Raw genomic sequence first — 51,879 nt, 5'->3', positions numbered from 1 at the left:
AAATAAATAAATAAACAAACAAATAAAGATAAAAATAAAATGAAAGAAAGACCCTGTCAGTAAATATCTGCCATAAACAAGCCAGTTTAGGGAAATACATATATTGTTACTACCAAAACAATAGATGCAAACTATTGCCTTTGGAATGGATTAGCAATGAGATCCTGTTGTGTAGCATTGGGAACTATGTCTAGTCACTTATGATGAAGCATGATAATGTGAGAAAATAGAATGTGTACGTGTATGTGTAACTGGGTCACCATGCTGTACAGCAGGAAAAAAAATCGTATTGGGGAAATAACAATTAAAAAAAAGAAGAAAACTTATATGCTATTCAGCCGTTTTCTCACTTACCATTGTGCCTGGCATAATGTCTGCAGTGTCTGAAACCTGTTACATGTTAAGTAAATGCTTATGAATTGCCATTCTTTATGGGCGAGCATATGCATGATTTTCCAGACTGTAAACCTAGGAGGAATTCAAGTGTTTTCATCCTCCCGTGTTGTTTAGCATTACGCTCTATGAAAAACAGAAACAAACATTTGAAAACCAAGTGGCATTCCAGGTTTTTCTGACTAATTTATAGGATAAGTGTGAAAATACTAATTGCCTCTGGGTAAGAGAGTATTATTGGGTCTTTTTACTTTCAAGATATTAGAATATTTATTATTCAATATGCTTATTCTTTAAAATTATGTGCAACACATAGCTTAACATAGTCATATCCTGTAAATCTATCGCTTCCACAGATTTGGATAAAAACAAAACAAAACCATTGCATAGGTGTTCAGTATGCAAGGTTCTATCAAGCAAAGGAATCCTTATTTTCAAAATTCTAAAAATGGAAATTTAAAGCAAAAATAAATAATCTACTAGGTAATATAGATAATGCAATATGCATATATACGTACATACACATACACACACACAGACATAAAGCTTTTTACTGACTATACCTACTACAGGTTCACTCATTATACAAATATTTATTGGACTCTATGTATATGAATGTGTGTTTGAGGATAAGTGATTATATAAATTTGTATGATCAATTTGAACCTGAGAGTCTATGATTGTAGGATTTCCAGGAAAAGAAAAAATCTCACCCATGAATTTGTCTGACACAGCTCCATGGAAAGGGCCCCCAGCAGCTGTTGGTTCACCAAGAAATAAGTTGTAAGATTAAACATGCCAACTAGCTCAGCTACAATAAATAACTTTGTTGATTTATAAATATTACCTTTGCATAAGGCCTTTTGCTTGAGCCTTAAATGTGCTACCACATATTCTCTTTGTAGGCAAATGCTGTGAAGATTTAAACTGTGACTAATTGGACATTAAGGCTATTTCACCACCATTAGCAGATCATGCCAACACCCCAATTATTTCACATAACTGAAAAGCAGAGGAGAACTTTTATTTTATTCACTTTAATTTAGAACTTTCCTTTAGGGCTTCATGAGGACAAAATACCATGATGAGGAAAAAAACAAAACAACAACAACAACAAAAAAACAGCAAGTGGATCACATCTGAAATCTGGTGTTTGTTAACAAATGAGCATTATATGGAGTCTGAATATTGACTACTGTATTTTAAAAAAACACTTAGGTAGCTATCTGATTTAAATTTTTTTCTTTACAATTTACTTGCTTTTTACAACCTCAACCATGGCATATGGAAGTTCCCGAGCCAAGGGTTAAATCAGAGCTGTAGCTGCTGGCTTATGCCACAGCCATAGCAATGGCACATCGGAGCCACATAGTGGCTATCTATGCCACAGCTTGTGGCAACACCAGATCCTTAACCCACTAAGCAAGACCAGGAATCAAAACTGCATCCTCACAGACAATATTTTGGGTTCTTAACCCTCTGAGCCACAAAAGGAATTCAAATACTTTATTTATAGGTGATCTATCATTCACACTCATCATAATATTTAAATATCATTTTCTGATGTACTGTAGGTGATCATTCTGAACCCTGCTATAATACTGGCACTTCACACCAAGTAAAATTACAGTACATCTTCAAATCAGTTATTTCCTGTGCCAATTCTGGAATTAGATGAATAAGACAATGATGGAAATAACTGCATTTATAAATGATTTTCAAAAATGGTAAAATGCCTTTATTCATCATTTAAATTTAATCTCAAAGTATAGCTACAGAAAAGAAAAAAATTAGTCAATAACATTCACAATTTACAAGTTGAAAATACAACACAGGGAATAAGAGCACCATTTTCAAAGGGGAAATAAGAAGTTAGGTCACTGAATCCTGGGCCAGGTTTCTTATCTTCGAATTGTTGGTTTACAACTAAAGTGTCATGATACTCTTACAGTGCCACCAGTTGTAAGGTCTAAAGCAATTCTATATTAAGGAAATATATATCAATACTTGAAATTATTTTGTAAATAAATATAATTCAGTTCAACTAAGGACTATTCCTATACAGAATTTCACTCACTCACCATATTCCAATATGCTTGCCCTAATAAGAAAAAAAATAAATTTTACATAACTCTGAATGTAGTCACTGTGAGCAGCATGTGCCATGAAGGAAAATAGGTTAAGAAAGCTGAAGCCACAGGACTCAGCCCAGTGTGATTATATGCTCCATTATTTTAGTGCCAAAATAATATTTGTGATGGTAGACAGCAAAGACAGCTTAAATGAGGATTTGAGATTATCTAATAAATAAGGATTGTGGATTTAAGTTAGTGTCATCCTGGAAATATCTTGAACTTGCCTCTCAACTCTGGAATGAAAGCCACAGTTCAGAGACTTAGCATGTACTGAAATGAGACATCGAAATTCATTCTTTAAGTGGTGATCCAGTATCTACTTAAATAGCTACCGTGCTGGATATAAAGTTTGTTTTAGAACCTTACATGCATCTAGTCTAGCCGTAAGACCTATAGTAGCAAGAATGGAAAATGAGTAAAGTTTAGATCTAAATCAGTGACATTTGCCCATGAAAACCATTTTCATAAGATAAGTTCCTGGAGTAATACCTGAAAAAGCTGTTTCCAGAATATAAATGCAAGAATGGAGTAGTTTAAAACCTTAAAAGGACAGCAACCCAGGATCTCAAACTTGAAGGGTAAACCAGAATGAAAGCAGGAGGAATTGTTTATGTATCTTGGCACAGATGATCACACACTAACTGAGGTATGGTTTGATATTTGGTAGGTTCAGAGGCCAATTAACAAAAACCTGGTACCTGCTACATTGTTCTTACGGGCAGTTTCATGCATTTTTATGGGTAGAGAAACAGTCTCAAAATAACAAAGCACTCAAGAGCAGAGCTCCCATGGTATTAATCCATTGCAAAAGCCTTTCATTCCATAAGGACTTTCTCTAAGTTGTTTACCAGGAATGAGAGGTGGAATGTGGTCTCAGAACTCTTCTAACTTATAACTGAAGAAAATCATATAGGACAATACTTACGGCAATTAACAATTGGCTTGGGCAGAATCACGGAACTTAGAAAAAACTTCCGACTTACCTAAATAAATTACTTGTAGAAATGGGGTAAGTTGTTTAAGGTTAATATAGAAGATGATGGCATAGTGTAAAAGGAAATTCATGTCTTCTCATTCTGAAGCTAGAGTTCTTATTCTCCATCATGTTTTCATAACTACGATATGCTTGGTAAATATTGCTCTATCCATGGTCCACTGATTTCTTCAGCACAGCATATGATAACCGTGAAATGGGAGCTGGATCTTTCTGTCAAAAGAGGAAACTATAAATACATCTATGACATACATGCACATTTGTATTTATTTTTATTTTAGAAGCAGACTTCATTTATGAAAAGAGCCACAACTAATTCACAACAAAGTCTTATAAGTTAGGTATTTGTTTAGTTGAGAAATCCTTTCTTTGGTCAACTGTGGAGTAAAGATTCCTTTTTTTTTTTAATATACATATTCCTTATAACTCATCTAGTCAGTTTTCAAAGAGGATTCCAGATTCAATGAACTAAGTGGAAAACCAAATATCTAATAGTGAAATTATTTTACAGATATATTTTACTGTGTGCTTTTGAAAAGCACAGGCAGTTAACTGCCAGCAATAACCATTAATCTAAAAATTATCACTGCCTATGGCATATAGTCAAAAATACCTCTATATACCCAAATATAATCAAACACATGCACCAAAACAGTCTATGTAAAAAAGATAAGAGGATGTAGAAGATGAGTATTAGGCTCAAAGATGACTTACATGCCCTATGATCTAATTAAACTTTCTGATACTCCATTAATTTCTGTAAATTAATAATACAAAATTTTAATTTTATAACATTGTTATAACCATTTAAAAACATCTCATAATTTTCACATCACTTTAAACAGTTTGCCAATAAATGTTTTAATCACTGACAACTCTTCCCGACAGAATAAATAAGAACTCCAATAACCTTTGGATAGTTGTATCAGTTATGTGTCAAGAGTGTACTGGTAAGTGTCTTCTTTCTATTTCATATCCCATAGCATCCTAGGTACCAGTAGGCCATACAGCTTTCTGAGAACCCACTGATTTTTTATATAGGCACAGTATATAACTACATAATGAGAAAAAATTTTTCATTTGTTTTTGCCTTTTAGGAACCTACTTGTGGCATGTGGAAGTTCCCAGGCTGGAGGCCTAGTTGGAGCTAGAGCTGACAGCCTATGCCATAGCCACAGAAAGGCAGGATCTGAGCTGGGTCTGGACCTACACACCATTCATGGCATAACTGGATCCCTAACCCACTGAGCAAAGCCAGGGATGGAACTCACAGCCTCTGGATCCTAGTCCTATGCATAACCTGTTGATCCAGAATAGGAACTTCCTGAAAGGAAAATTTTATACTACTACAAAATAAAGGAGGTTCTAAGGGAGTGATCTTTTCTCTGACACCACTGAAACTATTGAAAGAAAATAAAAATTGGTTTTAGAAGAATGGAGATCTGAATACTAGCTCTGGTTCCGATCGTGGGTTGATTATTTAAGTTCTTTGAATTTCATTGTTCTTCAGGTGTGGAATGGGGTAAGCATAACTTCTTGTAGGTGCTTTTAGAGTCAAGTGAGAGGTATGGAAAGTAATTTAGAGTAATAAAATATGAAAATGTAAAGATCATGATAGGAAAAAATGTTCATTTTAGGTCATTCATTATCTGAATTTGCATACCTGTTTAATATCATTTTAGTTGCCTTTTTGATCTCTGTATTTTTACTGTATAAGGAACAGCATTTAACATGGGAGTAACAATAATAGTGAATACTGCTATGGCTTTACCCACTGCTGGTCACAGAATCATAAAAATACAGGCACTAAGAACAAGGCAAAACTGTGATGATGGGGGTACCATTAGACAGGACTTCTTCCTCCCTGCAGAACTGAGTCCTCTGGATGAACACACTGGATACCAACACCATTACAACAGTGATCACAGGGACTACCCCACCACTTCAGGAACGATCAAGGAAAGAGTCAGTGCAGGCAACTCAGGGGAAAAACTCACACATGAAGTGATCCATGATGTCTGAACCACAGAATGGGATCCAGAAAGTGACAAGGATCTGTCCCATCCATCAAAGAAAACCCACTTCCACCAGGAGGCAGCTTGTGTGTTGGTTCATCATGGTCCCATAGTGCAGAGGTCAACAGGTGGCCACGTAGCAGTCAGAGACCATGACCACATGGAGAACCGTCTATTAAAGGTTTAATTGATTTCCCTGACCATTGCAGACAAAGCCAGTTTTGTAGGTATTTGTAAACTTATTATGCATCCCTGATGGAACAACTTTAAGAGTGGTCCATTGCATTTTCCCTTAGACTGGTGAATAAGAAATATCACCTGCCATATCAGTAAACAAAGGATGTGACAGCCATCAAGCATTACATTACAAACACCTGGACAGTGAGCTTTGAGGGAAACTCAAGATGGAAACAATGCCCACCACTGCAGCCAGCCCCAATGCTGCACCCTGAGGAGACACAGGGTGAGAGAACACAGCATACTGGCCCTAGAGAGCTGAGGTGCATCCCTAAGGAATGATTGCAATGAGCTAAGACAGTCTATCTTCCCATCTATGGAAAAGGGATTAATTCCTTAACTTGAGATACTGAGTTTTCTTTAATTAATAATAATCTTTTGGTTCCAACTAGCTGGTCTTTTTTTTGCAAAAACTCCTGTATATCCTGTCCACACACCCCTCTTGCCTCCTCAGAGTATTATCTCAGAATTATCTGAAATTGAAATACTGTGTCCTGGGCTTAAGTCCTGAGTTTTGTTCACCAGATAAAATATATTCTCAACTTTTATGGGTGTGTTTTTTTTTTTTTTCAGTTGTCAGTTTGGGTGATCAGTAACAGAGAGACTCAGGGCAGATTTCTCTAGTATGCATGGATTATGTGAGAGTCTGGAGCCTTTGTACAAGCAGAGGCCTCTTTTACCCATCCACATTCTTGGAGAGTCCAAAATAGTTTGGCCAATTTTCTCCTGTTTTTTGGATTTTCCTAGCATTTGTTGATGATCTTGATTTTTAGATGGCAGTGTCTAGCAGACACCTGGATCCTGGATCCCTGGTTGAAAGATATTGGAGAGTAATCCCCCTTAATTTAAACTTATCATGGGTGCCTGGTATAATAATAATAATAAAAAAACTGGGGGAAAATGTCCCTGATTGAAATATATTAGTGGAGCCTGAGATGTGCTAAAGTAACTAAACAGTCCGAGCTGAGAGTTTGGGGAGGAGGCTGATCTGACCTCTTTAAAGCCAACCTACAATTTTCCCTCTAGCTCCATCCACGTACCATACTTACAGAACTCACTCTTGAGAGTTCCTAAATTATACTAAAAGACATCTCAGTCCTAAATGGCCAAAATGGGCTAATTTTGTTTGTTGGGGGGTGGTAGTATATGGTTAAGTAAAAACACTGACTTCATAAAAATATTTTTACAGGCTTCTTACCTCAAACAAATGCGTTGTAGGGGGAACTTACATTTCCCCTCCTTGGTCTTTGAGATCTGAATGTTCTACCTGATCTTCTTAGAATGTGTGTGTGTGTGTATATTGAAACTTTGACCTCTGCCATTCTATTTTGGGGAGTAAACTTAAAAAACTTTCAGGGTTTCATTTAGTGGCATCCTCCACATTCTCTTATGGGGAAGCCTCTTGTGTTCTGTTGGTTTAAATCACTATTAATATATATCTCATTGCATGTCTCATTGTAGCTCAGATGGTTAAGGACCTGATGTTGTCCCTGTGAGGATGTCTCTTCAATCCCTGACCTCATCTAGTGGGTTAAGCTTCCACAGCTGCAGTGTAGGTTGCAGATGCGGCTTGGATTCAGTCCCTGGCCTGGGAACTTCCATGTGCCCTGGGTGTGGCCATAATTTAAAAAAATTTTTTTAAAAAGGAAGCTAGTACAAGACTAGATTTAATTTTTTTCCACTATTAAAGTTTTCTTTGAGCACTAGTATTGATAGACATTATGTGGGTTTCAGGGCCCTTAAGTGATCTGTATTTGCTTTTTAATTTAAATCTTGTGATTTTGGTTCAATAAATATTGCTTCACAGTGACGTGTGATCTTGTTTTTTTTTTAAAAGCTTTCAGTTTTTTGAACAAATTTCTCAAATATCAAAAGCTAACTTAAGTTCTTTTAAGCCCCAGCTAAAGCTGCGATCCTTCAAAGAAAAACTGAGACATTTCAGAGAGGAACTTTAAACAAATTAAGCTTCTTTGGTAGGTTAAATTACTTGAGAAATATTGTCAAGTGATTGGAGATAAGCTTTTGGTTATAGTGTATAGATAAATGTGTTTATTATATATTTTCCAAACTGTATATGAAATTCATAAAATTTAACATGCTCTAATATAATGTTTTCAGTAATAATCCTTGTTACTTTCTTAAAATATCATAAGTTACCACATAAATATCCCACTTTCCTGCCAATTACATCGTTCTGGTGGCCTTTATTTAGATAATATCACCAAACTGAGTAACAAATGGCAAAACTCTAATGGAAAATCTGAAGACTTCATCCAGTTCAACATTAATTAATTACGTGGTACTGAAGGGACTCGTACATATCATTTATAACTTTATGACATTTTGGGGTTAATAGACTGGGCCTTGTATCTTTGTTTTCCAGAAGAAGTTTCCCTTTGTGCTATGACCAACAACGAGTTGATAAATATACCTATGTGAACAAAGATGGACCATCTTATTCTCTCTATCTGTTCTGTCCATAATGCGGCTTTTCCAGCTAGGTCTCCTGCAGATTTTATGGCTTATTGCAACCAGATTATAACTCATAACTCATTACATTAACCATTAATTTAATTTTATTGGCTTACAAAGTGTTTTGCTTTGTGTCTCCTTGCTGTGCTATGACTTTGTCAATGATACTAGCTGTATGACTTATAGCCTGTCTATTTTATAAGTTTTTTTCTCTTACCTAAACCAATATGTATCCAAGACCCCAATAAAAATGAGCACAGCCAACATCTTGAGGAAATAGATCACATTTATGACACCTAGAGAATAATTATAATAGTGTGATTCTTGATATGAGAAGGAGAAAGAAGGGAAAATATTTTCTGGATTATATTAGGCTGGTAATACAAGGATCCAGAGAATTTTAAATTCTCAATAGGGCCTAATACATAAATTATCATTAGGTGTGGCACATCAGCAGTATATATTTCACCTGATTGAGGATGAATTTCCTAGTGTCATAGGATATAAATTGTTCATGAAATGTCTGCCAGATATTGTTTGACTTTCAGACCAAAGATATGGACTGTGAACTAAAATATTGCCTGCCATGTGAGTAAGAAAAGGGTGTGGCAGCCATCAAGCCACCATACTACAGCCACCTTGATGGTAAGTCCTGAGGGAACACAGGATGGGAAAAAAAGTACCAGCCATTTACCAGTAACCTGCTCCAAAGATCCCGGATGGGGCACCCTGAGGAGACTGAGGATGAGAAAGCACAGGACACTGACCCAGAGAGCTGAGATGCCTATCCAAGGAATGATTGCAGTGAGCCCAGACGCTGCATCTTCCCATGCATGGAAAAGCTCTAAGTTCCTTAACTTGAGATGTGAGGTTTTTTTTTTTTTTTTTTTTTTTTATTAATAGTAACCTTGATGTTCTGATTACCTGCTGATATATCCTGATTCTTCCTTTTGCATCTTCATAACAGTTTCTCTGTATTATCTGAGATGATATATCCCATGCCCAAGTCTTCAGAACATCCACCAAATAAAACATAATTCTCAAATTTTAGGTTGTGCTTTTTTTTTTTTTTTTTTTTTTTTTGTCAATACCAGCACCACTTGTTGAAGAGACTCTCTTTTCTCTGTTGTATATTTTTGCCTCCCTGGAGACATCCAAGCACAACTTAGTAAACATGTTCTCCCCAGTACAGTTCTGGGGCATTAATGTATGGTCAATTTATGGAAGAAATAGTTCAGGTTGAACAAGGATTTGGATTTTATGAGAAGTAAAATGAGTTGGAATGCTGTAGTCAGAGAGGCTTGGATTAACAAGATGTAATAATGTAGAATCACCTGTTATTCTCCACATATTTAGAGGCACATTGCTAGTATGTCCTACTTTCTGAAGGTTCACCTTAGCCATTTTGATTTTTTGAAGTTCTACGTTAGTGCATATTTTCACTTATGAGAAGGAAATATGAAGGGGGTTTTTACCTTTACCAAAAAAAAAAGTTACCATACTAGTGTTGATATTTTTAAAAAGTGGCATAACTTGAACTTTCAAAGACAGCAAAATACAGTGATGAAATATACTGCTACATGTGAGACAATTCTACAATATATGGATGATATCTCCTTGAAGTTCAGTGCATTAATTATTAAGATTGCAGATAATGTTGTTGTCTGCAGACTTATACCACAGATAATCATATTTCATTAGAAAGAAAGTAGGTTTGAGTTTTAAAGACTTGGGTTGGAAGTTGTAGCTGAAACTTTGAAAAGAAACTGCCTTCCAGTGTAATATTTCCTAGCACACTTTATGGAGGAAGCACGCATGATGTAAGAGGCAAGTAATTTAGTGAAACTCTTTTGGATTTAATTTGCTTTTCTGTAAAGTGGGGATGCTAATAATGGAAACACCAGTTCTTACATGGGTAAATCAATGAAGTGAATACACTAAAGAGTCAATAAAACATTAATTTATGGTAAATGTATGTATCAGAATTACAGAACCATAGCTTTGGAACCTAATCATATGACTATTCATTCAAATTTGATAAAAGATACTTAACTTTGTTTCAAAGGACTCAAGTCATGTTATGGAAAATGAAAACATTTCTTTTATATTCAAAGCTGTTGGCCATAGGATTTTAAGAAAATAGAGCAAATTCAGAGTAATTTCAAATTTTCCTCTGTGCCAAGTAAAGAAATAGATTGTGAATTGATCTTTTCCCCCTTTATAAGGGACTCTCTCCTTGCTTTCGGTAAATTCATAGTACAAAACAAAAACAATAGCAAAAAGAAAAAACTCTGCTGTAATTCCTTCTTGCAACTGTCCCTTTTCTATGCATCTCCTAAGAATTTCTATCCCTTATCTGCTTTAATACAGGTTTAAGAAAAATGGAAGACACTCTGAGACCAAGGTGGAGAAGCCAATTTCATCCAAGTAGCACAATTTAGTAAAACAGTGTAAGAATCCGGGGTAAAACATACTCCATATTCATAAAACTAGGGTTATATAGTTGTTTTTCCATTGTCTATTCTGAAGTTATGAACATGAGTATTGAAGCCTTGCTAAGAATATTAAAGGTTATCAAGATGACTAATAAATGCCTAGCCACTATTAAATAATCAACAAATATTAGCTCTTGCCTTTCTTCTGTCAATATCTGCAAGAATTCTTAGTTTTCTTTCACAATTTACAACAGATATCAACCTCCCTATGTACATAAATTATTAATTTCTAGGCATCATGTACAACCCAAGTTACTCTCCTCTTCAGTAAACCCTTCATGGCATTCTTCACCTCTGTGTTTCTCACTGTATAAATGATAGGATTTAACATGGGAGTGAGGGTTCCATAGAACAAACTCACCAACTTGTCCACAGGATAGGTGGCCACAGGACGTACATAGACGAATATACAAGGGACAAAAAGAGCACCACTACTGTAAAGTGGGATAGACAGGTAGAGAGGGCTTTGCGTCTTCCTTCAGAGCCATGGGATTTCAGGGAGCTCAGAATGACTATGTAGGAGATGAGGAGCATGAAAAAAATGAGCAAGCACATGCCCCCAGTGTTAGCTGATATCACTATTCCACGCCAGTAGGTGTCAGTGCAGGCAAGTTCAAACAGTGAGAAGAAGTCACACATGAAGTGGTCAATGACTTTGGGACCACAGAAGGGCAAGTCAAGCACAAAGTGAATCTGCACAGTGGCATGGAGTATCCCTCCGATCCAGGCCATCACCACCAGGAGCCGGCAGAGCCCATGGCGCATGATGGTCGTGTAGTGCAGAGGCTTGCAGATGGCCACATAGCGGTCATAAGCCATGGCAATGAGCACAATGATCTCTGATGCTGCAAGGAAATGTTCTAAAGAGAGTTGAGTCATGCAGCCACCCCAGGAGATGGTTGTCCTCTGATACAGCAGGTCAATGGTAATTTTGGGGGTGGCAACAGAGGATAAGGAGGCATCTATGAAGGACAAGTGAGTGAGAAAGAAGTACATGGGGGCCGACAGTGTGGGGCTGAGGGAGATGGTAATGACAATGGACAGATTGGCCAGCAAGGTAAACAGGAAAATGGACAAAAAGACCACGAAGAGTATTTCCCGCAAGTGTGGATTCTGTGTGAGTCCCAAGAGAACAAATACAGTCACATTGTTGGGAGACATGTGGAGATCCACTTACGAAGGAACACCTTCCTGGGTCCTGAAATATCTACAAAAATAAAAAATAACAGGTCTTAATCAGGAAAGTATTATGGTCTCACTTTCTTAAAACTAGAGTTGTCATTTTCAGTGAAGAGCATGTTCTTGGCAGACCTGCCCCAGTTCTTGTTTCAATTCTTCCTTACTTTCTCCACAATTTACATCTCTTCAGACCTAGCACCTGTCACCTGTTAAATATCTATGGTGCAACCTTAGATGCATAAACAGTATGCTATTTAAACAAGATCAGGTTTCTCCTCCTGCTTCCAACTTCAAGTGACTTTGTAAGTCAGTTCAGTGTTTCATGCTACTGAGCCCTCCTCTGTGGCTGAGAACTTACACATTGCAATTCTCAGATGTATCTTATAAATGGAGAGTTGGCCCACAGATTTAAGAATTATTCCCTCTTCACGGATAATTCACATTTGAACTCTCAGCTGTAAGTGTACAGAGAAATACACCATCAGTAAATATCTATCACAAGCAGAGTGTAACCAGAAATATATATAATTGGTGACACACTCTCCCTGGTACACATCAGAACACATAAGTTATTTGAATGTGCTTCCTCACATGCAGTAGTGCCAGGTATGGTGTCTGCAGTGTCTGAAACCTATTAGGTGATGAGTAGATGCTTAGCGAGTTGCCATTCTCCATGGGTAAGAATAAGACTGCTTCCCCAGATCAGAAACCTGGGGGGAGTTCTAGTGTTCTTGCTCTCCTGCTCTGTTTATCATTTCTCTCTACGATGTGAGAAACACAAATGGACACTGAAAGGAAGCTGCCCTCCAGTTTAATAGTTTCTGCCACATTTTATGTGGTATAATTTTAAATTACCACTGGGAAAAACTATGTTAATGGTTCATTTTACTTTAGACAATTAGTGGGCTTGTTAATTGACATTTTTATTCTTTAAAATTATGTTCTACATGCAATTTAAAATAGTCATATTCAGTACAAGTACAGCTTCTGTTGATTGGATAAAAATAAATATTCTTGCATTAGTATTTATTACAAGATATATCAAGCAAAAGAAACTCTCTGTTTTTCAAAACATAAGGGTTTAAATATAAGTTTAAATTTATTTACAGTTTAAATAAGTTTTATTTTAAAAACGTTTTATAGTTTTAAAAAATAAGTTCTAAAAATCAAAATTAAATGTGGAGAAGAAAAGAAATAGTCTGCTCGGTAAGACAGAAAGATAATGCACTATACATATATACACAGACCAATACAAACAGATATAAAATTTATTACTTTTTATAAATACCTACCAAAGTTCACAGATTCAACAAATATTTACTGGATACTTCCTATGTACATGAATGTGTTCACACAAAGTCCTGAAGAGTCTGCCTGTTAAATGCCCTTAATGCCTGAAATTCATTAACAAACAGCAGCGAGAACCCACTCATGATATATTTTTTCTTCTTACTCCTTTATGGTTCTATTAAATGCATTCTCATGCCTTCTCCCATCTTCCCACACTGACCATCTTCCATCATTCCTGGTTACAGGATACTGAATTCCTAATAGAATGAGAAATTTGGGAACATAAATTTCCTAAGGAAAGAGAAGAGAATAAATGAATATAATAAAATGGATTCTACAAAAACAAACAAACACGTCTTTTCTTTCAAAGATAAATGACTAAAGAACTTTATTTTTTAATTATCCATAATGCAAATTCTATACATATGTGGAGACAAAGTGCAGCAGCTCCATTGCATTCCCTTATTCTAAGTTGGGCTCCCCTAACAGATCAGAGAAGTATCGTGTGTACATAAATTAAGTGTTAGACATAATTAACAAAAGTGCTTTAAAAATAACTATGAAAAAATAGAAATTAGTTTTTTCTCCCCTTTGGCACCACAATACTCTTTCTAGGAATAAACCCTAAGGGAAATTTCTTCAATTTAATGATTTTTATTTTTACATTATAGGTTGGTTTACAGTGTTCTGTCAATTTTCTACTGTACAGTAAATGACCCAGTTACACACACACACACACACACACACACACACACACACACACATACTTATACACATTGTTTTTCTCACATTATCCTACATTATGTTCCATAATAAGTGACTAGATATATTTATATTTTTAAAGGAGAAAAACTATTATTTACTTACATGTTCAACACAATTACTGAGCTGGGAAATATTTAGAAATGGCATTGAATGTTCAACATCAGAAAAACGGATAATTAAAAGAGTGCGTCTCTGATGTACAGCTTTCACAAGATGTTTTTAAAAATTAGGCAGTATCATAGGAGTATTCTTAACTTATAAATTGAAGAAAATGTTTGATGAAAATTAGAATTGTATAATTATTCTAATTTAATTCTAACTATATTTGTTATTATTTTACATATTTTAAATATTTATCAATAAGGAAAAAAAGAGCTATTTTTACTTCTAAATTGGTAGTATTGTACTTGAGTCTATCTTTCATGGCATTTTGTATGCAGATTGGCATAGATGAAAGGAAATTATGATTTGTAAGATCTGAAAGTCTATGATCAAATGATTTCCTGGAAAAAAAAAAATCTTACCGTTTAACTTCTCCACCATAACTCCAGGCTCAGGGCCTCAAGCAGCTCTTAGTTTACCAAGGAAAAAGTAGAATGGTAAGATTTAAAAACCTCAACTAGCTAAGCTATCAGTGTCTTTGTTGATTTATAAAAGTACCTATGGTAAACCTTAAAAGTACTGCAACATATTCTGTTTTCAAGTGAATTCTATGAAGTTTCTTAGCTGTGGCTAATTGGACCTCAGGGGTATTTCAGCACCATTAGCAGACCTTGGCCACAACCTAATTAATTATGTCATGTAAGTTAACTGAATAGCAGAGCTGAACTTTTATTGCATCATCATTAATTTTGAACCTCTCCCTGAGTCTACATGAAGACAAAGTACTATGACAAGACCAAAAAAAAAAAAAAAGAAAAAGTTGATTCTCAGTTAAATATTTATGAATTTAAGTTTTGATAACATATGAGCTTATTATGGACTCTCAATATTTAGTATTGTGCAAATTAAACATTTAGGGATGTAAAAATCTTATTTTTAATTGTATCATATTAATTTTAAGTTACTAGAATTTATGCAAATCATAATTTTTAAATGTTATTTTCAGATGAACATTAGGTGATAATTATGAATCCTATCATAATACAGCATTTAACACAAGGTAAAATTTACAGCCCCTCTTCAAAGGAGTTCTTTCCCATGACAATTCTGGAATTAGATTACCATGATAATGATGAACATAATTCTATTCTTCAGTTATAGTTAGAGATGGTGAGTTGAATTTATTTCAGTCATTTAATTGTAATTTTATAATATCCAAATGGAATAGAGAAAAATAGGCAATAATATTCAAATTTACCGAAAGAAAATATATATACCAAGAATGCCATATATATATATATACCAAGAGGAAATAAGAAGCTAGGGCGCTAAATCCTGGGCCAACCCTCTTATATTTTTTAAAAATTTTTATTGGATGGTAGGTGATTTACAATGTTGTGTTAGTTTCAGGTGTAAAACAAAGTGAATCAACCATGCATATACATATACATTTACTATCTTTCAGATTCTTTCTCCATCTAGGCCATCACATAATATTGAATAGATTTCCCCATTCTATATTGTAGTCCTCGTAACCAATCAATTCCCTATATAGCAGTGTGTACATGCCAATACCAAACACCCAATCCATGCCTCCCCACATTTTCCATTTAGTAACTATAAGTTTGGTTTTGAAATCTTTGAGTCTGTTTCTGTTTTTTGAATAAATTCTTTCGTATCATTATTAGCACATAAAATCGATCTCATGATATTTGCCTTTCTCTAAGTTACTTCACTAGTATGAGAATCTCTAGGTCCATCCGTGTTGTAGCAAATGGCATTATTATTATTTTTTTTATGTCCAAGTAACATTCCATTGTATATATATACCACACCGTCTCTATCCAGTCCTCTGCTGATGGGCGTTTTGGTGGCTGCTGTGTTTGGGCTACTGTAAGTAGTGCTACAGTGAACAGTGGGATGCATATATCATTTCCAATTATGCTTTTCTCTGGGTAGGCATGGGATTGCTAGATTGTATAGCAGTTTTATATTTAGATTTTTAAGGTTCCACACTTCTCTCTGTAGTGGTGATACCAACTTACATGCTCACAATCAGTGAAGGAGGTTTCTCTTTTCTCCCAAGCCACAACACTTCCCATTTATTATTTGTAGACTTTCTGATGATGGCCATTATGACTGATGCGATGCGATATCTCACTGCAGTTTTGATAGGCCTTTCTCTAGCAATTTGTGATGTTGAGCATGTTTTATGTGTATTTTGGCCATTTGTCTGTCTTTGGAGAAATGTCTATTGAGATCTTCTGACCATTTCTTTGATTGGGATGTTTGGGTTTTTTTTTTTTTTTTAATGTAAAGCTGTATGAGGTAGTTGTATATTTTGGAGATTAATTCCTTGTCAGTCACTTCCTTTGCAAAGATTTATGGCCAGATTTATGGTATCTGGCCTTATGTTGAATCGCTATTAATATACATCTCATTGGACTTCCTATTGTGGCTCAGCTGTTTAAGGACCTGATGTTGTCTCTGTGATGATGTGGGTTCAATCCCTCACCTCATTTAGTGGGTTAAGTTTTCACAGCTGAAGCATAGGTTGCAGCTGCAGCTTGGATTCAGCCCCTGGCCTGGGAACTTCCACATGCCATTGGTGCAGCCATAAAAGTTTTAAAAAAATTAAAAAAGAAAAATGGTATAAGTCTCGACTCTAATTTTCATTCCCTATTAGGAGAAGAAAGTTTTCTTCAAGTGCTGCCTGCCATTAATAAGACATTGTGTGGTTTTCTGTGCCCTTAAATAATCTGTATTTTTTTTTTTGAAATCTTGTGTTTTGGGTTCAATGAAGTAAGTATTTTTTCAGAGTGACATATGATTTTTTGTGTTTTCAAATTTTTTTGATATTTTTAACAAACTTATCAAATATCAAAATTTAACTAAAATTCTTTTAGCCTCCAGCTCTTTCTGGGATACTTCAAAGGAGCCCCAATTCCTCTCAGAGAAGAACATCAAGCTAAGTAGGCTTGTTAAATTATTTGAGAAACATTGCCAAGTGACTGAAGATGGACTGTAGTTTACAGTGTATAGATAAAGGTGCTTATTATAGATATTCCAAAATGAATAAGGGGTTCCTAAAATTGGAATATCTTGATGTAATGGAATCAATCATAATCCTTGTTATTATCTTTAAATGTTGTATATCACAGAAATATCCAAGTTTTTTGCCAATTAACTTATAACCAAATGTTTAACATGCCTCTTTAAGTTGTGTTCTTATGGGCCATCTTTATTTTACATTAATCCTTTCATAAAATGAAGATCTTCAAAATCTTCATATAAGGAACTTTTTGACAAATTGCACCACTTGTTAGAGACACTCTTTTCTCCATTGTATATTCTTGCCTCCTTGGAGGTAGCCATGCACAACCTAGTAAGCACATTCTCCCCAGCACCATTCTCTGGAGTTAGTGTATGGTCAAATTATGGAAGAAATAGCTCAGGTTGACCATTGACTTGGAGAAAGTGATTTTATGAGATGTAGCATGATTGGAGTGTTGTAGTCAGAGAGATTTGGATTAACAAAGAGTGATGTAATAATGTAGAATCACCTGGTAATCTCCACATATTTAGAGGCACATTGCTAGTATGTCCTACTTTCTGGAAGGTTCACCTTAGCCATTTTGATTTTTTGAAGTTCTATGTTAGTGCATATTTTCACTTATGAGAATGAAATCTGAAGGGGATTTTTCACCTTTACCAAAAAAAAGGTTACCATGCTAGTGTTGATCTTTTTAAAAAGTGAAGTGGCATAACTTGAACTTTCAAAGAGAGGAAAATATAGTGATGAAATATACTGCTACATGTGAGACAATCCTTCAATATATGGATGATATCTCCTCGAAGTTCAGTGCATTAATTATTAAGATTGCAGATAATGTTGTCGTCTGCAGACTTATACCACAGATAATCATATTTCATAAGAAAGAAAGTAGGTTTGAGTTTTAAAGACTTGGGTTGGAAGTTGTAGCTGAAACTTTGAAAAGAAACTGCCTTCCAGTGTAATATTTCCTAGCACACTTTATGGAGAAAGCATGCATGATGTAAGAGGCAAGTAACTTAGTGAAACTCTTTTGGATTTAATTTGCTTTTCTGTAAAGTGGGGATGCTAATAATGGAAACACCAGTTCTTACATGGGTAAATCATTGAAGTGAATATACTAAAGAGCAATAAAGCATTAATTTATGGTAAATGTATGCATCAGAATTACAGAACCATAGCTTTGGAACCTAATCATATGGCTATTCATTCAAATTTGATAAAAGATACTTAACTTTGTTTCAAATGACTCAAGTCATGGAAAATGAAAATATTTATATTCAAAGCTGTTGGCCATAGGATTTTAAGAAAATAGAGCAAATTCAGAGTAATTTCAAATTTTCTTTGTGCCAAGTAAAGAAATAGATTGTGAATTGATCTTTTCCCCTTTTATAAGGGACTCTCTCCTTGCTTTCGGTAAATTCATATTACAAAACAAAAACAATAGCAAAAAGAAAAAACTCTGCTGTAATTCCTTCTTGCAACTGTCCCTTTTCTATGCATCTCCTAAGAATTTCTATCCCTTATCTGCTTTAATACAGGTTTAAGAAAAATGGAAGACACTCTGAGACCAAGGTGGAGAAGCCAATTTCATCCAAGTAGCACAATTTAGTAAAATAGTATAAGAATCCGGGGTAAAACATACTCCATATTCATAAAACTAGGGTTATATAGTTGTTTTTCCATTGTCTATTCTGAAGTTATGAACATGAGTATTGAAGCCTTGCTAAGAATATTAAAGGTTATCAAGATGACTAATAAATGCCTAGCCACTATTAAATAATCAACAAATATTAGCTCTTGCCTTTCTTCTGTCAATAATCTGCAAGAATTCTTAGTTTTCTTTCACAATTTACAACAGATATCAACCTCCCTATGTACATAAATTATTAATTTCTAGGCATCATGTACAACCCAAGTTACTCTCCTCTTCAGTAAACCCTTCATGGCATTCTTCACCTCTGTGTTTCTCACTGTATAAATGATAGGATTTAACATGGGAGTGAGGGTTCCATAGAACAAACTCACCAACTTGTCCACAGGATAGGTGGCCACAGGACGTACATAGGTGAATATACAAGGGACAAAAAAGAGTACCACTACTGTAAAGTGGGATAGACAGGTAGAGAGGGCTTTGCCTCTTCCTTCAGAGCCATGGGATTTCAGGGAGCTCAGAATGACTATGTAGGAGATGAGGAGCATGAAAAAAATGAGCAAGCACATGCCCCCAGTGTTAGCTGATATCACTATTCCACGCCAGTAGGTGTCAGTGCAGGCAAGTTCAAACAGTGAGAAGAAGTCACACATGAAGTGGTCAATGGCATTGGGACCACAGAAGGGCAAGTCAAGCACAAAGTGAATCTGCACAGTAGCATGGATTATCCCCCCAACCCAGGCCACCACCACCAGGAGCTGGCAGAGCCCATGGCGCATGATGGTCGTGTAGTGCAGAGGCTTGCAGATGGCCACATAGCGGTCATAAGCCATGGCAATGAGCACAATGATCTCTGATGCTGCAAGGAAATGTTCTAAAGAGAGTTGAGTCATGCAGCCACCCCAGGAGATGGTTGTCCTCTGATACAGCAGGTCAATGGTAATTTTGGGGGTGGCAACAGAGGATAAGGAGGCATCTATGAAGGACAAGTGAGTGAGAAAGAAGTACATGGGGGCCGACAGTGTGGGGCTGAGGGAGATGGTAATGACAATGGACAGATTGGCCAGCAAGGTAAATAGGAAAATGAACAAAAAGACCATGAAGAGTATTTCCCGCAAGTGTGGATTCTGTGTGAGTCCCAAGAGAACAAATACAGTCACATTGTTGGGAGACATGTGGAGATCCACTTACGAAGGAACACCTTCCTGGGTCCTGAAATATCTACAAAAATAAAAAATAACAGGTCTTAATCAGGAAAGTATTATGGTCTCACTTTCTTAAAACTAGAATTGTCATTTTCAGTGAAGAGCATGTTCTTGGCAGACCTGCCCCAGTTCTTGTTTCAATTCTTCCTTACTTTCTCCACAATTTACATCTCTTCAGACCTAGCACCTGTCACCTGTTAAATATCTATGGTGCAACCTTAGATGCATAAACAGTATGCTATTTAAACAAGATCAGGTTTCTCCTCCTGCTTCCAACTTCAAGTGACTTTGTAAGTCAGTTCAGTGTTTCATGCTACTGAGCCCTCCTCTGTGGCTGAGAACTTACACATTGCAATTCTCAGATGTATCTTATAAATGGAGAGTTGGCCCACAGATTTAAGAATTATTCCCTCTTCACGGATAATTCACATTTGAACTCTCAGCTGTAAGTGTACAGAGAAATACACCATCAGTAAATATCTATCACAAGCAGAGTGTAACCAGAAATATATATAATTGGTGACACACTCTCCCTGGTACACATCAGAACACATAAGTTATTTGAATGTGCTTCCTCACATGCAGTAGTGCCAGGTATGGTGTCTGCAGTGTCTGAAACCTATTAGGTGATGAGTAGATGCTTAGCGAGTTGCCATTCTCCATGGGTAAGAATAAGACTGCTTCCCCAGATCAGAAACCTGGGGGGAGTTCTAGTGTTCTTGCTCTCCTGCTCTGTTTATCATTTCTCTCTACGATGTGAGAAACACAAATGGACACTGAAAGGGAAGCTGCCCTCCAGTTTAATAGTTCTTCTGCCACATTTTATGTGGTATAATTTTAAATTACCACTGGGAAAAACTATGTTAATGGTTCATTTTACTTTAGACAATTAGTGGGCTTGTTAATTGACATTTTTATTCTTTAAAATTATGTTCTACATGCAATTTAAAATAGTCATATTCAGTACAAGTACAGCTTCTGTTGATTGGATAAAAATAAATATTCTTGCATTAGTATTTATTACAAGATATATCAAGCAAAAGAAACTCTCTGTTTTTCAAAACATAAGGGTTTAAATATAAGTTTAAATTTATTTACAGTTTAAATAAGTTTTATTTAAAAACGTTTTATAGTTTTAAAAAATAAGTTCTAAAAATCAAAATTAATGTGGAGAAGAAAAGAAATAGTCTGCTCGGTAAGACAGAAAGATAATGCACTATACATATATACACAGACCAATACAAACAGATATAAAATTTATTACTTTTTATAAATACCTACCAAAGTTCACAGATTCAACAAATATTTACTGGATACTTCCTATGTACATGAATGTGTTCACACAAAGTCCTGAAGAGTCTGCCTGTTAAATGCCCTTAATGCCTGAAATTCATTAACAAACAGCAGCGAGAACCCACTCATGATATATTTTTTCTTCTTACTCCTTTATGGTTCTATTAAATGCATTCTCATGCCTTCTCCCATCTTCCCACACTGACCATTCTTCCATCATTCCTGGTTACAGGATACTGAATTCCTAATAGAATGAGAAATTTGGGAACATAAATTTCCTAAGGAAAGAGAAGAGAATAAATGAATATAATAAAAATGGATTCTACAAAAACAAACAAACACGTCTTTTCTTTCAAAGGATAAATGACTAAAGAACTTTATTTTTTAATTATCCATAATGCAAATTCTATACATATGTGGAGACAAAGTGCAGCAGCTCCACTGCATTCCCTTATTCTAAGTTGGGCTCCCCTAACAGATCAGAGAAGTATCGTGTGTACATAAATTAAGTGTTAGACATAATTAACAAAAGTGCTTTAAAAATAACTATGAAAAAATAGAAATTAGTTTTTTCTCCCCTTTGGCACCACAATACTCTTTCTAGGAATAAAACCCTAAGGGAAATTTTTGCAATTTAACGATTTTTATTTTTACGTTATAGATTGGTTTAACAGTGTTCTGTCAATTTTCTACTGTACAGTAAATGACCCAGTTACACACAAACACACACACACACACACACACATAAACTTATACACATTGTTTTTCTCACATTATCCTACATTATGTTCCATAATAAGTGACTAGATATATTTATATTTTTAAAGGAGAAAAACCATTATTTACTTACATGTTCAAACACAATTACTGAGCTGGGAAATATTTAGAAATGGCATTGAATGTTCAACATCAGAAAAACGGATGATTAAAAGAGTGCATCTCTGATGTACAGCTTTCACAAGATGTTTTTAAAAATTAGGCAGTATCATAGGAGTATTCTTAACTTATAAATTGAAGAAAATGTTTGATGAAAATTAGAATTGTATAATTATTCTAATTTAATTCTAACTATATTTGTTATTATTTTACATATTTTAAATATTTATCAATAAGAAAAAAAAGAGCCCCAAACTATTTTTACTTCTAAATTGGTGGTATTGTACTTGAGTCTATCTTTCATGGCATTTTGTATGCAGATTGGCATAGATGAAAGGAAATTATGATTTGTAAGATCTGAAATTCTATGATCAAATGATTTCCTGGAAAAAAAAAAAAAATCTTACCGTTTAACTTCTCCACCATAACTCCAGGCTCAGGGCCTCAAGCAGCTGTTAGTTTACCAAGGAAAAAGTAGAATGGTAAGATTTAAAAACCTCAACTAGCTAAGCTATCAGTGTCTTTGTTGATTTATAAAAGTACCTATGGTAAACCTTAAAAGTACTGCAACATATTCTGTTTTCAAGTGAATTCTATGAAGTTTCTTAGCTGTGGCTAATTGGACCTCAGGGGTATTTCAGCACCATTAGCAGACCTTGGCCACAACCTAATTAATTATGTCATGTAAGTTAACTGAATAGCAGAGCTGAACTTTTATTGCATCATCATTAATTTTGAACCTCTCCCTGAGTCTACATGAAGACAAAGTACTATGACAAGACCAAAAAAAAAAAAAAAGTTGATTCTCAGTTAAATATTTATGAATTTAAGTTTTGATAACATATGAGCTTATTATGGACTCTCAATATTTAGTATTGTGCAAATTAAACATTTAGGGATGTAAAAATCTTATTTTTAATTGTATCATATTAATTTTAAGTTACTAGAATTTATGCAAATCATAATTTTTAAATGTTATTTTCAGATGAACATTAGGTGATAATTATGAATCCTATTATAATACAGCATTTAACACAAGGTAAAATTTACAGCCCCTCTTCAAAGGAGTTCTTTCCCATGACAATTCTGGAATTAGATTACCATGATAATGATGAACATAATTCTATTCTTCAGTTATAGTTAGAGATGGTGAGTTGAATTTATTTCAATCATCTAATTGTAATTGTATAATATCCAAATGGAATAGAAAAAAATAGGCAATAATATTCAAATTTACCACAAGAAAATATAAGACCGGCAGTAAGAATGCCATATATATACCAAGAGGAAATAAGAAGCTAAGGCACTAAATCCTGGGCCAACCCTCTTACATTTTTTTAAATTTTTATTGGATGGTAGGTGATTTACAATGTTGTGTTAGTTTCAGGTGTAAAACAAAGTGAATCAACCATGCATATACATATACATTTACTATCTTTCAGGTTCCTTCTCCATCTAGACCATCACATAATATTGAATAGATTTCCCCATTCTATATTGTAGTCCTCGTAACCAATCAATTCCCTATATAGCAGTGTGTACATGCCAATACCAAACACCCAATCCATGCCTCCCCACATTTTCCATTTAGTAACTATAAGTTTGGTTTTGAAATCTTTGAGTCTGTTTCTGTTTTTTGAATAAATTCTTTCGTATCATTATTAGCACATAAAATCGATCTCATGATATTTGCCTTTCTCTAAGTTACTTCACTAGTATGAGAATCTCTAGGTCCATCCGTGTTGTAGCAAATGGCATTATTATTATTTTTTTTATGTCCAAGTAACATTCCATTGTATATATATACCACACCGTCTCTATCCAGTCCTCTGCTGATGGGCGTTTTGGTGGCTGCTGTGTTTGGGCTACTGTAAGTAGTGCTACAGTGAACAGTGGGATGCATATATCATTTCCAATTATGCTTTTCTCTGGGTAGGCATGGGATTGCTAGATTGTATAGCAGTTTTATATTTAGTTTTTTAAGGTTCCACACTTCTCTCTGTAGTGGTGATACCAACTTACATGCTCACAATCAGTGAAGGAGGTTTCTCTTTTCTCCCAAGCCACAACACTTCCCATTTATTATTTGTAGACTTTCTGATGATGGTCATTATGACTGATGCGATGCGATATCTCACTGCAGTTTTGATAGGCCTTTCTCTAGCAATTTGTGATGTTGAGCTTGTTTTATGTGTATTTTGGCCATTTGTCTGTCTTTGGAGAAATGTCTATTGAGATCTTCTGACCATTTCTTTGATTGGGATGTTTGGGTTTTTTTTTTTTAATGTAAAGCTGTATGAGATATTTGTATATTTTGGAGATTAATTCCTTGTCAGTCACTTCCTTTGCAAAGATTTATGGCCAGATTTATGGTATCTGGCCTTATGTTGAATCGCTATTAATATACATCTCATTGGACTTCCTATTGTGGCTCAGCTGTTTAAGGACCTGATGTTGTCTCTGTGATGATGTGGGTTCAATCCCTCACCTCATTTAGTGGGTTAAGTTTTCACAGCTGAAGCATAGGTTGCAGCTGCAGCTTGGATTCAGCCCCTGGCCTGGGAACTTCCACATGCCATTGGTGCAGCCATAAAAGTTTTAAAAAAATTAAAAAAGAAAAATGGTATAAGTCTCGACTCTAATTTTCATTCCCTATTAGGAGAAGAAAGTTTTCTTCAAGTGCTGCCTGCCATTAATAAGACATTGTGTGGTTTTCTGTGCCCTTAAATAATCTGTATTTTTTTTTTTTGAAATCTTGTGTTTTGGGTTCAATGAGTAAGTATTTTTTCAGAGTGACATATGATTTTTTTGTGTTTTCAAATTTTTTTGATATTTTTAACAAACTTATCAAATATCAAAATTTAACTAAAATTCTTTTAGCCTCCAGCTCTTTCTGGGATACTTCAAAGGAGCCCCAATTCCTCTCAGAGAAGAACATCAAGCTAATTAGGCTTGTTAAATTATTTGAGAAACATTGCCAAGTGACTGAAGATGGACTGTAGTTTACAGTGTATAGATAAAGGTGCTTATTATAGATATTCCAAAATGAATAAGGGGTTCCTAAAATTGGAATATCTTGATGTAATGGAATCAATCATCATCCTTGTTATTATCTTTAAATGTTGTATATCACAGAAATATCCAAGTTTTTTGCCAATTAATTTATAACCAAATGTTTAACATGCCTCTTTAAGTTGTGTTCTTATGGGCCATCTTTATTTTACATTAATCCTTTCATAAAATGAAGATCTTCAAAATCTTCATACAAGGAACTTTTTGACAAATTGCACCACTTGTTAGAGACACTCTTTTCTCCATTGTATATTCTTGCCACCTTGGAGGTAGCCATGCACAACCTAGTAAGCACATTCTCCCCAGCACCATTCTCTGGAGTTAGTGTATGGTCAAATTATGGAAGAAATAGCTCAGGTTGACCATTGACTTGGAGGAAGTGATTTTATGAGATGTAGCATGATTGGAGTGTTGTAGTCAGAGAGATTTGGATTAACAAAGAATGATGTAATAATGTAGAATCACCTGGTAATCTCCACATATTTAGAGGCACATTGCTAGTATGTTCCTACTTTCTGGAAGGTTCACCTTAGCCATTTTGATTTTTTGAAGTTCTATGTTAGTGCATATTTTCACTTATGAGAATGAAATCTGAAGGGGATTTTTTACCTTTACCAAAAAAAAGGTTACCATGCTAGTGTTGATCTTTTTAAAAAGTGAAGTGGCATAACTTGAACTTTCAAAGACAGCAAAATATAGTGATGAAATATACTGCTACATGTGAGACAATCCTACAATATATGGATGATATCTCCTCGAAGCTCAGTGCATTAATTATTAAGATTGCAGATAATGTTGTCGTCTGCAGACTTATACCACAGATAATCATATTTCATTAGAAAGAAAGTAGGTTTGAGTTTTAAAGACTTGGGTTGGAAGTTGTAGCTGAAACTTTGAAAAGAAACTGCCTTCCAGTGTAATATTTCCTAGCACACTTTATGGAGGAAGCACGCATGACGTAAGAGGCAAGTAACTTAGTGAAACTCTTTTGGATTTAATTTGCTTTTCTGTAAAGTGGGGATGCTAATAATGGAAACACCAGTTCTTACATGGGTAAATCATTGAAGTGAATATACTAAAGAGCAATAAAGCATTAATTTATGGTAAATGTATGCATCAGAATTACAGAACCATAGCTTTGGAACCTAATCATATGACTATTCATTCAAATTTGATAAAAGATACTTAACTTTGTTTCAAAGGACTCAAGTCATGTTATGGAAAATGAAAACATTTCTTTTATATTCAAAGCTGTTGGCCATAGGATTTTAAGAAAATAGAGCAAATTCAGAGTAATTTCAAATTTTCTCTGTGCCAAGTAAAGAAATAGATTGTGAATTTATCTTTTCCCCCTTTATAAGGGACTCTCTCCTTGCTTTCGGTAAATTCATATTACAAAACAAAAACAATAGCAAAAGAAAAAACTCTGCTGTAATTCCTTCTTGCAACTGTCCCTTTTCTATGCATCTCCTAAGAATTTCTATCCCTTATCTGCTTTAATACAGGTTTAAGAAAAATGGAAGAAGCTCTGAGACCAAGGTGGAGAAGCCAATTTCATCCAAGTAGCACAATTTAGTAAAACAGTGTAAGAATCCGGGGTAAAACATACTCCATATTCATAAAACTAGGGTTATATAGTTGTTTTTCCATTGTCTATTCTGAAGTTATGAACATGAGTATTGAAGCCTTGCTAAGAATATTAAAGGTTATCAAGATGACTAATAAATGCCTAGCCACTATTAAATAATCAACAAATATTAGTTCTTGCCTTTCTTCTGTCAATAATCTGCAAGAATTCTTAGTTTTCTTTCACAATTTACAACAGATATCAACCTCCCTATGTACATAAATTATTAATTTCTAGGCATCATGTACAACCCAAGTTACTCTCCTCTTCAGTAAAACCTTCATGGCATTCTTCACCTCTGTGTTTCTCACTGTATAAATGATAGGATTTAACATGGGAGTGAGGGTTCCATAGAACAAACTCACCAACTTGTCCACAGGATAGGTGGCCACAGGACGTACATAGGTGAATATACAAGGGACAAAAAAGAGTACCACTACTGTAAAGTGGGATAGACAGGTAGAGAGGGCTTTGCGTCTTCCTTCAGAGCCATGGGATTTCAGGGAGCTCAGAATGACTATGTAGGAGATGAGGAGCATGAAAAAAATGAGCAAGCACATGCCCCCAGTGTTAGCTGATATCACTATTCCACGCCAGTAGGTGTCAGTGCAGGCAAGTTCAAACAGTGAGAAGAAGTCACACATGAAGTGGTCAATGGCATTGGGACCACAGAAGGGCAAGTCAAGGATGAAGAGAATCTGTACAGTAGCATGGATTATCCCCCCAACCCAGGCCACCACCACCAGGAGCTGGCAGAGCCCATGGCGCATGATGGTCGTGTAGTGCAGAGGCTTGCAGATGGCCACATAGCGGTCCATAAGCCATGGCAATGAGCACAATGATCTCTGATGCTGCAAGGAAATGTTCTAAAGAGAGTTGAGTCAGGCAGCCACCCCAGGAGATGGTTTGTCCTCTGATACAGCAGGTCAATGGTAATTTTGGGGGTGGCAACAGAGGATAAGGAGGCATCTATGAAGGACAAGTGAGTGAGAAAGAAGTACATGGGGGCCGAAAGTGTGGGGCTGAGGGAGATGGTAATGACATGGACAGACTGGCCAGCAAGGTAAACAGGAAAATGGACAAAAAGACCACGAAGAGTATTTTCCGCAAGTGTGGATTCTGTGTGAGTCCCAAGAGAACAAATTCAGTCACATTGTTGGGAGACATGTGGAGATCCACTTACGAAGGAACACTTCCTGGGTCCTGAAATATCTACAAAAATAAGAAATAACAGGTCTTAATCAGGAAAGTATTATGGTCTCACTTTCTTAAAACTAGAGTTGTCATTTTCAGTGAAGAGCATGTTCTTGGCAGACCTGCCCCAGTTCTTGTTTCAATTCTTCCTTACTTTCTCCACAATTTACATCTCTTCAGACCTAGCACCTGTCACCTGTTAAATATCTATGGTGCAACCTTAGATGCATAAACAGTATGCTATTTAAACAAGATCAGGTTTCTCCTCCTGCTTCCAACTTCAAGTGACTTTGTAAGTCAGTTCAGTGTTTCATGCTACTGAGCCCTCCTCTGTGGCTGAGAACTTACACATTGCAATTCTCAGATGTATCTTATAAATGGAGAGTTGGCCCACAGATTTAAGAATTATTCCCTCTTCACGGATAATTCACATTTGAACTCTCAGCTGTAAGTGTACAGAGAAATACACCATCAGTAAATATCTATCACAAGCAGAGTGTAACCAGAAATATATATAATTGGTGACACACTCTCCCTGGTACACATCAGAACACATAAGTTATTTGAATGTGCTTCCTCACATGCAGTAGTGCCAGGTATGGTGTCTGCAGTGTCTGAAACCTATTAGGTGATGAGTAGATGCTTAGCGAGTTGCCATTCTCCATGGGTAAGAATAAGACTGCTTCCCCAGATCAGAAACCTGGGGGGAGTTCTAGTGTTCTTGCTCTCCTGCTCTGTTTATCATTTCTCTCTACGATGTTGAGAAACACAAATGGACACTGAAAGGAAGCTGCCCTCCAGTTTAATAGTTTCTGCCACATTTTATGTGGTATAATTTTAAATTACCACTGGGAAAAACTATGTTAATGGTTCATTTTACTTTAGACAATTAGTGGGCTTGTTAATTGACATTTTTATTCTTAAAATTATGTTCTACGTGCAATTTAAAATAGTCATATTCAGTACAAGTACAGCTTCTGTTGATTGGATAAAAATAAATATTCTTGCATTAGTATTTATTACAAGATATATCAAGCAAAAGAAACTCTCTGTTTTTCAAAACATAAGGGTTTAAATATAAGTTTAAATTTATTTACAGTTTAAATAAGTTTTATTTTAAAAACGTTTTATAGTTTTAAAAAATAAGTTCTAAAAATCAAAATTAAATGTGGAGAAGAAAGAAATAGTCTGCTCGGTAAGACAGAAAGATAATGCACTATACATATATACACAGACCAATACAAACAGATATAAAATTTATTACTTTTTATAAATACCTACCAAAGTTCACAGATTCAACAAATATTTACTGGATACTTCCTATGTACATGAATGTGTTCACACAAAGTCCTGAAGAGTCTGCCTGTTAAATGCCCTTAATGCCTGAAATTCATTAACAAACAGCAGCGAGAACCCACTCATGATATATTTTTTCTTCTTACTCCTTTATGGTTCTATTAAATGCATTCTCATGCCTTCTCCCATCTTCCCACACTGACCATCTTCCATCATTCCTGGTTACAGGATACTGAATTCCTAATAGAATGAGAAATTTGGGAACATAAATTTCCTAAGGAAAGAGAAGAGAATAAATGAATATAATAAAATGGATTCTACAAAAACAAACAAACACGTCTTTTCTTTCAAAGGTAAATGACTAAAGAACTTTATTTTTTAATTATCCATAATGCAAATTCTATACATATGTGGAGACAAAGTGCAGCAGCTCCACTGCATTCCCTTATTCTAAGTTGGGCTCCCCTAACAGATCAGAGAAGTATCGTGTGTACATAAATTAAGTGTTAGACATAATTAACAAAAGTGCTTTAAAAATAACTATGAAAAAATAGAAATTAGTTTTTTCTCCCCTTTGGCACCACAATACTCTTTCTAGGAATAAACCCTAAGGGAAATTTTTGCAATTTAACGATTTTTATTTTTACGTTATAGATTGGTTTACAGTGTTCTGTCAATTTTCTACTGTACAGTAAATGACCCAGTTACACACAAACACACACACAAACACACACACTCACACATAAACTTATACACATTGTTTTTCTCACATTATCCTACATTATGTTCCATAATAAGTGACTAGATATATTTATATTTTTAAAGGAGAAAAACCATTATTTACTTACATGTTCAACACAATTAGTGAGCTGGGAAATATTTAGAAATGGCATTGAATGTTCAACATCAGAAAAACGGATAATTAAAAGAGTGCATCTCTGATGTACAGCTTTCACAAGATGTTTTTAAAAATTAGGCAGTATCATAGGAGTATTCTTAACTTATAAATTGAAGAAAATGTTTGATGAAAATTAGAATTGTATAATTATTCTAATTTAATTCTAACTATATTTGTTATTATTTTACATATTTTAAATATTTATCAATAAGAAAAAAAAGAGCCCAAACTATTTTTACTTCTAAATTGGTGGTATTGTACTTGAGTCTATCTTTCATGGCATTTTGTATGCAGATTGGCATAGATGAAAGGAAATGATGATTTGTAAGATCTGAAATTCTATGATCAAATGATTTCCTGGAAAAAAAAAAAAAAATCTTACCGTTAACTTCTCCACCATAACTCCAGGCTCAGGGCCTCAAGCAGCTGTTAGTTTACCAAGGAAAAAGTAGAATGGTAAGATTTAAAAACCTCAACTAGCTAAGCTATCAGTGTCTTTGTTGATTTATAAAAGTACCTATGGTAAACCTTAAAAGTACTGCAACATATTCTGTTTTCAAGTGAATTCTATGAAGTTTCTTAGCTGTGGCTAATTGGACCTCAGGGGTATTTCAGCACCATTAGCAGACCTTGGCCACAACCTAATTAATTATGTCATGTAAGTTAACTGAATAGCAGAGCTGAACTTTTATTGCATCATCATTAATTTTGAACCTCTCCCTGAGTCTACATGAAGACAAAGTACTATGACAAGACCAAAAAAAAAAAAAAAAGTTGATTCTCAGTTAAATATTTATGAATTTAAGTTTTGATAACATATGAGCTTATTATGGACTCTCAATATTTAGTATTGTGCAAATTAAACATTTAGGGATGTAAAAATCTTATTTTTAATTGTATCATATTAATTTTAAGTTACTAGAATTTATGCAAATCATAATTTTTAAATGTTATTTTCAGATGAACATTAGGTGATAATTATGAATCCTATTATAATACAGCATTTAACACAAGGTAAATTTACAGCCCCTCTTCAAAGGAGTTCTTTCCCATGACAATTCTGGAATTAGATTACCATGATAATGATGAACATAATTCTATTCTTCAGTTATAGTTAGAGATGGTGAGTTGAATTTGTTTCAATCATCTAATTGTAATTGTATAATATCCAAATGGAATAGAAAAAAATAGGCAATAATATTCAAATTTACCGAAAGAAAATATATATACCAAGAATGCCATATATATATACCAAGAGGAAATAAGAAGCTAAGGCACTAAATCCTGGGCCAACCCTCTTATATTTTTTTAAATTTTTATTGGATGGTAGGTGATTTACAATGTTGTGTTAGTTTCAGGTGTAAAACAAAGTGAATCAACCATGCATATACATATACATATACATTTACTATCTTTCAGGTTCCTTCTCCATCTAGGCCATCACATAATATTGAATAGATTTCCCCATTCTATATTGTAGTCCTCGTAACCAATCAATTCCCTATATAGCAGTGTGTACATGCCAATACCAAACACCCAATCCATGCCTCCCCACATTTTCCATTTAGTAACTATAAGTTTGGTTTTGAAATCTTTGAGTCTGTTTCTGTTTTTTGAATAAATTCTTTCGTATCATTATTAGCACATAAAATCGATCTCATGATATTTGCCTTTCTCTAAGTTACTTCACTAGTATGAGAATCTCTAGGTCCATCCGTGTTGTAGCAAATGGCATTATTATTATTTTTTTATGTCCAAGTAACATTCCATTGTATATATATACCACACCGTCTCTATCCAGTCCTCTGCTGATGGGCATTTTGGTGGCTGCTGTGTTTGGGCTACTGTAAGTAGTGCTACAGTGAACAGTGGGATGCATATATCATTTCCAATTATGCTTTTCTCTGGGTAGGCATGGGATTGCTAGATTGTATAGCAGTTTTATATTTAGTTTTTTAAGGTTCCACACTTCTCTCTGTAGTGGTGATACCAACTTACATGCTCACAATCAGTGAAGGAGGTTTCTCTTTTCTCCCAAGCCACAACACTTCCCATTTATTATTTGTAGACTTTCTGATGATGGTCATTATGACTGATGCGATGCGATATCTCACTGCAGTTTTGATAGGCCTTTCTCTAGCAATTTGTGATGTTGAGCTTGTTTTATGTGTATTTTGGCCATTTGTCTGTCTTTGGAGAAATGTCTATTGAGATCTTCTGACCATTTCTTTGATTGGGATGTTTGGGTTTTTTTTTTTTTTAATGTAAAGCTGTATGAGATATTTGTATATTTTGGAGATTAATTCCTTGTCAGTCACTTCCTTTGCAAAGATTTATGGCCAGATTTATGGTATCTGGCCTTATGTTGAATCGCTATTAATATACATCTCATTGGACTTCCTATTGTGGCTCAGCTGTTTAAGGACCTGATGTTGTCTCTGTGATGATGTGGGTTCAATCCCTCACCTCATTTAGTGGGTTAAGTTTTCACAGCTGAAGCATAGGTTGCAGCTGCAGCTTGGATTCAGCCCCTGGCCTGGGAACTTCCACATGCCATTGGTGCAGCCATAAAAGTTTTAAAAAAATTAAAAAAGAAAAATGGTATATCGACTCTAATTTTCATTCCCTATTAGGAGAAGAAAGTTTTCTTCAAGTGCTGCCTGCCATTAATAAGACATTGTGTGGTTTTCTGTGCCCTTAAATAATCTGTATTTTTTTTTTTGAAATCTTGTGTTTTGGGTTCAATGAGTAAGTATTTTTTCAGAGTGACATATGATTTTTTTGTGTTTTCAAATTTTTTTGATATTTTTAACAAACTTATCAAATATCAAAATTTAACTAAAATTCTTTTAGCCTCCAGCTCTTTCTGGGATACTTCAAAGGAGCCCCAATTCCTCTCAGAGAAGAACATCAAGCTAATTAGGCTTGTTAAATTATTTGAGAAACATTGCCAAGTGACTGAAGATGGACTGTAGTTTACAGTGTATAGATAAAGGTGCTTATTATAGATATTCCAAAATGAATAAGGGGTTCCTAAAATTGGAATATCTTGATGTAATGGAATCAATCATCATCCTTGTTATTATCTTTAAATGTTGTATATCACAGAAATATCCAAGTTTTTTGCCAATTAATTTATAACCAAATGTTTAACATGCCTCTTTAAGTTGTGTTCTTATGGGCCATCTTTATTTTACATTAATCCTTTCATAAAATGAAGATCTTCAAAATCTTCATACAAGGAACTTTTTGACAAATTGCACCACTTGTTAGAGACACTCTTTTCTCCATTGTATATTCTTGCCACCTTGGAGGTAGCCATGCACAACCTAGTAAGCACATTCTCCCCAGCACCATTCTCTGGAGTTAGTGTATGGTCAAATTATGGAAGAAATAGCTCAGGTTGACCATTGACTTGGAGGAAGTGATTTTATGAGATGTAGCATGATTGGAGTGTTGTAGTCAGAGAGATTTGGATTAACAAAGAATGATGTAATAATGTAGAATCACCTGGTAATCTCCACATATTTAGAGGCACATTGCTAGTATGTCCTACTTTCTGGAAGGTTCACCTTAGCCATTTTGATTTTTTGAAGTTCTATGTTAGTGCATATTTTCACTTATGAGAATGAAATCTGAAGGGGATTTTTTACCTTTACCAAAAAAAAGGTTACCATGCTAGTGTTGATCTTTTTAAAAAGTGAAGTGGCATAACTTGAACTTTCAAAGACAGCAAAATATAGTGATGAAATATACTGCTACATGTGAGACAATCCTACAATATATGGATGATATCTCCTCGAAGCTCAGTGCATTAATTATTAAGATTGCAGATAATGTTGTCGTCTGCAGACTTATACCACAGATAATCATATTTCATTAGAAAGAAAGTAGGTTTGAGTTTTAAAGACTTGGGTTGGAAGTTGTAGCTGAAACTTTGAAAAGAAACTGCCTTCCAGTGTAATATTTCCTAGCACACTTTATGGAGGAAGCACGCATGACGTAAGAGGCAAGTAACTTAGTGAAACTCTTTTGGATTTAATTTGCTTTTCTGTAAAGTGGGGATGCTAATAATGGAAACACCAGTTCTTACATGGGTAAATCATTGAAGTGAATATACTAAAGAGCAATAAAGCATTAATTTATGGTAAATGTATGCATCAGAATTACAGAACCATAGCTTTGGAACCTAATCATATGACTATTCATTCAAATTTGATAAAAGATACTTAACTTTGTTTCAAAGGACTCAAGTCATGTTATGGAAAATGAAAACATTTCTTTATATTCAAAGCTGTTGGCCATAGGATTTTAAGAAAATAGAGCAAATTCAGAGTAATTTCAAATTTTCTCTGTGCCAAGTAAAGAAATAGATTGTGAATTTATCTTTTCCCCCTTTATAAGGGACTCTCTCCTTGCTTTCGGTAAATTCATATTACAAAACAAAAACAATAGCAAAAAGAAAAAACTCTGCTGTAATTCCTTCTTGCAACTGTCCCTTTTCTATGCATCTCCTAAGAATTTCTATCCCTTATCTGCTTTAATACAGGTTTAAGAAAAATGGAAGAAGCTCTGAGACCAAGGTGGAGAAGCCAATTTCATCCAAGTAGCACAATTTAGTAAAACAGTGTAAGAATCCGGGGTAAAACATACTCCATATTCATAAAACTAGGGTTATATAGTTGTTTTTCCATTGTCTATTCTGAAGTTATGAACATGAGTATTGAAGCCTTGCTAAGAATATTAAAGGTTATCAAGATGACTAATAAATGCCTAGCCACTATTAAATAATCAACAAATATTAGTTCTTGCCTTTCTTCTGTCAATAATCTGCAAGAATTCTTAGTTTTCTTTCACAATTTACAACAGATATCAACCTCCCTATGTACATAAATTATTAATTTCTAGGCATCATGTACAACCCAAGTTACTCTCCTCTTCAGTAAAACCTTCATGGCATTCTTCACCTCTGTGTTTCTCACTGTATAAATGATAGGATTTAACATGGGAGTGAGGGTTCCATAGAACAAACTCACCAACTTGTCCACAGGATAGGTGGCCACAGGACGTACATAGGTGAATATACAAGGGACAAAAAAGAGTACCACTACTGTAAAGTGGGATAGACAGGTAGAGAGGGCTTTGCGTCTTCCTTCAGAGCCATGGGATTTCAGGGAGCTCAGAATGACTATGTAGGAGATGAGGAGCATGAAAAAAATGAGCAAGCACATGCCCCCAGTGTTAGCTGATATCACTATTCCACGCCAGTAGGTGTCAGTGCAGGCAAGTTCAAACAGTGAGAAGAAGTCACACATGAAGTGGTCAATGGCATTGGGACCACAGAAGGGCAAGTCAAGGATGAAGAGAATCTGTACAGTAGCATGGATTATCCCCCCAACCCAGGCCACCACCACCAGGAGCTGGCAGAGCCCATGGCGCATGATGGTCGTGTAGTGCAGAGGCTTGCAGATGGCCACATAGCGGTCATAAGCCATGGCAATGAGCACAATGATCTCTGATGCTGCAAGGAAATGTTCTAAAGAGAGTTGAGTCAGGCAGCCACCCCAGGAGATGGTTGTCCTCTGATACAGCAGGTCAATGGTAATTTTGGGGGTGGCAACAGAGGATAAGGAGGCATCTATGAAGGACAAGTGAGTGAGAAAGAAGTACATGGGGGCCGAAAGTGTGGGGCTGAGGGAGATGGTAATGACAATGGACAGACTGGCCAGCAAGGTAAACAGGAAAATGGACAAAAAGACCACGAAGAGTATTTTCCGCAAGTGTGGATTCTGTGTGAGTCCCAAGAGAACAAATTCAGTCACATTGTTGGGAGACATGTGGAGATCCACTTACGAAGGAACACCTTCCTGGGTCCTGAAATATCTACAAAAATAAGAAATAACAGGTCTTAATCAGGAAAGTATTATGGTCTCACTTTCTTAAAACTAGAGTTGTCATTTTCAGTGAAGAGCATGTTCTTGGCAGACCTGCCCCAGTTCTTGTTTCAATTCTTCCTTACTTTCTCCACAATTTACATCTCTTCAGACCTAGCACCTGTCACCTGTTAAATATCTATGGTGCAACCTTAGATGCATAAACAGTATGCTATTTAAACAAGATCAGGTTTCTCCTCCTGCTTCCAACTTCAAGTGACTTTGTAAGTCAGTTCAGTGTTTCATGCTACTGAGCCCTCCTCTGTGGCTGAGAACTTACACATTGCAATTCTCAGATGTATCTTATAAATGGAGAGTTGGCCCACAGATTTAAGAATTATTCCCTCTTCACGGATAATTCACATTTGAACTCTCAGCTGTAAGTGTACAGAGAAATACACCATCAGTAAATATCTATCACAAGCAGAGTGTAACCAGAAATATATATAATTGGTGACACACTCTCCCTGGTACACATCAGAACACATAAGTTATTTGAATGTGCTTCCTCACATGCAGTAGTGCCAGGTATGGTGTCTGCAGTGTCTGAAACCTATTAGGTGATGAGTAGATGCTTAGCGAGTTGCCATTCTCCATGGGTAAGAATAAGACTGCTTCCCCAGATCAGAAACCTGGGGGGAGTTCTAGTGTTCTTGCTCTCCTGCTCTGTTTATCATTTCTCTCTACGATGTGAGAAACACAAATGGACACTGAAAGGAAGCTGCCCTCCAGTTTAATAGTTTCTGCCACATTTTATGTGGTATAATTTTAAATTACCACTGGGAAAAACTATGTTAATGGTTCATTTTACTTTAGACAATTAGTGGGCTTGTTAATTGACATTTTTATTCTTTAAAATTATGTTCTACGTGCAATTTAAAATAGTCATATTCAGTACAAGTACAGCTTCTGTTGATTGGATAAAAATAAATATTCTTGCATTAGTATTTATTACAAGATATATCAAGCAAAAGAAACTCTCTGTTTTTCAAAACATAAGGGTTTAAATATAAGTTTAAATTTATTTACAGTTTAAATAAGTTTTATTTTAAAAACGTTTTATAGTTTTAAAAAATAAGTTCTAAAAATCAAAATTAAATGTGGAGAAGAAAAGAAATAGTCTGCTCGGTAAGACAGAAAGATAATGCACTATACATATATACACAGACCAATACAAACAGATATAAAATTTATTACTTTTTATAAATACCTACCAAAGTTCACAGATTCAACAAATATTTACTGGATACTTCCTATGTACATGAATGTGTTCACACAAAGTCCTGAAGAGTCTGCCTGTTAAATGCCCTTAATGCCTGAAATTCATTAACAAACAGCAGCGAGAACCCACTCATGATATATTTTTTCTTCTTACTCCTTTATGGTTCTATTAAATGCATTCTCATGCCTTCTCCCATCTTCCCACACTGACCATCTTCCATCATTCCTGGTTACAGGATACTGAATTCCTAATAGAATGAGAAATTTGGGAACATAAATTTCCTAAGGAAAGAGAAGAGAATAAATGAATATAATAAAATGGATTCTACAAAAACAAACAAACACGTCTTTTCTTTCAAAGGTAAATGACTAAAGAACTTTATTTTTTAATTATCCATAATGCAAATTCTATACATATGTGGAGACAAAGTGCAGCAGCTCCACTGCATTCCCTTATTCTAAGTTGGGCTCCCCTAACAGATCAGAGAAGTATCGTGTGTACATAAATTAAGTGTTAGACATAATTAACAAAAGTGCTTTAAAAATAACTATGAAAAAATAGAAATTAGTTTTTTCTCCCCTTTGGCACCACAATACTCTTTCTAGGAATAAACCCTAAGGGAAATTTTTGCAATTTAACGATTTTTATTTTTACGTTATAGATTGGTTTACAGTGTTCTGTCAATTTTCTACTGTACAGTAAATGACCCAGTTACACACAAACACACACACAAACACACACACTCACACATAAACTTATACACATTGTTTTTCTCACATTATCCTACATTATGTTCCATAATAAGTGACTAGATATATTTATATTTTTAAAGGAGAAAAACCATTATTTACTTACATGTTCAACACAATTAGTGAGCTGGGAAATATTTAGAAATGGCATTGAATGTTCAACATCAGAAAAACGGATAATTAAAAGAGTGCATCTCTGATGTACAGCTTTCACAAGATGTTTTTAAAAATTAGGCAGTATCATAGGAGTATTCTTAACTTATAAATTGAAGAAAATGTTTGATGAAAATTAGAATTGTATAATTATTCTAATTTAATTCTAACTATATTTGTTATTATTTTACATATTTTAAATATTTATCAATAAGAAAAAAAAGAGCCCAAACTATTTTTACTTCTAAATTGGTGGTATTGTACTTGAGTCTATCTTTCATGGCATTTTGTATGCAGATTGGCATAGATGAAAGGAAATGATGATTTGTAAGATCTGAAATTCTATGATCAAATGATTTCCTGGAAAAAAAAAAAAAATCTTACCGTTTAACTTCTCCACCATAACTCCAGGCTCAGGGCCTCAAGCAGCTGTTAGTTTACCAAGGAAAAAGTAGAATGGTAAGATTTAAAAACCTCAACTAGCTAAGCTATCAGTGTCTTTGTTGATTTATAAAAGTACCTATGGTAAACCTTAAAAGTACTGCAACATATTCTGTTTTCAAGTGAATTCTATGAAGTTTCTTAGCTGTGGCTAATTGGACCTCAGGGGTATTTCAGCACCATTAGCAGACCTTGGCCACAACCTAATTAATTATGTCATGTAAGTTAACTGAATAGCAGAGCTGAACTTTTATTGCATCATCATTAATTTTGAACCTCTCCCTGAGTCTACATGAAGACAAAGTACTATGACAAGACCAAAAAAAAAAAAAAAGTTGATTCTCAGTTAAATATTTATGAATTTAAGTTTTGATAACATATGAGCTTATTATGGACTCTCAATATTTAGTATTGTGCAAATTAAACATTTAGGGATGTAAAAATCTTATTTTTAATTGTATCATATTAATTTTAAGTTACTAGAATTTATGCAAATCATAATTTTTAAATGTTATTTTCAGATGAACATTAGGTGATAATTATGAATCCTATTATAATACAGCATTTAACACAAGGTAAAATTTACAGCCCCTCTTCAAAGGAGTTCTTTCCCATGACAATTCTGGAATTAGATTACCATGATAATGATGAACATAATTCTATTCTTCAGTTATAGTTAGAGATGGTGAGTTGAATTTGTTTCAATCATCTAATTGTAATTGTATAATATCCAAATGGAATAGAAAAAAATAGGCAATAATATTCAAATTTACCGAAAGAAAATATATATACCAAGAATGCCATATATATATATACCAAGAGGAAATAAGAAGCTAAGGCACTAAATCCTGGGCCAACCCTCTTATATTTTTTTAAATTTTTATTGGATGGTAGGTGATTTACAATGTTGTGTTAGTTTCAGGTGTAAAACAAAGTGAATCAACCATGCATATACATATACATATACATTTACTATCTTTCAGGTTCCTTCTCCATCTAGGCCATCACATAATATTGAATAGATTTCCCCATTCTATATTGTAGTCCTCGTAACCAATCAATTCCCTATATAGCAGTGTGTACATGCCAATACCAAACACCCAATCCATGCCTCCCCACATTTTCCATTTAGTAACTATAAGTTTGGTTTTGAAATCTTTGAGTCTGTTTCTGTTTTTTGAATAAATTCTTTCGTATCATTATTAGCACATAAAATCGATCTCATGATATTTGCCTTTCTCTAAGTTACTTCACTAGTATGAGAATCTCTAGGTCCATCCGTGTTGTAGCAAATGGCATTATTATTATTTTTTTATGTCCAAGTAACATTCCATTGTATATATATACCACACCGTCTCTATCCAGTCCTCTGCTGATGGGCATTTTGGTGGCTGCTGTGTTTGGGCTACTGTAAGTAGTGCTACAGTGAACAGTGGGATGCATATAGCATTTCCAATTATGCTTTTCTCTGGGTAGGCATGGGATTGCTAGATTGTATAGCAGTTTTATATTTAGTTTTTAAGGTTCCACACTTCTCTCTGTAGTGGTGATACCAACTTACATGCTCACAATCAGTGAAGGAGGTTTCTCTTTTCTCCCAAGCCACAACACTTCCCATTTATTATTTGTAGACTTTCTGATGATGGTCATTATGACTGATGCGATGCGATATCTCACTGCAGTTTTGATAGGCCTTTCTCTAGCAATTTGTGATGTTGAGCATGTTTTATGTGTATTTTGGCCATTTGTCTGTCTTTGGAGAAATGTCTATTGAGATCTTCTGACCATTTCTTTGATTGGGATGTTTGGGTTTTTTTTTTTTAATGTAAAGCTGTATGAGATATTTGTATATTTTGGAGATTAATTCCTTGTCAGTCACTTCCTTTGCAAAGATTTATGGCCAGATTTATGGTATCTGGCCTTATGTTGAATCGCTATTAATATACATCTCATTGGACTTCCTATTGTGGCTCAGCTGTTTAAGGACCTGATGTTGTCTCTGTGATGATGTGGGTTCAATCCCTCACCTCATTTAGTGGGTTAAGTTTTCACAGCTGAAGCATAGGTTGCAGCTGCAGCTTGGATTCAGCCCCTGGCCTGGGAACTTCCACATGCCATTGGTGCAGCCATAAAAGTTTTAAAAAAATTAAAAAAGAAAAATGGTATAAGTCTAGACTCTAATTTTCATTCCCTATTAGGAGAAGAAAGTTTTCTTCAAGTGCTGCCTGCCATTAATAAGACATTGTGTGGCTTTCTGTGCCCTTAAATAATCTGTATTTTTTTTTTTTGAAATCTTGTGTTTTGGGTTCAATGAGTAAGTATTTTTTCAGAGTGACATATGAGTTTTTTGTGTTTTCAAAAATTTTTGATATTTTTAACAAACTTATCAAATATCAAAATTTAACTAAAATTCTTTTAGCCTCCAGCTCTTTCTGGGATACTTCAAAGGAGCCCCAACTCCTCTCAGAGAAGAACATCAAGCTAATTAGGCTTGTTAAATTATTTGAGAAACATTGCCAAGTGACTGAAGATGGACTGTAGTTTACAGTGTATAGATAAAGGTGCTTATTATAGATATTCCAAAATGAATAAGGGGTTCCTAAAATTGGAATATCTTGATGTAATGGAATCAATCATCATCCTTGTTATTATCTTTAAATGTTGTATATCACAGAAATATCCAAGTTTTTTGCCAATTAACTTATAACCAAATGTTTAACATGCCTCTTTAAGTTGTGTTCTTATGGGCCATCTTTATTTTACATTAATCCTTTCATAAAATGAAGATCTTCAAAATCTTCATACAAGGAACTTTTTGACAAATTGCACCACTTGTTAGAGACACTCTTTTCTCCATTGTATATTCTTGCCTCCTTGGAGGTAGCCATGCACAACCTAGTAAGCACATTCTCCCCAGCACCATTCTCTGGAGTTAGTGTATGGTCAAATTATGGAAGAAATAGCTCAGGTTGACCATTGACTTGGAGGAAGTGATTTTATGAGATGTAGCATGATTGGAGTGTTGTAGTCAGAGAGACTTGGATTAACAAAGAATGATGTAATAATGTAGAATCACCTGGTAATCTCCATATGCATGAAAGAGCTTTGCAGGTATCCCCCCTTTTCTAAAGGTTCAACTTAGCCACTCCCATATTAGGAAGTCCTATATTAGTGTATATTTTCATTAATGGGAAAGAAATACAAAGAGATTTTTGATTTTATAAATATATACATAGTAAATATAGGGTATTATATATATGTATTTTTAATTCCATACCAGTGCTGGTCATTTGTAAAATGAAGTGGTGTAAAACTTGAACATTCAAGGAGAAGAAAATACAGTGCCAAAGTATATTGCTACTCATGAGGCAAGTCTACAGCATATAGACAATATCTCCTTAAAGTTCCAAATGAATTGTTAAGACTGCAGAAAGTGTTCTTATCTATAAACCTAACACAGATAACTGTTATTCATTAAAAGAAAGTAAGGTTGAGTGTGAAAGATGTGGGTTGGAAGTTTGTAGCTGAAACTTTTGAAAGGAAGCAGGATTTCTTATAATAAGCACACTTTATGGAGTAAGCGTGTGTGATGTGAGACAAGCAAATTAGTAAAATCCTAGGCTTTAATTTGCATTTCTGTAAAATGTGCATGTTAATAGTGGAACTACAAATTTAAACTTGGGTAAATCAACAAAGTGAATATGCCTGATAGTAAATAAAGTGTCAGTTTAATGTAAATATATTTATCAGACATACAGAGCAAGAGCTTTGGAATCGAATCATATTCCTGTTCTTTCAAATTTGATAAAAGGTGCATATCCTTTTTCAAATGACTCCTCAGGTCATAGTTTGGAAAATGAAAACATTTATTTTATATTCAAGATGGTGAGGTATAAGAACATTTCAGAAAAGAGAGTAGATTTAGAATAATTTCAAAATTTCTGATGTATTTTGTGGCAGGTAAAGACTTAAATTGTGAAATATTGTATGCTCCTTATATGGCTCTCTCTCTTCTTTTGGTAAATTTGTAGTACAAAAAAATTCAACTGATTCCTTCATGCACTGCATCTTCCTTATGAATCTATTTAAGAATTTTTATCCCTATTTACTTTCCCACATGTTAAGCAAAAATAGAATTTCTGAGACCAAGATCCTTAGGAGAAGACAATTTCATGCAAGTAAAACAAATGCAGTATTTAGTAAAGTGACAGTAAAACTCAGAAGAAAAACATGCTCTACAATGATCAAACTAGGACTTTATAGTTGCTTTTACATTTTCTATTCTGAAGTTATGAACATGAACAATGAAATTACAAAGTTTATTAGAAGTTATCAAAATGCCTAATAAATCCCTAGCCACTATTTAATATTCTACAAAAACTCAAACACTAGTTTTGCCTCTTTTTTCTGTCAATGATCTATAAAACTTAGGGTTTTTTTTTACAATTACCCAAGAATAATTCTCCCTATATATAAATTATCAGTTTCTAAGAACCATGAACAGTTTCACTTACTCTCCTCTTCAACAAAGTCTTCATGGCAATTTTCACCTCTGTGTTTCTCACTGTATAAATGATAGGATTTAACATGGGAGTGAAGGTGGCATAGAACAAACTCACCAACTTGTCCACGGGATAGGTGGCCACAGGACGTACGTGTGTAAATATACAAGGGACAAAAAGAGCACCACTACTGTAAAGTGGGAGCCACATGTAGAGAGGGCTTTGTATCTTCCTTCAGAACTATGGGATTTCAGAGAGCTCAGAATGACAATGTAGGAGATGAGTAGCATGAAAAAAATAAGCAAGCACATGCCCCCAGTGTTAGCTGATATCACTATTCCACGCCAGTAGGTATCACTGCAGGCAATTTCCAGCAGTGAGAAGAAGTCACACATGAAGTGGTCAATGACATTGGAACCACAGAAGGTCAACTCACGTGTGAAAAAAATCTGGACAGTGGAGTGCAGGATCCCCCCAATCCAGGCCACCATCACCAGGAGCTGGCAGAGCCCATGGCGCATGATGGTTGTGTAGTGCAGAGGCTTGCAGATGGCCACATAGCGGTCATAAGCCATGGCAATGAGCACAATGGTCTCTGATCCCCCCAGGAAGTGTTCCAAAAAGAGCTGAGTCAGGCAGCCACCCCAGGAGATGGTTGTCCTCTGATACAGCAGGTCAAAAATCATTTTGGGGGTGGTGACAGAGGAGAAGGAGGCATCAATGAAGGCCAAGTAAGTGAGAAAGAAGTACATGGGGGCCGAAAGTGTGGGGCTGAGGGAGATGGTAATGACAATGGACAGATTGGCCAACAGTGTAAATAGAAAAATGAACAAAAAGACCATGAAGAGCATTTTCTGCAAGTGTGGATTCTGTGTGAATCCCAAGAGAACAAACTCAGTCACATTGTTGGGAGGCATGTGGAGATCCATTTAGGAAGGAACACCTTCCTGGGTTCTGAATTATCTACAAAGAAAAAAAGAAGGACACCTCTTAATCAGGAATGGATTGTAGTCTCGGTTTCTTAGAACTTGTTACTCTGAGGAGCATGTCCTTGGCAGTCTTGTTCCAGTAATTGTTCCAATTCTTTCTTAATTCCTCTATGATTTTTTCTATCTCTTCAGACACATGGTACCTGTCACTGGAGAAATTCCTATAGGGTAAATTTAGATGTGTAACTTACTGATAAAGTGCTATGTTATCTACATAAGATCAGGTTTCTCCCCCTGCTTGCAAGTCCAAGGGACTTTGCTAAGTAGTCTCCGTGTCCCATGCTTCTGAAAATTTCCTGTGTCTGTGAGCTTTCACATTGTAATCTTCAAATGTATCTAATAAACCAAGAGTTGCCCCACAGACTTAAGAATTATTCCCTCTGCCCTGAAAATTGATATTTGAACCCTCAGCTCTAAATGTGCAAAGAAATACACCATCAATAAATATCTATCATAAGCAGAGTATTACTAGAAGTATATATAAGTCATCAGTGACTCACTCTCTGTGGTACCTACCAGAACAAATAATTATTCCAGTGTGTTTCCTCACATACAATAGTGATGGGCATGATTTTGCAGTGCCTAAAACCTATTAGGTGATGAGTAAGTGCTTAGTGGATTGCCATTCTCCACGGGTAAGTATAAGACTGCTTTCCAAGACTATAAACCTGGGGGGGAATTCAAGTGCTCTTGTTCTCCTGATCTATTACCATTACTCTCTACATTATGAGAAACATAAATGGACACTGAAAGGAAGCCACCCACCCTTTAATAGTTTCTATTACACTTTATGAAAATATTTAATTGCCACTTGGAAAAACTAAGTACATTTTACTCTAGATAATTAGTGTGTTTTTAATTGATATTTTTTATTCTTCAAAGTTATTTCCCACATGCAATTTGAAATAGACATATTCAATAAATATACAGCTTCTGTAGACTTGTTAAAAAAAAAATTCCTGTAGTTCCTGCTGTGTCAAACTAGGTTAAGATCTAACTGCAGCAGCTCAGATCACTCAGGAGGTGTGGGTTCATACCCCAGCTCAGGGCAGTAAGTTAAATGATCAAACTTTACTGCCATTGTGGTGTAGGTCACAGTTGTGTCTCAGATTCAGTCCCTGGCCCAGGAACTTCTATATGCTGTGAGTGCAGCCACACAAATTTAAAAAAAAAAAAAAAAGGAAAAGAAAAGGAAAAAATGTGCATAAGTGTTCATTACTGAGAGATCTATGAAGCAAAGTAAATACTTATTTTCAAAGTTTTAAAAATAATAATTAAATGGGAAGAGCAGAGATTTTGTCTTTTAGATCAGATAGAGAGATAGATAATGTGCTATACATATATACACAGACTAACAAAAACATACATAAAATTGATTACCTACTATAAATACCTGCTAATGGTCAGTCATTCAATAAATAATTATTGGACACTTAATATGTATATGAATGTGTTCATAAAAATCCCTGAAGAGTGTGTCTATTAAATGCCCTGAATGCTTGAAATTTCATTACCAAACAGCAGCAAGGCCTCCATCCATCACATTAATGATAGTCCCACTCCTTTAAAGTTCAGCTATATGCATTCCCATGACTTCTTTTCCCATCTTCCCATAGCATCCATCCTCCATCACTTCTGCTTACAGGTTAATGCGTTATCAAGAGAATAAGAAATTTGTGAATGATAATTTCCTAAGAAAAGGGAAAGAGGAGACATAAATATAATACAATGTAGTCTACAAAAATACATCTTTTCTTTGAAAGATATATGAGTAAAGAGCTTTATTTTTTAATTATCCAAATTGAAAATAATGCATATGTGGAAACAAAGTGAAGAAACTCCATTGCATTCCCTTATTCTGAGGTGGGCTTGCTTGCCTAACAGATAGGAAAAGAGTATATTGTACAAAAAGTAAGTGTTAGACACAATTAAGAAAGTGTTTCAGAAGTAACTATGAAGAAATATAAATCACTTTTTAATTTTTCTTTGGCTCTACAATATACTGTCTAGGAATAAACCCTAAAGGAACAATTTTTAAAGGAGAAAAATTACTATTTACATATATGTCAACACCATCATAAAGAGCTGGTGAAAATTTAGAAACAACATCGACTGTTCAACACTGGAGAAATGGATAATTAAAACATAGTGCTTCTCTTTAATTAAGGCACAGTTTTTAACAGGTTTTAAAAATTGTCCAATATCATAGGAAAAGTCTTGTTTGTATTCTTATATGAGAAAAAAATTTTGGATGCAAATGTGAATTGTAGTACTATTCCTATTAACTTAATTATACCTAATTTTATTATTATTCTATTTAAAATTTTTATCAATAAGAAAAAATATTCCAAAATATTTTTACCTCGAAATTTGTAGTATTGTACTTGAATATATATTTCCTGATGTTTAGTTTGCTGAAAAATGGATTTAACTATGAGAGGGGTGAGGATGAAGGGTGATTTCATGATGTGTAAGATCCATTTAAAACTGAGAGTCTGTAATTACTCAACTTCCTGAAACAAAATCTTACCTATAAACTTGTCTGACAAAACTCCATGTCCAGGGCCCCAGGCAGCTGTTAGTTCACCGAGAGAGGTTGTAAGATTAAAAACACCAACTACAACTCAGCTTCCATGTTTCTTTGTTAATTTATAAATGATATCATTGGATAAGCTTTAAAAGTGCTACCACACACCCTGTTTGCAGGCAAATTCTATAAAGTTTCTTAGCTGTAGCTAATTGGACCTTGGGGTATTTTACCACTATTAGCAGATCTTGCTAACAACCCAATTATTTCATATAAGTGAACAGCAGAGAACTTTTATAGCACTCACCTTTAATTTTGAATGCATCCTTGAGTTTACATAAACACAAAAACAATATGACAAAAAAAAAGCAAGCAAAAAAGTTGACCCCTAATTAATTTAGGTATTTACTAATATATGGACTTATTATAGAGTCTGAATATTTAGTATTATGCAAATTAAGCACTTAGGAGGGTAGCTACCTGATTTTTAAACGTTATAATAATTTGTTTTTTAACTGATCTACCACTCAGGCATCATAATTTTAAATATTGTTTTCAAATATAAATTAAGTGATAATTATGAAGCCTATTAAAATATTGGCACTTCACATCAGGTAAAGTTTATAGTGTTTCTTTAAAGTAGTGTTTATTGTGCCAATTCTGGCCTTAAATTAACATGATAACAATGAAAATAATTCTGTTCTTCAATTATTCTTAGAGATTATAAAATTCATAGATTTCAGTCATTTAATTGTAATTGTAAAAATCTCAATGGAAGAGAAAAATAGGCAATGATATTCACAATTTAGAACAAATTAGTATAAGACAGAGAATAAGAACATCATTTGCCAGGATTTTCATCTTTAAAGTATTGTTTTACAACTAAATCACATGACACATATATGTTTCTACCAACTGCTAAAGCCAATTATAATTAATCAGTATTTGAAATTATTTTGTAAATAAATTTAATTCTACTCATAAATATTCATGTATGGAAATACACTAATCATATTCAAACAGGCTTGCATTAATAAGAAAAATAAATTGTTCTTAACTCTGGATATGCTCCAGAGAATGTGGTCACTGTGCAACACATCACGAAGGAAAAGAGTTGAAGAAAAGTGAAACCACATGACCAAATTTAGTTTGAATGGATGTCTCAACGTTATAGTGCTGAAATAATATTTGCAAGGGCAGGTAGAAAATAAAGTCTGAATGAGGATTTGAAATAAAGAATTATAAGTAATATGGATTTAGCTGAAGTGTCACATTTAAAACTTCTTGGACTTGTGTTTATACTGAAATGAAAGCCAGAGTCAAATCAGAGAATTAGAATGTGATGACAAAGTCATCTTTTCCAACCTCAGGAAGGATTTGAATCCATTCACAATAGTTCATTAAATGGTCATCCAGCTTCTATTTAAGAGCTACAGCTCTAGCAGAGAACAAAGGTAGAACCCTTACACCTGTCTAATCTAGCTCCCTAAGGCCTAGAGAAGCCTGGAATGGAAGAGAGCAGAGTCATGTCTAAATCTGCGAAAGTTTTCCATGAACATAATTTTTCAAAGAGGAGTTCCTGGAGAGACAGCAACATAAATTCTCAAAAGGAAGCCTCAGCAGAAGGAAAGAAAGAGAAATTGTGGATCATATTGCAGTCAATCAGAAGCTGGTTGAGGTGTGGCTTGACCATTGACATTTTCAGGGACTAATTTCACAAAAACCACGTATCTGTCAACTTGTCCTTATGGACAGCTTCGGGCATTTCAGTAGGTAGAGGACCGTCTTCTCCAAATAACAAAGCACTCAAGAGCAGACTCACATTGCATTAGTCCACTCCCAGAGCTTTTTCTCCCATAAGGACATCCCCTAAGTTGTTTAGCAGGAATGAGAGGTGGAATGTAGTCTCATTAGTCTTGCACGTTTACTTCAAATTGAAGTAGAAGCTAATATAACAATATTGTTGGGAGTAAACACGTTGGCTTGGGTAGAATCACAGATTGTGGAAACAGCTTCCAATGTTCCTAAATAAAATACTTGTAGAAATAGAGCAGGTTGTTGAAGGTTAAAAAAGGAGATGATGACATAGTGTGAAAGAAAACTCATGTCTCCTGATCCTGAAGCTAGTGCTCTTACTTTCCATTGTTTTTATAACCACAATAGGCTTGCTAATTGTTTTCACTTAGTCCACTGATTTCTTCAATGGAACATACGGTAGCCATGAAGAGGGAGCTGGATCTTTTTGTCAAACAGGAAACTCCAAACACACCTATGGCATTCACACAAATTTGCATTTTGGTAGCCAACTTCATTTTTGAAAACAGCCAAAACTAATTCACAACAAAATTAAGTGTTAGTTAGTTGAGAAATTTTGATCAGCTGGGGAATAATACTGGGGATATATATATATCCCTAGTCAATAATCTAATGGATTTAAGAGGATTTCGGATTCAAGGAATAAAGTGTAAAGCCAACTTTCTAATAGTGTAATTATTTTATGCCTATAATTTACTGTGTGTTTTTGAAAAGCACTTGCCTTTAATTGCTAGTAATAATTGTTCATCTAAAAATTATCACTTTCCTTGGCATATAATCAAAAATATTTTTATTTACTAAACTATAATCAAATATTAGTACCAAAACCTTCTATATTATGCGAAGGTCACAGAAAGTAAAGGAATAGTATTTGTCCTCAAAGACGACTTACAGGTCATATGGCCTAATTATTTAACCTTTCTGATCCACCATTGTTTTCTGTAAAATTAGGATGCTAAACTTTATAGTGTTGTCGTGACCATTTGAGAACACTTCAAAATGTTGACATCAGGTTAAAGACAGTAGAGTTAATTTTTATAATCACTGACAACTTATGCCAGCAGAATAATTAATCCAATAACCTTTGATAGGTGTATCAGTTATGTGCCGAGAGAGTACTGACAAGTATCTTCTGTTTCATATTCCACTGCATCCTAGATACCAGCGGGCCATACGGCTTTCTGAGAACCCACTGGTTTTATATGTAGGCACAGTATATAGCTCTATAATTATAAAGGAAATGTTTTTGATTACTACAAACAGGAGAGGTTCTGATGAAATGCTGTCATTTCTCTGACAGCACTGAAAAGATAGAAAGAGAATCAAATATGGTTTTAGAACAATGCAGATCCAAATGCTAGCTCTGCCTGTGATAATGGGTGGATTATTTAACTTTTTTGAACTTCATTGTTCTTCAAATGTAGAAGGGGAATGAACATAATTACACCTATGTAGCAGAGGTGCTGTTATTGTCAGGTGTGAGGTATGGAAGAAGCTTATCATAATAAATATGAAAATGTAAATATGATAGAAATAAAATTATTATTTTGGGTCATTATTATCTGAAAATTGATTTCTGTTTAATAACATTTTAGTGACATTTTGTGACCTCTGTATTCCTTAATGTGTAAGGAATGGGGTTTAACATGGAAGTAACAATAGTATGGATTATTGCTGTGGGTTTGTCCACAGGAAAAATAGTTACATGTTGCAGATACTTAAAAATACAGGCACAAAGAATAAGACAAAATTGTGATGAGGGAGCTACGGTAGACAGGGCTTTTCCTACTTGCAGAGCTGTGAGTCCTCAAGGGGCACAGGATGAACACACTGGTTACTAATAATATGATATATGTGAACACAGGGATTACTCCACCAATGAAGTAACCAGTGTGTACATGATGCTTATCTGTTAAATAAAATTAACTTTTACCAGGAAAACTATTATGAAACTGTGAAATGTAATATAAAGATGACTGGGTGCCTTCTGTGGAAATCTGTGTATTATCTGTAATGCTCGATTTGGAGTTGTATGTATGAAAAAATTCATATTTTATGACAAAACAAGAAAAGTTTAAACACAGAAATTCTCTGTCCTTTGGCCTCCCGCTGCCCCTGCCACTCTGCATTATACATCCACCAAACCTCCCCCGTTGGCAGGAATACTGTTCCACAGTAAAGAACAACATTCTTCTGGCATCAAAAAGACAATTCCTTAAAGGATAGCCTGCTTTCTTCATCTTGTAGGGGTCACATGACCCACTACAATGCCACTTAGATCTGGATTATGCAACTGCCAATAATATATCATTTGATGTACAACCTTCTGTACAATATTACATAATTTTACCTTGATTTCTATTGGGCAAAACAGCTCTCAGTCTTCTAAGATGCTGCTCTCAAGTTACAATCCTTAACTTTGGTTCTAATAATGTTTTCCAATTTTTTTTTGTCTTTTGTCTTTTTGTTGTTGTTGTTGTTGTTGCTATTTCTTGGGCCGCTCCGGCGGCATATGGAGGTTCCCAGGCTAGGGGTCGATTCGGAGCTGTAGCCACCGGCCTACGCCAGAGCCACAGCAACGCGGGATCCGAGCCGCGTCTGCAGCCTACACCACAGCTCACGGCAACGCCGGATCCTTAACCCACTGAGCAAGGGCAGGGACCGAACCCGCAACCCCATGGTTCCTAGTCGGATTCATTAACCACTGTGCCACGACGGGAACTCCCCAATTCTTTCTTAGATCTACTGACTGACTTTTGTTGATAGATGGTTCCATGCAGTACATATTTTTACTGCCTTTTAGCTGTTTTTTAAATCATTAAGTTGTAGAAAACTGATAAAATGCAAATAATTCTTGTCCATAGAAAACCAAATTGTCTGGTGAAAGTTTGCTTGATAATGCTGATCATTATAGAAAAAGACAGTGTCACATTTATTTGTAAGCTCATTACACATTCCTGACTGAACAATGTAAGCGTAGTATACTGGATTCCCCTTTAGTCTGATTATAACATATTACTAGTTCCCTCATCAATCAATGAGCTAAATAAAATCTTTTTCATGTGTCCATTTTATACTTGTATGAGTCATGATTTCCCCTTTTTAAAAAGTCTTTTCTCTTTTGATATTAATATAGAGATAATTTTAGAGATAAACTATCACTCACAAAAAAATCTATATATGCTTACCATGTGTGTTATTTCACCATGGGTTTTCTGTTTTATTATTTGAGGGGGGTGCTTCTATTTAAATCTTGCTTTGAAGTTAAAGGTTCAAATAGCACTTTTTCATCTCTCCATTTTTG

The 51,879-nt window shown here is 35.0% G+C and overlaps 4 protein-coding genes and 1 pseudogene across 4 annotated transcripts; all 5 read right to left on the bottom strand.

Annotated features, from left to right (window-relative positions):
- Positions 1–10,970: 10,970 nt before the first annotated feature.
- On the bottom strand, positions 10,971–11,908 carry LOC125124474 (olfactory receptor 140-like). The gene is given in 2 exon segments (XM_047774585.1): positions 10,971–11,164; positions 11,167–11,908. Coding segments are annotated over 2 exon segments (930 nt in total). The 5' UTR covers positions 11,903–11,908.
- A 7,117-nt stretch (positions 11,909–19,025) lies between these two features.
- LOC125124473 (olfactory receptor 140-like) lies at positions 19,026–19,964 on the bottom strand. Its single transcript, XM_047774584.1, has one exon. The coding sequence runs from the start codon at positions 19,956–19,958 to the stop codon at positions 19,026–19,028; it is 933 nt and encodes a 310-aa protein (XP_047630540.1). The 5' UTR covers positions 19,959–19,964.
- A 7,125-nt stretch (positions 19,965–27,089) lies between these two features.
- On the bottom strand, positions 27,090–28,023 carry LOC125124472 (olfactory receptor 140-like; annotated as a pseudogene).
- Positions 28,024–35,148: 7,125 nt separating this feature from the next.
- Positions 35,149–36,087, bottom strand: LOC125124471 (olfactory receptor 140-like). The gene has a single exon (XM_047774583.1). The coding sequence runs from the start codon at positions 36,079–36,081 to the stop codon at positions 35,149–35,151; it is 933 nt and encodes a 310-aa protein (XP_047630539.1). The 5' UTR covers positions 36,082–36,087.
- Positions 36,088–43,229: 7,142 nt separating this feature from the next.
- LOC125124470 (olfactory receptor 140-like) lies at positions 43,230–44,173 on the bottom strand. The gene is given in 2 exon segments (XM_047774581.1): positions 43,230–43,423; positions 43,426–44,173. Coding segments are annotated over 2 exon segments (942 nt in total).
- Positions 44,174–51,879: the final 7,706 nt, after the last annotated feature.

This window comes from Phacochoerus africanus, chromosome 4 (assembly GCF_016906955.1).
Source record: "Phacochoerus africanus isolate WHEZ1 chromosome 4, ROS_Pafr_v1, whole genome shotgun sequence".
NCBI classification, from domain to species: Eukaryota; Metazoa; Chordata; class Mammalia; order Artiodactyla; family Suidae; genus Phacochoerus; species Phacochoerus africanus.
This window is presented reverse-complemented; position numbering and strand designations above follow the sequence as displayed.

Excerpts from the sequence above, each read along its gene's own strand:
- LOC125124473 (XM_047774584.1), bottom strand. The coding sequence starts at position 19,958 with ATGTCTCCCAACAATGTGACTGTATTTGTTCTCTTGGGACTCACACAG.
- LOC125124471 (XM_047774583.1), bottom strand. The coding sequence starts at position 36,081 with ATGTCTCCCAACAATGTGACTGAATTTGTTCTCTTGGGACTCACACAG.